Source organism: Lygodium microphyllum, chromosome 28 (assembly GCF_053477565.2).
Source record: "Lygodium microphyllum isolate KBCC chromosome 28, Lygodium_microphyllum_v1.1.10, whole genome shotgun sequence".
Classification (NCBI taxonomy): Eukaryota; Viridiplantae; Streptophyta; class Polypodiopsida; order Schizaeales; family Lygodiaceae; genus Lygodium; species Lygodium microphyllum.
This window is the reverse complement of record NC_141162.1, coordinates 104908179-104980267: the sequence shown is the minus strand read 5'-3', so window position 1 is coordinate 104980267 and position 72089 is coordinate 104908179. Positions and strand designations below refer to the sequence as shown.

Genomic DNA, 72089 nt, shown 5'->3' with positions numbered 1-72089 from the left:
CTTGAGTCTTCAGCGGCTACTTCTTCCAGCTCTTTTGCACTTGTATTCACCTCTTTCCAAGGCTAGAAAACTTTCCCAAGCTACACTCTCATCCATCAGAACACATACAGAAGCATACAGAACAGTCACAGAACAGAACAGAACAGAACAGAGACAGAAGCTCTACAGAAGACCTACAGAAGGTTACAGAAGGTCATCAAAACCACATAACTCATACTTAAACCATTCCAAACTCTCACAAACCATTTAATAAACTTTCACAAGATCTCAATCTTCATCAATCAATACTCCATCCCTCCTTACAGAAGACAATCAGAACAAAACAGACCAAAACAGAGCAAAACAGAAGGTATACAGAACCAATCAGAACCTATCAGAACATCACAGAACCACCAATAAACATCATGATCTTCCAAAACCCAATCAATATCATCCAAAACACTCTCAAACCACTTCCAAATCAGTCAATCATCTCATAAAATCAACCATTCAGCTCTCAAAAACAACAAAAATCAGCCAAAAAACAAGTCATTTCAACACTTAGCAAACAACCATGGCATAGACTCTGAGCTTTCAAATTCACACAACTCCTATTTTTTAGGGATGACAACCCCACTCAACAAACTACTCCACAAAGCATGATCACTTCAAGCAATACAAAATCAGTTGTAGACCCTCTTTGTCATTCTTCCTTCAAATCATACATAAATACAAACCAAATACTCAAGGAATCAAAACTTTATACGGCAAATTCTCATGCCCATTCAACTGCTACAAGCATTTCACAGCTATAGACATTCCATTATTGCATCAAATTTGATCTATCGATGGATAATCATGATGACTTCCACGAGAAACCAAGTTGGTGTTGTAGAAGCTACGGAATTCACATGTTTCCTCATGAAAATCACACTCATCAATACTATTTGGAGCTCTTAAAACAAGTATCATTTTTTATATAATTGAAATTCTCTTAATGGGAATGCATGCTATATGTGTAAATATTTCATGAAGTATTATCCTATTACATAATTTTTAGATTTTTTAAGTAAAAATACTTTTAAAAAATATTTTCTACAAAAATGGACATAAAAACGGACATAAAAGTATACACTTCCTATTATTTTGACTAGTTTTTTTTAATAGCAATGTCAAGAAGTGAGCTGGAGAAAGAGAAAGAGGAGAGAGAAGATTGTAGAAGAGAGATATGGAGTGTAGAAGTGAGAGAAAGAGAGTATTGAGGAGAAAGAAATACTAGAATAGGAGAGAGAAAGGCAAAAAGAAGTAAGAAGCCATTGAAACTAAGAGCAAGGTAATGAGGAGAAGGATAGTAAAGTATTAATGTATCAAAAGATAAGAAAATTTACATGTCCCCTCCTTTTATACCTATGTCAACATGACATGGTATTGCTATTATTTTCACACTAAACCACTATTCTTCCTAGCTTCTTACAATCCATCGTGTCCCAAGGGTTTTTACCCTCAAAAAACTAACTTACAAAGATTGAAAAAGGATGGATAAGACAGACTGCTACTCGTTTTTCAACTTTACAAATGGGAAAATGAATTAAAGATGAGATACATATGGATTAAAATGAAGGAATGGAAGTAAGCGTCAATTATATACATAATCAAGAGTGCTTCAAAAGTACTTGGAGCCTTAAAGTCTTCAATTGATGAACTCAAAATAAAGAAGACAGCTTGTTACATAAACAAACCATGCTGAACTAAATCTGCCATAACTTCCAGTAGAAGCATCCAAACGAAGCATGCCACATGTCAAAACGTAGCTCTTGAAGATTACTTTGATCCTATATAGGTGGCATAATTCTTGAAAATTAGGCAGAATAAAAACTATTCTAAAATAGTCTGTTGTCCCTGCACCATAACTAGCTCCTTAGTCAGTAAGCTTCAATCCACCAATGTGTCCTATAGGTAAGAAAACTCATCTAATATAGAACTAGGCCCCCAAGAAGCTTCCTCGGGTGGTAAACCTCTCGATTTGATCAAATATTCAATGATGAAGAGACATCAAAGCTTCTTCTCACACTGACCTATGACAACCTCTAGGATGTACTGAATAAGATATTCTTCATCATAGGTGACAACTTATCAACTACATCAATAGGATCACCATAGAAAGGCTTGAGCTCCAATCCATAAGCCAAGTCTCCAATTCACTTCAGGATCCTCTAGGGGCCATAAAATCTATGAGCAAGCTTGTTACCGGATCCATCTTTCAAAGTAGAATACTGAAACTTGGGCACCTTCAACAAAACCAATTCTCTTGGAACTCTAAAGGTCGCCTCTTCTCATCTGCATATATCTTCATTTGGTTTTGGGATTTCCTAAGATTCATCTTACACTGTTGAAGAATGATCTACATTCTTTCCAAATCTTCTTTCCCATGAGGATTGATTCTTTTATTGAAAATGACTATGGGTAAAGGCACGTTATAACCATACATAGCCTCAAAGGGTGAAACTCCAATACTAGCATGAGTGAAGTTTTTGTAGGCAAACTCAGCCAAGTGTAACCAAGAGTCCCATGAAATCTGGACATCATAGCAAAAATGGTTAAGATAAGTCTCTAACCACTTATTTACCCTTTCTGTTTCTCTATCAGTTTGGAAGGAGCCAATTTAGTACCCATGGATGTAAATACCACCTGCCAAAAGTTACTCATGAACTTCAAATCTCTGTCATGAAGAATCACCTGCGATAATCCATGTAATCTAAAAATGTGCTCCATAAATCGATTGGCCACTTGAGAAGTAGTAAACTGGGTCTTGGTTGGAATGAAATGGGCAACCTTGGTAAGTCTATCCACCACCACATATATACTATTCCATCCCTTTTTGGTAGTAGGCAAGCCAATAATGAAATCCATGGTAATGTGCGTCCATTTTCTTGTGGGAATGGGTAATGGCTACAAAAAACCACTTGGCTTATGGGTGTTGTCCTTATTCTACTGATGACAAGGTATGCACTTCATGACAAAACCTTTGACATCTTTCCAAAATCCTTTCCAATAAAAGCTTTAGGCGAAGAATGCAACTCCTCCATAATTTTTCGTGTAGAACAAGAAATAGAGGGAATGACAATCTTGCCATTTTAACCAGATTAGGCCATTTTGAAGTTAATAATGTGAGTTATCTTCCATGATACCTTGCTATAATTTCTAAAAAATATGGTTGAGATCTTCATCCAAAAGATAAGCTTCCTGTAATTCTTACAGTCACTATGTAGCTTAATCATCGTGCTAAAACTTTGTAGGCCCACATATGAGAAAGAGAACCGTCCACTACATTGTCTTTGCCCCTCATATGAGTGATATCAAAATCATAATTTTGCAACGTAGCTATCTACCTATGTTTCTTAAGAGTAAGATTGGACTGAGTGAGGAAATACTTAAGGATCCTATGATCACTTTGAACTTTGAATTGGCTACTATACAAATAAGGGTGGCATTTCATTATTGCATGCAAGATAGCCAACATCTCCTCTTGGTCATAAACATTCATAGCCATTTCCTTATTTGTAAGCTTGCAACTTCCAAAGGCAATCACTCCATGCTTATGTAACAAAACAGCCCTATGCCTCGGCCACTAGCATCACACTATATGGTAAACTCCTTCGAAAAATCCAACCATACTAGAATAGGAGTAAAAGTAAGGAGTTCCTTTAATTTTTTGAAGCTACTATCAACAAGAGCATCCCAAAAAGAAAGCTTCTTTCTTCAACCTATTAGTCAAAGGAGCTGCAGTAGCCACATAATGCTTGAAGAATCAGTGATAAAATGAAGATAGACCAAGAAATCCTCTAGATGAATTAGTGGTAGTGGGTGTTGGCCAATCGTTAACACACTGCACCTTCTTTGGGGTCAGCTCGAATCCCTTTTTCACTAATAATATGTCCCAATTATTCCACTTCAATCTGCATGAAAGAGAATTTTTTCTTCTTAGCAAAGAGTGTCAGGACCTAAAATGAGCTTGTGTCGACACTAGCTCTAAGGTACTAGATGGGCCTCACTACTCACCTAAAACCACCCCACATGGCCTCACGGCTAGGAGCGTCTAAGACTTTGCATTTGTATGTTTTTCGTAGTCCAACAAATAATTCTTTCCTCCACTCCTCAAAGGGAGTCCCTAAACATGTTGGTGTTATACACCACGTAGCACATACACAGGAAGCACCCCTCGATTGATCAAACTATGGCTCTACTACGGCTCTCCTACACGTCGGGGATTGGCCCCAAGATGCACCGTGAACATAAAACACATTCAAAACAAATTCCACTCTTTTAATAAAACAATCCAGGAGATTATGTATAAACCTCACCAAATAACTCCCAAGGAACTAAATATCTAGCCCTACAGCTTGGGATATACCTCACACTCTCACTATCGGGTCATCACTCATACAAACATGGCTACGCATTCAAGATATGATATCATGTGATGCATCAATGCAAGGGTGAATATGACCATCATGCTCAAACAAATATTCCTTGAAAATCAACCATGTGAAAGTGTGAAGATAATTCTTTTCATGGTTTCCTTTTTTATGCGATAGTGCTTCGTTGCTTAGGGCTAGCACCGAGTTTCCTCGTGCTACTAATCCCTTTAAATTTTAAACAACCACGAACTCTATATGATATGCAGCATCAAACATCAAAATTTAATGCACTTCAACCACTTAATAATCCCCTTACTCCCTACCATTTAAAATTTTGCATGTGTTGATAGGTGCATGGTTTTTTATGTATTTTTCTTTATTGAATGTGATAAAAACTCACTCTAACAAAGAAATGGGTCTAAATTGAGGCTAAACCTCATGCTCCAACTCCATCATATGTCCACACACAATAATTTTATTTTTTCTTATTTGTATGAGATGAAAAATCTAATTTTCTCATATTTTTCTTTGATTTTCTCTATTTATTTATAAAAATTTACATATAATTACTAATTTTCAAGTGTAGATTGATTACTCTTATAGAAAATCATTTTATTACCATATTTCATTCCATGGAATGGCAAATGCACACCAAAAACCCAAAAACTACATATTTTCCCTTAAACCGCCTAATCTGGGATTTTGCGTGTTTTGCATAGATTTATTATACGACTTATTTTTTATGATTATTTTAACATAATTGATCAAACAATGGATTGGCAATCAAATCCAATCATTACTAACCATTTCAAACAAGAATTTATCATAAAATGATAAAATCCACCTTTTTCTCATAAAATCCCTCATTATGGCACACGTTTTTTTTATTTTGGAGGCCCGCTAATGCTCTTCCACAATTATTGACAATCTGTCCAGCTTTGATTCACGTCTATTTTCACTCTTGCATCATTGTTTGACAAAAAACGTCCGTCTTAGCCCATCCCCCTTTCTCTCTCTTACATTGATCCATAAGAACAATCCAAAAAGGAGAGAGGAGAGAGGAGAGAGAAAGACTAAATTGAGATCCTGCTGAATAGTACATCAAATTTAGTCATTCCTGAACAAATGAGAAGCGAGAAAATGGTGTAGATCACATCCAAGAGGGTTCCCCACATCATTGTTGCATTAGAAATCGATTATTTTAATCATGGAAGGGGCACCAAAAAAAATGGTGCCCCCCCCCCCCCCCCCAATATTTTGCATTTTGTGGCTCTTCAAAACTACAAAGCCAAAACAAGCTTAAAGCAACTTGGCTTTTTAAAAAAAGTAGTTCAAGTTTTTGGTTTTACACTTCCTGCCAAGTGGTTTCTCAATTTCGAAGGGGCAAACACACTCAGAATTGAGATCTATCTGGACAACTGGCTTGGTGATGTCGAAATCCATAACCCTAGCCACTGTGATGCACTTTTTGGCTTCTAGGTCATGTAGCTACTTCATAATGCAAAACCTGGCAAGATTCAATGGGGGGTCAAAGAAACTCCGATCGATGAACCGAGACTTGCGTTGGCTTCCTAGCATCGAACTCCATCTAGGAAAACTCTAGCTCATCGATCAAACAACCGTTTCATTTTGCATGAAATTTTGGTCTTTTAGGTGCCCCGAGCTCGTTGAGAAGTAAGCATGGGAACTCTCCTTATACTGGAGAGGATAAGGGTAGCTAGGTGTAAATGGACTAGAGGACAGAGGAGCAAGGGGAAACCCTAACCCTAACTTCTCCAGTGGCTATATAAACTGCCTAAAGTACACACTCATAGTTGAGCAAAGTGTACTAGTTGTACCTTGAACAACTAACTAAGCAAGATCTTCTTCTTGTGCTTGAGCTCTCTCTCCCTCTTGTGCACACTCTATCATGCTTCCAACTCTAATTTGCAACATGGTATCATAGCCATCTCTGATCCTTCAACTTCCCTCAGCTTCCCTACATCATTAAGTGCACATGAGCTTTCATCTCCTATCTCTTACCTCTTGACCACCATATCTAATCTTCTACCTCTTACCATAGTTGAGGAGAGTGTACTAGTTGTACCTTGAACAACTAACTAAGCAAGATCTTCTTCTTGTACTTGAGCTCTCTCTCCCTCTTGCGCACACTCTATCATGCTTCCAACTTTGATTTGCAACATGGTATCAGAGCTATCTCTGATTCTTCAGCTTCCCTACATCATTAAATGCACATGAGCTTTCATCTTCTACCTCTACCTCTTAACCACCATATCCACTGATGGAGGACTTGGGGAGAACAAAGGAGGGGATTTCAGCTCTAGGTTTCTTTTAAGAAACTCCTCCCCAATTCAAGGCGCAGTAGCATAGCACAAAAGACCCCAACATCATGGACGCAGCAAGATGATATTGCTAAAAACCCAGGAAATGGGGCAGTTTTGACAGCATGCTATTCAAGGGCTTCATGCTTGCTGACGATGGCACAATCATTGGAGCCACCATAGGGCTTTCATAGACCCCCTAGTGGGCCATCTCCCTTTAAGAGGGTTTGGAGAAATTTCTTCTATGCTGGCTACAAACCCTAACTGTGGGTTTCTGTCAGTCATCGCCAGAAAGCTTCAAGCTTTCCCATTTTTTAATTTTTTCACTTTGTAATCATTAACAGTGATTCTAAACACTGAAGCACATGCTCTGAAGTATATTCCTGATCTGTGAGTAGCATAAATACTTGAGGGACATCATAAGCTCATCAAGAAGTGTGACTTCAATGTTGGTAAGTGTCTCATCAAGCTTGACAAGGTAATACCTAAACATCTCAATCTTGAGATGAGTGCTTCTAAGCATTGAAAAGACATTTACTGACATCAGTACTACTACCCTATGAATACTAATGTGATTGAAATCTCCTTGGACTCTTCATCAAGTATCGAGGTCATTAATCGACCTTGCTCAAGCAAATGCTCGTATACTGAACCGCAAGGAGAGGAAGAGCCAAAAGTTCAGTCAAAATTCACCTCATTGAAACCTAAGAAAACAATAAACCTTAAATCAAGGGTTGCTTGAAGAATAGGACCACCAAAATCTTATCTTGAGATATTACATATGTATGATTTCCAACCTTTTTCATCTTTACGTTTTTAAAGTTGGTTATCATTTGTAGGGCTATCAATTTTTCTATTTGGTTCGTGCTTGGCCACATGAAAAGGACTAGACACTGCCATTGCTTAAGGCAATAGGTAAGACCTTCCTATAATGGCCATGTCCTATGTAGATGTAAGGCCTCAAATTTGCAAGTTCAATGGAAAAGATTTCCATCCTTTGCAAGTGGTAAAATATAAAATGATGGAACAAGGCTACTGGCTCTTCATAAAAGGGACCAAAGTTAATGACCCATCCAATCCCCTCGATATAGAAGATGATGAAAGAGCTCATGCCATCATCATGTTTCATCTAGATGAATCTTTAATTCATCATATTGATCAACTCTCCACTGCCAAGGAGAAGTGGGATGAACTTGAAAGGCTCTACGGTGCTACAAGGAAAAACTCCAAGATATTTCTAAAGATTGAGTTTTTTAGCTTGGAATATAAATAGGGAGAAGATCTAAGCAAGTTTATTTCACATATGAAGGGGCTCATGGCATAGCTGGCCTTCGTTTAAGCACCAATTCATGATGAATATGCCATTTCCATCCTTCTCAATTCTGTGAAGAAGGTCTTTCCAACCCTTCTGGCTACCCTAACTAATATCCCAAAACCAACCTTGGCAAGTACCATGCAGTCATGCTTGGATGCAGAGAAGAGGAACCATAATGAAGGAACTTCACCATTTACTTGTTGTGAGCAATTGTTAGTCCATATAGCTTCTACAAAGTGCTCCTTCTGACATAAAAAAGGGCATATTGTAAGCAATTGCTAGAACTCTCCTTATACTGGAGAGGATAAGGGTAGCTAGGTGTAAATGGACTGGAGGATAGGGGAGCGAGGGAAAACAGACTGGAGGATAGGGGAGCAAGGGAAAACTCTAACCCTAACTTCTCCACTAGCTATATAAACTGCCTAAAGTACACTCAAAGTTGAGAAGACTATACTAGTTGTACCTTGAACAACTAGCTAAGCAATATCTTCTTCTTGTACTTGAGCTCTCTCTCCCTCTTGTGTACACTTTCTCATGCTTCCAACTCTGATTTGCAATAGAGCTCCCTCTACCTCCCGTGTTCTTTTTTGCTTCAAAAATGGTATTTAAAATCCACTCTCATTGGCAACCACGGGATAGGGAAAAGTAGCCCTCGAATCCCATGAACTGTTTTGCACAAACAACTACCATAGAAAGCATCAAGCTACCACAAAAAAGTATATGCAACAGCAAAGCACAAGAACAACTCTCACCCTACCCCTCTAACAAAATCAAGGCATGAAAATCCACAAGGGATAGGCCTAGCATAATCTAACAAAAATCCAAAGCCAACCGCTAACCAACTACTCCAACATGGACTGGCTAAAAGAACCATCAAAGAGGGCATCCTAGTGGTGGTTTGAACAACATACCTAACTTATGTCAATTGGACCAAGAACTCCTACTAGGCAAGGACTCTTATAGTCTAGTCATCAGAAATGTCCTTTTAATGGATTTTTCTTTCAAGGTTTCTATATTTGGGTGTGTAAAAAGGAGAGAACTGAGCGTAGAGTGACCCAAGGAGAATAGGACATCGACCTCACGTCCTGACTCAATACCCAAGAACCTACCAAGCTCTCACGAGGTGGCACTTTTTTTTCCCTCACTTTTATTTTCGCTCCAACCCTCCTTATTTCTTTATTTTGGCTAACTGCTAGCCCTAGGAAGACAAGGCATCAATCTCATACCTAGAAACCTATCAGGCCTCCGTAAGGCGATAAGCAACTACTTTTAGGATTTTTTTTCTTTTCTTTTCTTTTCTAGGTTAAGGGATTAGAACCCCTTTTTACACACCTTTGTAATTTTATCTTTAGATATAGTCAAAACTCGCTCTTCTTTTTTACTTTGGCAAGCTTCTCAAACTGCCTCACCCTAGCAAGGACTCCTAGAATAGCTGCCTAGTAGGCTAGGAGAATAGGGTCACTATGACTGCCTTCTAAAATAGTTCTTTTAATACCTGACAATGTCTTAGACAACTACTTGAATCTCCCCCAAATATACCTAACCTAACCCTAGGATTGCATGCCTTGATTTCCAATCCCCACAAATGAAAAGAGAATAACCCCCACATATACATATAACATTATTATCTTAAGGGAAAAACTCAAAAAGGTGAATACATCATCTGGGATGGCCACAAGAAGCTCCTGTGGTAGTAAAGGCTCCCTACTCTATGCACGCTTTGTCGAACCTATCTAATGCAATCACTGAAGCAGAAAACCATTAAATGCACCCACACCAAATAGACACGTGGCCCTCTTGGCCTAAAGGAATATAACAATTCACAACCAACAAACTGGCCTTCTTGGCCTTATGAAATCAAACATGAGATGAGATAATCCATTTACTACCAATCACCAGCAACGTATTGCTAAAACAAACCCTTGGTCCTAACATAACTCTACTAAAGCAAAAAATTAACCAAGGAGAAGGGCTCTTATGCCCTATACTAAGTGCATCAAGTTATTAGCTAACCCCCTGCATAAATAGAAAGGGGTGCCCGACAAATATGACGATACACAATCTTATGCGTCCATGACAAAGTAGGAAGGTGCTCACTGGCTACCTAACTCATAACCCAAACTAACCATCGATGGCCAAAATATGACATGTCAACAAAAAGACCTCAAAGTAGGTCAGGCCTAATGTTAGGATGCCATTGTAAAGGCTCTCCTAGACCACAATTAAAAAAGACATCTTCAACGAATGCATAGTTAGCCAAGGAATCCGCATAGTGATTTCACTATCCAGGAACTAACATAGAAGCCACCGTCTCAAAGATATGCAACATATCTAAGGCTACACGATGGTACATCCATAAGATGGGATCCCACACACTATAGATCCCATTTGGTAATTGATTACTAACTGCAAATCACCTTTAACCAATAATCAATGGATATTACCACATCGGGCTACATTCAGCCCCATGATCAAGGCCTTGTATTCTGCCATATTATTAGTAAAAGAAGGTCCTAAATAGACTTCCATCTTCATGACAACCCCTGATGTAATGACCACACTAATGCTCACATGTTTAGCGGGCCCTCTAGAAGCTCCATCGAAATAAAAAGTATAAACCCAAGCATCATTGATAGGCCATGCCATAATAATCAGCTCACTCATACTTATAATAATCAAAAGCAAGCCGAGCAAGCGGATATATAACATGTACAATCCCTCCTTCCTCGCTGAACTCGATAGAAATGCTAGTCATAATTCATTGACAATGGTGGCACTAGACCTTAATCTCCCACGTAAAAGATGTGTCTTGCCACTCAATAACCTAATAGCTCTTACTCCACCAAATCACTTGATCTTGGTGGTAACATTGTTTTAGATACAGATGCTCCATATAGGGAATGATTTGTCCCATCCGATTGTCTTGATACCTACTACATGTTAAAACTGTATCTTGAAGGACCTGAACAAGCACCAAGCCCAACATCAACCCTTACACATAGTAAGACTTCAACTTATTAAAATTAGCTTTGGTTTTAAACTTTACCCCCCTGCAAATCTACTAGAAGGGCTGTAGAGCCATTCTTTCCTAAACGTACAATCTTGTATGGTCCATCCCACTTGGGTTCTAATTTACTTAGGAACAAATAGTGGGAGCATCATAATACATCACCAACTAACCTTTCACAAATTTGCACTTCTTAGCTCAAAGATCATGAAGGGATTTCATTCTCCACTTTCCTACTTATTGATGTAGTAAATCTTGCAAATGAATCTCATCAAGATGGGCAAGAGAAGTATATCTTTCTTATAACGCTTCTGCCTCTCCCAATGAATGACTGAGAGCAAATTGCACAGTGGGCAGCTCTATTTCCAACATGGAAAAATGCAATCTTCCCCATACACTGGCTTGAACAAGGTGTGGCTTGTGGCTCTCTTAAACCTCGTTTTGTAAGCCCACACTGCCACATATAATTTCTTATCCCAATCATGCTTACTTTCTAATACGATCTAGGATAAGATTCCAACCAACTGTTTATTTATACTCTCAACTTGGCCATTGGCTTGAGGATTATACAAGGTAGTCTTGTTATGCTTAATCTTCAAATCTTCAATCAAAGCTATGATAACCTTATTCAAGAAGTGTGTCCCCAATCACACACAATCTCCTTCGCTGATCTAAAAAATGGCAAACAATTTGCTCCATAATGAAACTAGTCATTTTCTTGGCATTATCCTTCATAGTGGCTTGAGCTTCAGACCACTTTGTTATTGCTTGTGTATAGTCAATGAACGGTATATTGGTCCCACAAAATCAATACCCCATTTTTCAAAGGGTAACATCACCAAAATGGGATTTAGAGGTCGCCTACAATTCTCCCTTACATCGTGTCTTTGACAAACATCACAATGCTTGACATCACTAAAATCATCTTGGAAATTTGATGGCCACCAATACCTAGCACGGAAAGCTTTTTGGGCAACAAGTCATCCAACAAAATGTCCCCCACATGTTGAGTTATGGCACTCCTCAAGAATGAATGGTACCTCATCAGGTACTACAAAACAGTGATAGATATCGTTTACTCCTCTTCAATACAAAACACCTCCTATAATTGAAAAGTGTAATGCTTCGTGCTTGATCTTTCTCTTTTTAGACTTCGATAAAGCAGCCCCAAATCCCCATGTAGATAAATAATGCATTATAGTTGCATACCAAGAAGGGATGGAAGCAGTATTAATTTTAAATAAACCTTCAATGTCACTTCCTTCAGTCAAAATTTCCTTTGACTCCCCAAAATCCACAAGACATTCCACAATACCCTATAGCTTCGATGGCTTACTCCTAATCTCACAATCAAACTCTTGCAAAGTGATTAACCACTTTGTTGAATGATGAGGCAGCTACAAATTGTTCAGCAAAAGTTTGAGTGCTTCCACCTTTATGAAAAATATTACCTTCTCATAGAGAATATAATGCCTAAATTTCTTCATCGCAAAGACCATTCCAAGAGAATTTCTCCATGTAAGTATAGTTGACTTCAAATATCCCCAACTTCCTACTAGCAAACACGATTGGATGATACCATTTCTCCTCCCATATTTGGGCTAAACACCAGTTGATACTATGCATTGTGGCTACTAAAAATATATGTAAAATTCACCTATTATGGGTACTTTTAGAATTGGCACTTTTGCTAGTTCCTGCTTCACATTCTCAAAGGATACTTAACAAGCTTCATTCCACTCAAACAAAAAATTAAAAAATAGGAGGTTTGTCAATGGCAATGCCCCATCTATTATTGCACTGATAAATCAGCAATAATATCCCATCGATGTGACAGAAATCTATGTACCTCTTTTGGAGTATGTGATGGGCTCATAGCAAATATAACCTTTATCTTTTTTGGGTCAATCGCAATACCAACTGAGCTAACCACATGGCATAGTGTAACAACCCATAAGGCACCCCAAAGATGCACTTTCATGGGTTAAGAGCAATGCAAAACTATCTATAATGCTCAAAACATTTCCTTAGAATAATTAGTTATCATTCCCTAATGGTGGCTACCTCAAGATCATCAATGAAGACATTTAACTCCTCTAGCAAGATGTCGCCAGAAATCTTATCAACTGTATGTTGCCAAGAACCATGCACATTGCATAGACCAGGCCATCACATGATACACAAAGGTACCAAAGACAGTGATAAACACCATTTTTAGCTTATCTTCCTCTGCAATAGCCATTTTATTGTATCTAGCAAAGAAATCTATAAATGAATAAGTTTCCCTACCCACTAACTAATTCAAAATCTGATCAATGAATGGTAACAGATAGTAATCATTAATCGTCTGCTTGTTAAGCTCTCTAAAGTCTATGCAAAGATGAATCTCTTCTTCTTCCTAATAACAATTGGTGAATGCCATTCCGTGTGTTGAATTGAAAATATCAAGCTATCTTTCCGCAACTTTATCGATACTTCGAATAGCCCATGACTGGCTCTCACCCAGCACTCAAACAAGCACAAAACCAGGGTACCGAGCAGCAAAGTATATGCTTGGAGCTTTACTCCTCACCATGAAACCTGTAAACACGCCTCTCTTGCCATGAACACACACACACAAAAGACTCAAGACACACCCTCACCAATCAAGAAACAAGATCAGGAGGCTCCTCCTCTTCCTCTACACACTCAAGATCCATAGTTGCAGCACAAAGGAAGAGCAAGAAGAAGGATGGACAAAGAGAGTTTGGAAAAGAGGGAAGAGGGAAGTTAAAGAGGCACCACAATCTGCCGTGCTCCAAACTCCTCAACCACTTTTTCCCAAGAACCCCAATTGCACCCTTTTGAACCTTTATTAAATCAAATATTTTGACCATACAAAAGCAAAGGTTGAAGCCCTTATGTGTTGCATGTATTCTAGGCAAGATTCCTAAGGTTTTTAAAATAAAAGAACATATGCAATGGCTTTTATAGCTCCAAGCCAAGCGTTTACAATGGTAAAAATATATATCAATGAAGTACAACTTAGATACAATATCACAAACATTTTTGATAAAGTGAATAACTTGTCAATGTAGAGCCCAAATCTTTTAGCCTTTTTTATGACAAAATTGGAGGCTATCAGCCCATCCCTTAATTCAAAAGGCATACGCCTTAATTTCTACCGCACAGGGTGGCTACCTTCCTTTAAAGGAATAGTATGAACATCCAAGCAAGGAGGAATACCTCTCAGTTTGTCATAACTATAAGCAAAGATGTCACTGAATTCATGAATTAATGACATATAGTCCTTCCTTTCTTCCAAATTGAGCATGGACCCTAATTTGATTGGCCATGAATCATTCAACGTACCAAGGTCTAACTCAATTACATCCGCATCTCTTATCCTCTTGTCAGCTTCTATTGGCTCATTCAAAGTTACTTGGTAGATATCCTCTATAGTAGTGGACTCCTCATTAGATTCATCACTCGGTGACATCTCACTAACAAATGGAGCATCTCATGTATCTAACTTTGACGAGGATAAAGGAACTCTCTCACTTTGAGGAGATTTAAGATAGGCATCTACTATTACACGTCTCGCATCTCTACCAAAGATTAATCGACCCTAGCAAGTATATCAATGTGACAATCTGCTTTGTAAAATACATGGCCTACCTAGCAATACTTGATAGCTAGGTCATCTTGCAAACCTAATGACACTCACATAGACTTCAGTAATGCAACCTTTAGGTCATCTTAAATTGTCATCAGTCATTCGGAGAATCATGGAGGCATCTTTTTTTATTTCAAATCCCAGTCTCTCCATCAATTCTCAACTCATAATGTTGACAAAGGATCATGTGTCCACAATAGCATGGTCCACTAATATTCCATCAACATATACTGCTACCCTTGGAAAATGCTTTTCAACATGTTCAAGCCAATCGTCTCCTACTCGTGCTATTTCCAAGGGCTCAACGATATACCCAATGTGTAGAATCTTCTTGAATTCTTTACGCACTCCTAGAGACAACTTAATCAATTGTAGGAGGTTCACATCTTGCTTAACTTTGCAAAGAGAACTCGCTAAATCAAATTCATAATAACTAGCAAGAGCTCACTTTTCTTGCAAGATCATTCTCTCCTTTGATCTTTGAACCAGTTTTTGTGCCTCTTTCTTGGCTTTTGCCTTCTTCTTTGGAAAACTCCTTATCCTTCTTGGGATCAGCTTTACCATCTACGGCCTTTAGAGGTCCACCTTCCATATCGGGAATTAAGGACTTGCATCCCCTTATCATCTTGCTTAGGGTTGCCCTCAATAGATTTTACCTTGTCTTTATCAGCTTCTTTACCCTTTTGCTCTCTCGTAATAACCTATAGGTTAGAAGCTTCAGTGCCATTGACACAAACAACTTCTATAAGGGTAACTCCACTGCCACTAGGCAACTCCTCTACCATAGCTTTCCCTCTTTGTAGTATTTGTTTCAGTCCTTCATCTTGCTGAAGATTGTTTCCTTACTCTCGATGATTAATTGGACATGGCTATTTACTTCCTTACTGGAGAGAACTAATCTTGCCCCAACATGTACTAGCTAAATGGCCGAACTTTTCACATGTGTCACATTTAATGTTTGGAAAATTCCTAGGGAAGTGTTGGCTGCCACACCACTTACAACTAAATCTTGAGGGGCCACCCTCTTCACAGCATCAACTCCCTACCAAATTTTAATGCTTTTTAAGAAAATTGACATCAATGGCTATATGCATATATTTTTCACTAATCACAACAGTATAGTGCTTCTTCATCATATCCTTAGCTTTGCTAAGGACATTCGAGGTATTTGACTCATATATGTGTTCATCTACATGTCGTTCCATTGGTCTCACCACTTGATTGGGAATCAATTGTTGATTTCTTGGAACAACATTAGGGTTTATCATTTGGCTTCCAACATTTGGTGGAGCCATTTGACTAGCCATAAGCATGGTTACACTAGGAGGAACTAGCAACATAGGCACATTTTGAATCATACTTCCTCTCCCATTATGAGGACTCATGGGTATCCCTTGACCGCCATTTTTTAGTGCCAAAGTATTTCCAAACCCTAAACTCGAATTCCAGTTTTCCCTAGAGGTATAAGCCGCTTGCAATCGCCATTCTACCTCCTTTGCTCTTGTAATAGCTGCCGTATCAATTTCGGTAAGAGCAACGCTATTCAACTGCACTTGAATGTTAAAATCTAGACCTTTCAAAAAGTAATGCAACTGAGTGGTAGCTAGAATAGGAATATAGGTTTGTAACTTAGGGAATACTTCCTTCGATTTCTTAGCATACCCACGAACATTCTTGTGAGGTTCTTGACGTGTTACATTGAGGACACATAGCCAATACTGGCCTCCCCTTTCAAGGGCAAATTCTCTTCAAAAGGCTACAAAGAAAAACTCAATCATGGTTATGGTTCTAGCCTCTAGGCTGTGATACCATATTGTAGCTCATCCTGCATATTAAAGAACATCATCATGTGTCCTTCATCTTGAATACGACAATTAAACATTAACTTTTGGAATTCATTGATATGAAGTTTCACATCTTCCTCTACTAACCCATTAAAAATGGGTAGAAAAAACCCTAAAGATGGTAAGTCCGGCGTCCTTGCTGGGATTGCAATGGGTTGTGCCATGGTGATAACCGGATTTGCTAAAGGAGTTTGAGCGATCATAACTATTACTCCACTTGAAGTGGACAGACTAACTAGAAGAGGGGAAGTGCTCAAACTTCCTCCTCCTAACAGACCATGCATCGAGATAGGGTTACTACAGCCCCGCCCTTGTAAGGATATTGGACCACTCCTTTGTGGAGAGTATCTTCTAATCATTTCAACCTCCTGCTGTCTAGCCCATTCACCTCTTTCTTGCTTCTAAAGCTCTCGACTTGATGGTCTTTTGAATCCATCTCATTGTCTTTTGGCATACACTAATAAACTAGTCTCTATTGACCTAGATTCAGAAACTGCCACTTATTATCAGCTCTCAAAAAATGCACCACCTGTCGGGACCTAAAACACACCAACACTAGCTCTAAGGCACTAGTCGAGCCTGACTACTCACCTAAAACGACCCCACATGGCCTTGCGACGATTGGCCAGGAGTGTCTAAGATTTTGTGTTTGTATGTTTTTTATAGTTCAACGAATAATTCTCTCCCCCACTCCTCAAAGGGAGTCACCACGTAGCACACACACAGGGAGTATCCCTTGGTTGATCACCGCGGCTTAACACAACGGCTCTCCTACACCTCCGAGATTGGCCCTAAGATGTGTTCTGAACATAAAACACATTTGAAACAAAGTCCACTATTTTGATAAAATGATCTGGGAGATTATATATAAACCTCACTAAATAACTCCCAAAGAATTGAGCATCTAGCCCTACGACTTGGGATACCTCACTCTCAGCATGGAATCATTACTCATACAAACAAGTGCTATGCATCAAGGATAAGATACCATGTGGTGCATCAATGCAAGGTGAATATGACACCATCATGCTTAAATAAATATTCATTAAAAATCAGCCATGTGAAAGTGCGAAGACAATTCTTTTCATGATTTTCTTTTCTACGTGATAGTGGTTCGTTGCTTAGGGCTAGCACCAAGTTTTCTTGTGCTACTAATCCCTTTTTAATTTTTAACAATCGTAAACTGTATATGATATGCATCATGGCACATCAAAATTTAACACACCTCATCACTCAACAACCCCCTACCATTTAAAATTTTGTATGCGTTGGGTGTAGGCATGGTTTTTATGTATAATTCTTTATTAAAAGCAATAAAAACTCACTCTAACAAAGAAAGATTATCAACTAAGGCAAAACCTCATGCTCAAGCTCCATCATACATCCACACACATTAATCTTATTTTTCCTTATTTTTATGAAGCTTACTTTTTTCTATTTTTCTTTTGTTTTTTCTATTTATTTATAAAAATTACAAATATTTTCATATTTTCACGTGTAGATTGATCTCTTATAGAAAATGATTTTGTTAGCATATTTCATTTCATGGGAATGGCAAATGTACACCAAAAATCCAAAAATCACATATTTTTTCTTAAACCACCTAATCTCGAGTTTTGTGTGTTTTGCATAGAATTATTATACAACTAATTTTTTATGATTCTTTCAACATGACCAATCAAATAGAGGATTGGCAATCAAATCCAAGCATTACTAACCATTTCAAATAAGATTTCATTATAAAATGATAAAATCTACCTTTTTCTCATAAAATCGCTCATTATGGCATGCGTTTTTTGACATTGGAGGCCCGCTGATGCTCTTCCATGGTTGTTGACAATCCGTCCAACTCTGATTCACGTCTCTTTCCATTCCCGCATCATCGTTTGACAAAAAACATCCATCTTAGCCCATCCCCCTCTCTTTTACTTGAAGTGGCATCCAATATGGCCATAGCCACAAAAGGGATAATTTGGCCACATGCATCCAATGGTTGGATTCAACTTTCACACTGTTTGCTAAAAGCTATGAACGTTTAGACCTAGGTCTACTTGACAAGCATATAGCAAATGAGGTACATTCCCTACCATGTTCTTGGGAAGAGTACGAAGTCATCTTTATTAAAACTTCCACTATTACAAATGAGATGATTGGTGATGAAATCTCACAGAGAAAAGGCTAAAAGCTAACGTTTGATTACATCTTATCAAAAAATCAAAATTTCCATGCCAATCCACCAAGAACTCTCTGAACCCCAATGACTAGTTGAATCGAAGTCCAATTTCATACATAAGTGGTATAATTTGTGCCTTTCATGGGCCTAAGAGGGACACCAAATCATGACCAATGTGGAGCAAAGATGTGCCATCAAGACTTCTGAGTACAACCCAATCTATGTGGCCCCCAAAAGACAATAAGAAGAGGAGATTGCCCTTGCCATTAGGAGATCAATGGAGCAACCCTCCCGATCTCAAGAACTGGCAATGAGGAGCCTAGAAAGGGAGAATGTGCCAAGCACAAGCACAACGATGGAGGAAGTTGGGCCAAGATTGATGGTGGAAGGCAAGGGTAAAGCCCCATTACACCCAATCCCACTAGTCTTGACCACACTAACCATTACCCTAACACAAAGTATTGCAGAAGGGGTGGTTAATGAAAGCAATCTCATGGCATGGGTACAGCATCTAGTTAGCAAAGTGCACGAAATTGCACCTGCACCCAGCAAAGGAGCCCCTCTTATAGGGACCAAGAGACCAGTAGCAAACCAATGCAAAGTCACACCAAGGGCCAAAGGTACCCCACTTGGAAGTATCAACCACATATGTACCTTCAACCATGTGCATGATGAGGATCAAGATGAACTGGTGAAAGAATTTCAAAGCCAACTCCACAAGGCAATGGAAGACAAGAAGACCACACTTGCAGATCTTGAAAAATAAAGGCTACATTCGCAGACTACAAGATGGAGCAAGCAAGAGTGATGACGATCATTAATAAGGAGATGATCTCATTAAAAGAGGCCCTGAAGGCAAGAGAGGGAGGGTGTTGTATGATGAAGAGAGAGATACATGCATCTCCTTGGAAAACATGTGCGCATTCAACTCCCGTGAAAATAAACACCTAGAGCTGGAAATAAAAGAGTTGAAGAGGCAAAAAGAACAAGCTACAAAGGAGCTTCTTCCCTACAATGAATGCATTAATGCTTCACTACTCTAGTACTTATCAGGCCTGCTAAGGATTACTCGACTTGATTGAGCTTCAATAAGTTCTCAAAAGTGACCAACAATAATAGCAGTACCAGACCAGCTAGTGTGATTTGCACATATTTCAAGCCTGGTCTTCTTTGATCTCCTAAGCTTTGGTATCCCCCCTCCCCTTTTATGGCTCCTATAGCACTTGCCATTTAGTGGGCTTGCCAGCCTTCCCAACATTAGTATTGAGCATGTGGCATTGGATTTGATATTGACACCATGCTAGAATTTGGGTGGGTTGAAGCACCTTTCATCAAGCCTTATACCGTCAAATTTCTTGCCAAGGGGGTTCAAGCTTGGAGTATTTCATTACATAATGCTAAAAATTACATTGAGTTTACAAGAGGGGCCTTGAAGCCAAATCCATGACATGCCATGACTAAATAACCATAGCATCTTGGAAAGAAGTTAGTAATTAAAACTTAATGTATGCATCCATACAAACGAAGGTTAGGGCGCCTATCAACTAATTCATATTTTAAGTGTGAGAGACACAACCTAGTTGTCATCCCTATCGTTATATCCACTCCAATAACTTTTTCATATTGCATTCATGATATATGTACTCAACCCAAGCTTTGAACCTTAGCCGTAGTATTTGCAGTGCTTATAGTGTCTTCCAATTTTTTGATTAAATAAAATAAGAAGAAAGTTTACAGGTTGAAGAAGGCCTTGTATGGCCTCAAGCAAGCTGCGCGTGCATGGAACGAGAAGATTGACTCGTATCTTCAATCGAAGCTGGGATATCAGCACTCTACAGCCGATCTGCAGTTTTATGTTGGTCGTGTGTTGTTTGTGTTATTTGTTGATGATTTGATTTTGAGGGGATCATGCATAGAAGGTCCAAGAGACCAAGACAACTTTACATCAAGCATTCGAGATGACAGATTTGGGGCTTCTTCATTTCTTCTTGGGTCACAAGATTTATGTCTTAGAGGGGATTTTCCTCTCTCAACAGAGGTACATTCAGGAGCTCTTTGTGACTTTTGAGATGGAGACTTGGCAGCCCATACTACTCCTATGGATCCGAATTGGAAGGCCACTTCACACTCAAATTCTCCCGTGATGGATGCTTCACGCTACCGTCTGTTGATTGGATCCTTGATTTGGCTTCTCAACACTCGTGTTGATCTTTGTTTTGTTGTGGGTCTTTTGGCAGGGTTTATGACAGAACCCAAACAGGTGCATTGGCAAGCTGCCCTAAGGATTCTTTGGTATTTGAGGGGGACTCCTGACTTAGGGATTTCTTATCTCGCAGGTACAGATGCTTCAGATCTGGTTCTTGCAGGTTGGAGTGACTCGGATTGGGTTGGCAGTGTGGACCACCAACGGTCTACTACATGCTACTGTTTTATCTTGGGTACATGTGTTATCTCTTGGAGTAGCAAGAAATAGCCCACATTCACCCTTTCTTCTACTGAGGCAGAGTATCGGGCTGCGTCTTCCACCACATGTGAGGTTGTGTGGCTTTGGAGATTGTTGGAGGAGCTTGGCTACCCCTGGACTCGTCCTAATCTTCTACGGTGCGACAATGAGAGTTGCATTGCCTTGGTACAGAATCCTGTATTCCATGCTCGGACGAAGCACATTGAGATCCATTATCACTTCATTTGGGAGAAGCTTCTGGATGAGACCATTGATGTGGAGTATTGCAAGATAGAGGATAATCTTGCAGATTTGTTCACGAAGGCGCTTCCCCAAGCTCTTTTTTGACAGCATTCCAGATCCCTCAGTCTTTTGACCCATCCAAGATCTGAGAGGGGGTGTTAGACAATGTCATTTCTTGGACAATCGGCCAATCGGACAACTGAGCAGTATGACAGCAGTATGGCTAACGTGGCTACCATGTGGCACATGTACAGTCAGACTGCAATTCTGTGCAGTCGGCCAATTTTTCTGCAGTCGGTTGCATTAAATGCAACCGACATGGTGTTGAGAATTCCTATTTTTTTGGCTATTTATAGTTGGTTTTGTGGACACTCCAACATTCATTATTTCAGATTCTGATCTTGAGATCTATTGGCTAAGACGGGCTGACAGAGATCGAGGTCATCAAGTTGGAGACATGTGCAGATATTTTCTCTGCCCCCTTGTGCATTTCTGCACTCTTATACAGCATACTACACATCAGATTTTCTGCGTTTACACTATCTCCTTTTCCCTCTCTCTCTCTTCTCTCTGTGTTCACTCTCTCTTAGTATTTGTCCTACGCTTTCGCATTGCTACACTCTGACAATTCATTAGGTTGCCAATATAAAACAATAGTGTATAAGAGTTATGGATTTTATTAGGTGTTCTCTATGTTGGTGAGGGTCATGCTTTAAAGTAAACTCATTCACTTGCTACATTCATGATGGCATCATATTTTCCATGGCTAGACCCTCCCCTATCTCTCCTAACACCTACAATGTGACTTATATGGCAAGAAAGGCCGACTTCACATCCAACTAATAAACAAGCCATCTCCTATAGCCAGCCAAGGCAAGAATAGCTCGAATAGTTGCCATACGAGTAGTAGCGGCAAAAGTATCATGGAAATCAATGCCTGGGCGCTGAGAAAAACCTTTAGCAACAAGGCGAACCTTGTGCTTGTCCAAAGAATCATCGCTAAGGTACTAGGTCTTGAAGACCCACTTAACACTGATCACCTTCTTGTGAGAGAGACGAGGCACAAGAGACCAAGTGCCATTCCTCTCAACAACCTCCAACTCAGCTTCCATGGTCTTCCGCCAATGATCAGACTGCAAAGCCTTCTTCATCACTGAAGTGGGCTCTCGATCCTGCATAACACGGGTCAGCAAACAATAGTTGGAGTAAACAAGCTCCAAAGAATGTGTCTGGTTCCTCCGTGACCTCCGCGGTCCATCCTATGGTTCCCACTCCTCAGGGACCCCCTCAATCCTTGAATCTCAAAGTGTGTCACAAGCCCAATGAGGAGGAGGACGAGAACCTCTCCCGGTCGCTCTCCATCCTGCTGAAGACTCAAGAACATCCACCGCAGCGGAAGCTCCTCGGGGGTGGCCGGTGGAAGAGAAGACTCTGAATCAGAAGAAGAATCTCCATCAAGAGGCTCTAACTCCAAAGGAACTATCTCGAGAGCCCAACTCTCCCCTGGATCTCCAAGGATGGGGTGCTCCGCACCCCCCTCTAAGGCCAGAACTTCCACAAACCGCACATCTCGGCTCGTGTAGACATCCCACTTGACGGGATCAAACAAATGATAACCTTGGGACTTGGAGCTATAGCCAACAAAAACCTGGCGTCAGGAAGCCGCCTCGAACTTATCACACTGTGTCTTCAGAATGGCACATAAGCATCACACCCAAAGATCGTGAAATAAGAGACATCAAGCTTAGTCCCGAAGTAAGCCTCAAAAGGTGTCATCATGTCAACGGCCGAAGTGGGAGATCAATTGAGGATGTGAACTGCGGTAGCCACTGCCTCAGCCCACAGAAACTATCTCTTTGTTGCTCCATCATGGTGCGTGCCATCTCGATCACACTTCGGTTCTTCCACTCCAAAATGCCATTCTCTTGGGGAGTGTTGGTGTTAGCAAACTCCTAGTGAATCCCCCTATATCTGCATAAAAACGAGCAAACTCATTAGACATAAATTCACCTCCCTTGTCTGAACGCAAGGTCTTCAGTCGGCCAGAACGGTTCTCCTCAAAGAGAAGCCAATCCTTGAATTGAGAAAAAGCCTTCGACTTCAAAGTTAGGAAATAGGCCGAAGTCATCCTATTATAGTCATCTACGATCAACATGAAGTATAGCTCCCCTTCAAGGACTTGGTCCTCATCGGGCCACAAAGATCCGTAGATACAAGCTTCATTAGTGAAGTAGACCGCCTAGAAGCTTTGTTGGGAATCGCATCCCAATGCAGTTTCCCATGAATGCAGGAGACACATGGCTGATAGCTCACCACTATGTCCAGCAATCCTCGAACAAACGACCCTCGTGATGCCTTCTGAAGGTACTCGTAGTTCAGGTGGCCAAACCAAGCATGCCATAGCTCGTATTATGTCTGAGAAGTAAAAAGAACATAAGTAAGAGCTGAAGAAGACTTCAATTTGTGGACACCATTCTCCTCATACCTTCTAGAGAGAATCTTCATCGATCCACAATCAAGGACGCGAACAGTATCACTGTCAAACTCCACCAGGAGGCCAAGAGCACAAATCTTATGGACCAAAAGTAAATGATATCCCAATCCTGGCACATGCAATACCTTAGAGGTATGGATACCACCACGTCCATCTAGAATAAGCTGCATCTCACCCCGTGCAGCAATAGACACAAAAGAGCTATCTCCAATGAGAATCTACCCACGCAGTCGCAAATGGGCAACACCAATGAAAGGAGTCATGTGATGTGAGGCACCACTGTCCACGATCCACTCTCGAGCTTGGGGAGCTGTCATCACAACATCAGATGTCTTCGGTGTGGAGTCCTCAATGACTGCTAAGTATAGAAAAGCAGTTGATGAGGGTGCAGCTACTGCTCCAGAATCCTTCATATCCTTCTTTTTGGTATCCTTATTGTCTTTGTCGGGGCAATCCTTCTTCCAGTGACCAGTCTTTCCACAAATATGGCAAGTCGGTTCCTTCTCCTTGTCCTTCTTGGATTTGTTGTCCTCCTCCTTCTTTTGGTCCTTCCCCTTCTTCTGAGAGGCTTGACCAACCAATGCCTCTAATTTGGAAGCATTCTGTCCCTTCAATTGTTCCTCATGGTCCAAGACCATAGAAGCCACCTCTTCCCATCAAAGAGTCGACTCCCACCATGATACAATGGTGCACAAATCAAATGTTGTATGCATGCGTAGCGAGCGCCGAAAGGTCCCCAAGAACAAAAGAACTCTACTTTTGCACAAAAAACAAGAGAGAAGACTTGCACGACATGAAGCAAAAGACTAATTGGGTACAATCTCCCCCCATGTCTTGTGTGAGCACTCCACAAAGCATGTATTTGATATATTATTCATCTCCAAGCTCAAAAAATAGCCCAATTTACAATTAGCACGCTCTAGCTTTTGTGTTTGCTTTTGTCCCACTAAAGAATTAAAGCAGTTGGGTGTCCAAAGAGTCAGGCTATGCCCAAATACAATGTCTAATAACAAATATCTAAATCGTGCGTCCATACGCATACAAAATAATAAATAAATATCAAGTGCTTCAATAAATAAGCACGTCAAAATAAATATTAGCGCCATGCCTAAGATGCGTACCCATCAAAAATGATAATAACTTGAATACACACTATCGCCCAGTGCTTCCCAATGCCACCGTAGTCTGCTCTACACATCAACTAAAGTATTCACAATTGTTAGAAAACAATAAAATCAAACCGACAAAAGTGAATACCTAACAGTCTTCAATTACAAAATAAATAAATTGGCTATAACTCAATCCTAACCTTAATTTATTACGAGTGCGCACTCTAAACTCATAAACGTGCATTAATTTAAATATGTATTTTGCAGAATCACCCACTTGCACATTAAATTAACAAGACGCCCGAAAAGAACAGGCATCCCCATCGACTTTTCGCACAAGAAATCCACCTTGTATATGAGCCCCGACAACAAATATAATTTTACAAAATCCGTGTAAATATGCCTCCTGACATCATGCAATAAGAGTGGAATAAAAAGTGTTGAATCGTAGTGGCAACTGGGATAGTAAAGTGATTGCCATGTCTTCAGAGGAAATAGGCTTCCTCGCATCTAAAGCTGCCAAAGCTTGTTGATGTGTCCTCGAAGCGAAGAAGACTTATTCACAGACAAAGTTCGCATCTACACCTCCAAAGAAACTCTCTTCATTAGGGTCATCTGATTGTACATTTAGTCGAGCTCCAGCCATATCTTACGAGCCACTGTCAAGTGCTCGATGTAAGCTATCACGACTGTGGTGCAAGACAGAAACAGAAAAGATTGAATCATGGCATTCATTTTATCCCAATGAGACTGGGCCTTAGTCAACTCCGCACGAGCATTGGAGGAGAGTTTGGACTCATCCCTCACCAAGGGCTTGTTAATCTCCTCTATCACCAGTTCTACCAAATCATAAGACTCCAAAATGGCCAACATCATCACCTGCTAGATATGGTAATTGTCACCATCAAGCTTTTGATCCAATGGAAGAGCTAGTAGGACAAGCACCTTCCTGTCCATGATCGTCTGGAACTCCAAATCAGTCTCAGTAGACATGTTAACCTGCAATACTTGCACAAACGCAAAATCAACCCCCTTTGACTGTGAAAACGCAGCCTTCTATGGCTGGCTCCACCGCTGCCTAAACCTTCTTCACCCACCAGAGGCGATAAAAAGGCATCTTCACCGCTTTGATACCATGTCAGAGTGCAACAATGCGAAAGCGTAGGACAAAGACTGAGAGAGAGTGAACATAGAGAGAAAAGAGAGAGAGAAAAGGAGACAGTGTAAACGTAGAAAATATGTAGTGGTATGCTATATAAAAGTGCAAAAATACACAAGGAGGCAGAGGAAATATCTACGTATGTCTCCGACTTGATGACCTCGATCTCCATCAGCCCAAGCACAATCTATCTCAGCCAACGAATCTCAAGATCAAAATCTGAAATAATGGATGCTAGAATGTCCACAAAACCAACTACAAATAGCCGAAAAAAATGGGAATTCCCAACACCAAGTCAACTGCATTTAATGCAATCGACTGCAGAAAAACTGGCCGCACACTGGTCGTACTACTGTTGTACACTCTACTGTCCGACTGGTCGACTGTCCAAGAAATGGCATTGTCTAACATGAACATCACTGCTATTCTCAATTACATTAATAGTATGCACCTTTATTTCTACAATAGTATGCCAATTCCATAGACTATAACTTCTTTGGAATTATGAAGCAAAAAGAATGATGACAACCCATCATGAATTAATCGAGCAAATTACCTTGCAAATTTGTTGAAATACCAAGTATGCTTCAATGCAATAGTGGTCAACCCCTCTTCTCTCAGGTGATCTTTTATAGGTAGCATGATAGCCCATCAAACAAAATTATGGAGTTATGGTGCATGGCTATCATAATAGGTGCATTTAGCATCAAACAAAAGATAGTTGGTATATGGATAAGCCATTGTAGTATGGTTGTATTAGGTCATTCAACCTATTCTATTGATCATGGATCTTTTCCATCCCATTTTTTGTATAGTTATGCCATCCAAGAGCAAAACTATGGAATCTAAGAGCTAAGAACTCATGTATGCTTGGAAGGTAATACATACATATATTATATCATGCACTCTAATGTTTATCCAATCAACAGTGCCACAGGACAAGGTAGTGTAAGGCATCGGCAAGCATATGGCACAAAGTAGGAAAAGCATTAGAGTAGGCCGTGTGTGGCACAAAGTACCTATGTGTGTGCACGCATGTGTGTGGATAAAGAGTCACATCATTGTAATGTGTAGACTTTACAAGCCAATCCTACATTGGACAAGTCCAATCTTAAAAAGAAAATAACATTGCAAGGGATTCATAATAGATAGTTTATGTAGGAATAATTGGACTCTTATTTCAAGATAAATCATATACAATTGCTTTATGAGCAAAAGGAACATGAATTTAGCCATTAACAATAGGGGTGTGTGTGTGTGTGTGTGTGTGTGTGTGTGTGTGACATGCATGCCTATTTATTTTTAAAGCAACATATCTATCCTCCTTAAATGTCTACATTTCCATATTTGGAATATGCAAATTATGAAATGGAATCTAAAGAGTTATATGGAATGTCTTACAAATCAATATCTTTTATGGTTGTCATTGTTACATATACTATGATTGCATATGAAACTTATTGGAAAGAACACTTTTTCTAGACTAGGATCCTAAAATTTCACAAAATGAAATGTCGCAATATACAAGAATTTCACATCATACTTTGGTGAGGTGTTTATTCATGGTAGATATTCCTACATGATGCAATTAGTGCCAAAATTTATCCATACCTCTTCAAGACAATGTCTTTGGAATGTAATCATAGCTTATTACTCTCTTAAAAAGAATGGTATTGATTTTGGTTGTCTTCTATTAGGCTACCTTAATGACATTCCATTTTATAAGGAGTGTAAATTTTTCAAAAAAGCTCACCTAACATATCAACAAAAGCTATCTATAAACTATGTATAACTTCCTTATTCACCTTAACATTGATGATGTATTAGATTTCCCAAAACATTTGCATTACACATATACTCTTGTAGATAAATTTTTATTCTTCTATAAATAGCTTGTTTTATAAAAACCGACCTATTGCTTTGATATGATTGCTACCCACCTCACTTTAAAAACTAAGTCTTTTTTGTGTACTCATGTCCTAACAATAACTCAAACAAGGCTATGGGTGCTCGAGTCTTCACGAGTTCACATAAGCTATACAAAGGTGCATCTAGAAACATTGATCAACAAAAGATACTACTTGATACTCACATTATGTAGTCGTAGTTTATGCACAACCCAATGCACTCTTCAAGTGATTTGAGAAGATTTAAGGAGAGTTTGTATTAATAGTTACATGATTGGCCTTTTTGCACATCTACATAAGACTAGCAAGTGATAATGACCAATATCGTTTCTTTGTACCAGTGTTAGCTACCCACCATCCAACCTTTCAAAGGATGCCACCCAACATTCAACCATTCAAAACGTTTCAAGTTGTTGACAACATCATTCTAATTGGCGTTAGACCATCCGAAAATGGCATCCTTTTGCTCATAACACAATCTAAATCTTTGCAAAACGAACAGTTGGTTATATATAACATTGATTATTTAATCAAAGATATGCATACCTTTAGAATGTAACCTTACCTAATAGGATACAAATCTTATCATTTAAGAATGTTCATTAAAGATACATGTGTGCATATGGCTACATAATGCTTTGACTATGTGATAGGGTTCATCCAATTACTACATGCACAAGACTTGGTCATAACATTTTCATAGGGTAACTTCAACAATAAATGTGACAACTTGTAGGATAAGTAATTGATTCCAAAGTGAGAAAAAGAGTTAGCACATTAAAACGCAATAACACACTGTAGACCAATTTGCCCGTTTACAAAGACTTGCATGATGAGATATCTCTATAATGTCACAACCTATTGCTCAACAATCTTCCCCTATTAAGAAGAATTGTTGTTCAATTCTTCGAATGTAATTTGAAGTTTTCAAAGGAGTATCCAACCCTTATTTGCTTCAAGTACATTCATATTTAGTCCATGATCCAAAAAGTTCAAAATGATTATTGAATTTAACATAAGCCTTTTTTTCTTCCTTTGTAGAGTCATTCAATTACTCCAACCAAAATATATATATACCCAAATGGGAAATAACACCATGTGTATTGTGTGTGCACGCACACATGTACATGCATGCATGTTCAAACTAACACTTTTCACATATATTTTAGGGTATAAGACGCACACATGGAAAGGAATTTTTTAAACTAGCTTAGAAAATATCATTTTTCCCAAAATCTTAATAAGGAAAATTGTCCTTTAGTTTTAACAAACTAATATCAAGCAAGACGTCCACAAAAAAAAAAAAAAAACCTCAAATGACTAATGATCATTCCCCAATGTGGTTCGTTACTAAAATGCACTCATCTCATATACACCAACTTCTACTGTTGTATCCAAGTGTCTAACTTAGAATGCCATCTCAAGGGCCACACCACTCTCTCTCCTTATTTATCCTCCTCGAACACAGCATATCAAATAGTTTCTAGGCTTGCATCCTTTGCATTGTGGAAAATGTTCAAGCTCAACATCCTAGTATTGCACCCTTGTGTTATGGAAAATGCATGGATTTTAACATCCTTACATGTGTCAATAATCCATTGGCACCTTTAAAAACTTTCAATCAATTGCACAAGCACAAATATCAACAATCAAAACCTCCATACTCGGAAAAAGACCATCAGACAATGTAAGGACAGAAAAGGAAGCTTGATAAACAAAAAAGGGTAAAGAGAGTATCCATTGTTTGCTCGTCGCTCATGATTTCTTGGGGGTTCTCCTAATCTAGGTTTGCTCTTGAGGAGTGGATTAATGCAATCTAGATTTAGAATATTTACTAAATCTACAACACAGTGGAAGACACTGGCATTCAAAATAATGTAATTGCACTTTTGTTCGCTTTTTGCTGCCTGTACATAATGATTTTTGCATAAGATTTTGCACAGAACATGCAGTTTAGAAACACGGGAAGTTATAAATCAACAAGATATCACACACACATCAACTCATCATATGAAAGAAAGTAGTCTACCACATGCTGAAGCCAAGTCATTTGACATCTACAGAAGTCATAAACCAGCAAGGCAATTGAGCCACTGCATAGACATTTGACATCTAAAAAGTCATAAAACTAGCGAGGCATCTTAGAGATTGGGTGGACAACTGGCAAAAAGGGATTCGAGATTATTTCAACCTTTTCAAAGCATGAGCATGAGCTCTTCAACGCTTGAGACTGAAAACCTAGCGCTAGATAATGACTCCATTTATATCATCATTTCATATTTCCTTTGTTGTTCATGACCTCAGCCTGCACCTGCAAAAAACAAAGTATGCACATACAGACATGGAACATTGCACTTCGTTTGCCGTGTTGTTTTGCTTTTAGACCACAAGAAAAGCCAGCTTCAGCTTCAGCTTCACTAGTCCATTTTGGTAAACCTGACCGTTGAAGCAAGGACTGTAGACAGACTAAAAGCCTCCAGTTTATCGAGCGTAGAAGTGACTACAAAACCCCATTAGGATCATCAAGAAAAACCACTCATTTTCTACATACAATTTGTATGGAGAATGGTTTTGAAACTTGAAACAAAACCTTCTACTTACATGACTAAGAAACTTTGTTTACAGCTATATGTTCTACTCATCTAGCTTCCCAGGAAACTAAAACCAGGCTTTAGTAAGGACCTCTAGAGACAAGCCCAACGAAAATTTGGTAATATGATAGGCCACTCACAAGTATGCACTGCCAATCTACATCAATGGGATCAGTAATACAATAGGCAACTTGCAAGTAAGCACTGACAATCTACATCCACGTAAGTAACAAGCTCAGTCAGGATCACTGAGTCCACGGATCACTGAGTCCACTCTTCTCCAAACCTGCTAACTTGACTGTGAAAGCAGCTGATCAGAAGTGCATGTTTATGCCTGTAATAAGATAATTAGGATCCCAAAAGAACAAAAATTTGAACATAATTGCCACAATGTATACACTCCATTCATTCAACTCAAGTAGCAGCCGTAGGATTTACAACAAGTTTAGTTGCATCCATCTTTGTAACCGCATTGCTTTCACGTTTCCGAAAGTAAGGGGTCAATGCCTTGAGACGCTCTCGTTTGCTAGTTTTGTTTCCTGTCACAGACAAATCTTCACCATTCCCATTAGCAAGGGGCCTACCCTTTGGCTCAGACCTGGTTTTGTTGGTGACTGAAGAAGCCGCTGAGCCTGAGTTTCCACACCCTTTCAGAATGGTATCACTAGTATGTACCTTCGCTCGCTCAAGCAGCTTTTGAGAAACTTCCTTCAACTCTCTTTCGTGGGAACTGTTGAGCTTAGATGATCGGCTGAATGATCTAGGGTTCTCTGAGGCCAAATGATGGTTAGAACCTTTTCTTTCTTGAATTTTGTCGATCTGCTTATCCTCCAGAATGCCAGCAGCATGCTCTCCTCCTCCTGCTTCTTCACAAGCACTATCCGATGAGTCCCTAACTTTCAACCTTACGCCATCAGTGGAGTCATTAACAACAAGACTATCTGCATCTGTGATACTACTGGAATCACCAGGGACACTAGTTCCCATATTGACCAGTGAACCTCCCTCTTCAGAACTGCTACTTTTGAAGGGTGATACAAGACTTTTCTTTTCAGGACCCATATCAGATATAGACAGTCTGATGGACTTAGTCAAGTCAGTCTTCTCACATGTATCAACAGCTGCAGCAGGCTTCGGTGGGCTGTCAACACTGCCATGATCTAGTTCACACTGAAGAGATTTGCAAGTCCTACCAGCTCCACTGCCACCAGAATGGCTGTTCCTCCTTGAAAACTTAGGTGACTTGGCTCGAGTTGTAGGGATCTGCAGCATGAAAGCGAGGACTAACATTATTGATCTCTTTTACATGAATCTCTGCCAAAGTCTCTACATATTCGATAATAGAGTCCATCAACCATAATATTGGCTTCAAATTTAAAAGGTCTGAACTTTCCATGACAGCTCAGCAACAAATCTCCTAAACTAAAGCAACAGTACAGCCCCTATAATGCTGTATGAGTCTGCAGAAGTCAGAAACAAGTTTCCTATTCAGATCTCATCATACCTTCTTCAATTCAACTCTTGGGGGAGGTCCCTCTTGATAAAAGCTAGGCATAGGAGAGGCCTTGAATGTCAGACTTCTTCGCAGTAACTTGATTTCCTCCTCGGTCTCTTTCTGTTGTATAAACATAAAATCGTGAAAACTCTTTCAACTTTAAAGAGGCATGCCCTCACTACAAACCATGAAAATGCACACCTTTGTCTTTTCTTGCATCTGATTCTTCTCCTCTTCCTTAGCAATGAGCTTCTCTTGCAGCTTGGAGTAGAACTATTTTAGTGGAGAAATACATGTTAGATACTATTCTTCTTTTCCTATGAGATATTAATTTTGAAATAAGATAAACATGTGTTTGAAAACAAATGACCTCTTTCCGTTTTTCAGCCCTTGCATCAGATTGGAAAGTGAAACCAGTGGTACTCGTAAAAACAGTGGCCTTTGCCTTGGGAGCCAGTGAGCTAGCCCGGGATTGCCTGCAAGAAGACAAGTCATTTGAAAAACTATCATCACTAAATATAGCTCCATTCTTCTTGCCACCATTTATGTGGATACTAAGAGAAAAATTAGGCCACAATACCTTGAGGAAACTGAGATAGCATCATCATCACATTCTGGCTCCACAAGTGAAAGTTTTTCAAGATCCTGTTGCTGCCTGCCAAACAAGCCACATGTTCTCAGTAAACATTTGATGAGAAAGGTGATGCACAACAATTTTAATAGAACCATGAATGTTTGTCAAGCACACAAAAATAGGAAGAAGCGTTCATATATTGGAGGATGATTATCCCTGGATCTCCAGTAGTGCACGTTACACTCATGCACCCTTTATGGGTAATAATAGTAACTTGCATTACTGAAAGATCCCAAAAGGGGTGAAAACTCAAAAGTGCAGGTGAGAAAAGTGAAAAACCCTGCTCGGATTTCAGACAAAGAGGGTTAACAGAGAAACATGAAATTTCAGAAGCCCACTTTACACAAGAGGTGAAAGCTTTGATATAGGGTATTTCACAAGGGATAGTAAAAAACCCTGGTCGGATTTTAGACAAAGAGGGTTAACACAGAAACATGAAATGTCAGAAGCCCACTTTACGCAAGAGGTGAAAGCTTTAATATAGGGCATTTCACAAGGGATAGTAGCTGCCTAGCAGTACATACAGAGCAGTTACTCGTTTGGCCCTCATGAAAGTAGCTCTGTCATAAGATGGACCGTCCAAAGAGCGAGACCCACAAATCCCTTTTCAGCAACAAAAACCAGCAGATTAAAAGATTGCACATTTTGGGCCTCACCCATATAAATCACAGGAACAAGTAATTGCTTTACAGTAGGGGGATCCTGTGGGCAACGCACAATACCAAACTCCTCACACTTGCTGTATTACAGCCAAATGCAACTCTACCTCTATCATAACGACACAAGCAATGCATTTTGTGAAACTACCTCCATACCCAGCAGAAAGTATCTGTATATATCTGTATAACATGCTCCTGCCCAATGCGATTCTCCTTCTATCAAAGTGATGTATCGATAAGAACTAAAGAATCAAAGAAACCCAACCAAATATAGCAAGGCACTCAAAGGGCAAGTGTGTCTGGCCCTGAAATAGCAAAAGCTTTGCTATCTTCTCACAGGCAAAGATAGTACTTAGCAATTTATGACAAAAGCCCAACTTTACTATAGTTTGTAAAATGTAATCCCAATGCAAAGGATCAGGTGCTTTCTTGATATCCACCTCCATTATCAACACATCCTGATTGTACACTTTGCATATCAATGTCAATGCATGCCTTCTGCACCGTCATTCATCAATTTCCTTGGCACAAAACCACTTTGAGCTAAATCTTTTAGTTCTATCATCAACATATTAGTCACCATCATAAGAAACACTTGCATAAGAGTTATAGCTCTCCAATCAAAGAAACTTTCACATCTGACTTTTAAGGGAAAAGTTAATCTCTTTCCAAACAATTCAAGCCTGTGTGAAGAAGAGTGTGGAGGCATTGCTAGGGTTTGCACTGAGGAAACACAAAGTGTATAACCACGACAGAAGCACAACAAGACAAACATAGACACAAAAAGTAAAACTCAAACCCTAAACGAAAACTCAACTCTCAAACACAAAAACTCAAACACAAATAGAAGAAGGGATAGAAAGAACACAACTCTGAAGTGAATGAATGCTGTAAATGAATGTAAGAGTATACAATGTACCCAAGGGGAGAGCAGTGTGTTGAAGAGTGACATCCATCGGAGACGGATCCCAAGTATTGTGACCACCAATCAAAGTGACAAAGTGAGAGAAACACCAAATGCTGATCACCAAAGGATAAGGAGACTAAGGCAATTGTAGAGGATGATGCCTGATGGTGTGGATGAAGCAGCAATACATAGCAGTAGAATGCCACAGTAAAATGCAACAATAGAATGCCGCAATAAAACACCACAGTAAAACGAGGTGATGGCAACAATCGCAAAGGTTGGACCGCCACGTGGTGGGAGACTAATGGCTGACATATGCACACAACGGTGAGAAACGTGCACGAAAGAGATAGGACTGAATGGGGATAGCCTGTCTATTTATAGATGAGGATGGACCCTCCCAAATGGGGGCTTCATTGAACTCTCTCGAACCACTCTCTATTTTGGGGTTTTCATTAAATTAAGTTTATTTTGGAGTTGCTTGAGTGGCTAATTAGCATGGAATGCATTTCTTAGCTCAACAACCCCCCTCAAGCCCAAAACAGGATGAGAAGAGAAGACCAACCTAGTTTGCCCAAGACATCCCACCCCAAAGCAACCAAGACATCGGACAAAGGATGCACGATGGCTGCCTAATGACCTACCAAGACTGCAAAGGCGATGGTTATCTTACCAAGGGAGTCCAAGTAGTCACTCCAAAGAGGACAAGGCATCAGGCAAAGGATACTCGTTCGTCAACTACCCAGTGGCCTACCAAGCCCTACAAAGACAGATGAAACTAGAATGAACTTGATTTTTTTTTTGATTTTTTTTTTACGTGAGAGATGGTTTGTGGTCAATTGAGTAGAAGATGGAAGAATGAGAAGGGATGGTTAGGTCCAACCCATCACAAAACAAACAAGCTACCCATCCACTCGAGAATGTCCATGATGAGAAAATGGTGAGGAAGTAATAATGGTGCGGTGTACAAGCCGCCAATGGAAACAACTTAGAATCATCTTGTTCACTTGTCCAAGCGCCCTAGTACAAAGATGATAAAATCATGCAATGCAAAGGGTGAAGATATTTTTGTTTCCTTAACCCTTTTACCACCTTCCTTTTGGTTTGATCATATGCAAATTCTCTTATGAATCTTGAATGAACAACCATTATGGACAATCAACCTTTGTCTTGCTCTAGTTTGCTATTTATCCAAGTTTCATTAACCATTTCTAGCATATAACTTACATGGGATAGAACATCTCGCTCATATCATCCACATGAGAACAGACTAATGTTTTCCAAAGGGTGCCATACTTGCTTAGCTTCTTGTACCTTTTTCCTTTGCTCCCCAAAAACCAACCAACATAGTCTTGAATAATGGCTTGCATGTACCATACAGAAAAATTCACACAATTCCACATCTCCGTATCTCTTTGCATATCTTTAACCACAAAATAAGTGATAATCAGCATGATTGATCTGATAGCAGCATTCAGGAATCACAAGGGTAACATATCTCTCACTCGACTGCATCCAATGTTCCAAGTCAGTATCTTCTACAGCCCCAAAATTGGTACAGAATTTACCATTTCAAGAGCGTGACATAGAAAAGCAAAAGAACACCAAATAACATGAGAAAAACCTGAATAATGGTTCTGCAAATATGGGATGAACTAAGGGCTATTATTGTGTGGAAAGTCGGATAAAAAGGCTAGCAGCTGAGATGGAAAACACGAAACACTGGAGTGGAAGCCAAGGATGTAGTAAGACTGGTAGTGCCAAATCAGCAAATAAGTGAACAACTAAACACTGGCTGCCATGGAGCTCCTGCACAAGATTGCTGAAATTTTTTCTGACACCAAAAACCTGGTTCCTCTTTTAAACAAGCATCTAGGCCAGAGTGAAGCCCTAAGTATCTAGGATATTTGCAACAGCTAATTGCATTGTGAAGCAACCTTCATAAATCATCTTGCTACACATTATCCAAACATGCATACATACACGAACATTTGTTGTGAAATCCATGTCCTTTAAATCATCAATGTTCAAAGAGGATAGTTCTCACAGCAAGGTTTATCCCAAAAATATCAAAAACATAAATTAAATATATGCATGTTGGGAGAGATATAGACAAGATTTTCTTGGGATTTAATTAGACTATCTCACAACCATACATTCAAGCTTCCCCCAACACTTTCAAACTTGACAATCTAGCCAATGTGCTAGCGCACATGTACATGTACACATGCTTTTTAGCATAGCTCTAAGCTCTTTCTGCAAAGAACATCATCACCATCAAATGTTCACTCGATAGTCATTTCCTTCTACATATGAAGTTAGTCTGATGCATGGATTATTGAGGGTTTTAAAAGCTATTGGGCGGCCACTTTGGGCAATGAGAAATGAGAAAACTACGTTCATCATTGGACCTACACTTTTCCTCACACAAAAAACTAGACCAGCTTAATCTTCATGCAAGGCTGTTCCCAGCTAGCATCTCCATTAGGCAAGATTGTTCCAAGCTTTGTTGTTTCTGTTGGAAATATGTGGAGTCCTATCATGGGAATACTCGAAATAGAAAGCCATGCTCACAAGAGATTCTGCTGATTGCAGATCACAATTTATTCCAACTATAGAGAATCAATAATAAAGATTCCACAAAAACAAAGATTGCCATATGAATAGTGTTTGCATGCAAAGCTTCAGTGAACGCTCTGATACAAACTAAAGAAGAACAAGATTTGGGTGGGGCTTTAGAGATCAAATTGTAAAAATAAAAAGCAGTGAATAACCACCGTGGAACCTCAAAAATGAACCTGAACCTCAGCTTTTGGAAAGCTTAAGTCTGCAAAACTCAGCCCATAATCTTGATAGCAACCACCAGCACCCTTGAAGAAAATCAGAGGTAGAATACTTCTGATGAAATTAAACTGCTGCAACGAACTAATGCCCTTGTCTTCAAAATTGAATTGGCATGCTCAAAACCTCACATACATAGCATATGCTGGTCTGATCATGCTTTTATAGACAAGGGGAGGAGTGTAAACAGCTATGATGAAGAGGAGAATACTCCAAATGTGAGGCACATGCATGCCATCTTTTGGGAAGTGTTCAATGGACCCCAAACTTGCATGTGCTATTGTATTAGTGCATGTAGCCTTGTTGTTTACCCTTTTTTAATAAAAAAGCAAACATGGCAGCACATTTTTAATCTCTCAAAAGAAAAAGATTTTCACTATGTCCCAGTTAGGAAAGTTGGTCACTTCATCACAACAATCAGATCTGCAGGTATTTCAATTTGTTTTATGTACCTTCACATTTCAGCTGGGCCATGTGGGAAATTTTAAGAGGCTGTTTGCATGTGTGGAGTACAATGTACAGAAACAGATCTTCACATGGCAATATATTGTCAAATGCAGTTGACACATCTTAAACCCTCCTCTTCAAGTCCATTTTGGAGGACAATTAACATGTTGTCCAGTAAGGACTTTAAAGCTGAAATTGGCAAGTGAATAGATCAGCCACATTATGCTGATCTGGCATATATTTAAGTTTGATGACACCGTCTTGAATTTGCTCTCTTGTAAAGCGAAACTTCACATGAATATGTTCAGTCTTCACATGAAAGATGGGATTGCAAGCTAGAGTATTACAATTCAACTATCACATACAAATTGATAGCGAGATTCCATGGTACATATCATATATGAATGTTCACACAACTATAAGAGCCACCTAGCTTCTTGTACTGAAGAAAATAATGATTTCTATTTGGCTTCTGTTGAAGAAGCAAAAACATTCTCTTGCTTGTTGCTTCCCCATGAAACAGGTCCACTTCTAAAAGTCAAACAACAATAAAGGCTAACTTTCTTCTATCTAAATTGCCTCCCCAATCTGCAACAGAATATTCAAATAGCATCAATCCTAACCCCATAATTGACACCATAAGATTATGTGCCTTTCAAAATTCGCATACTGAAAAACCCTTAGTGATGCACACCAATGCGAATGATGAGGTTGGTGAAAGAAACAACTTTGCATATGTACAGCATATGTGATGTCTTGAGAATAAGTCATCTAAAGAAGAGACCCAACCATATTTCTATATTTGTTAGAATCAAAGATTGGGGAGGTATGTTGTTCCACATAAATGAATTCTGGCAGACCACCATTAGGAAATGCTGCTTTTATATCCATCTGATAAGCACACCACTAATAATGGGCTGCTAAAGGAAGTACAGCACAGATGCAAGAATACTTTATTGTGGGAGCAAATATTTTTTCATAATCAACTCCTTCCTTCTGCACAAAACCTTTTGCAACAAACCTTGTTTTGTATTTATCGAAAGAACCATCAAAATGAAGCTTGACTTGAACATCCAGTTTGTACCAATGACCTTCCTATGTAGTGGTCTATCTATCAGCTCCCAAGTCTAGTTCCCAAGAATAGATTACATTTCTTTGTCCATAGCTTCTTTCAACTAAGGAATACATAAGAGACTCCTCCAAAGAAACATGGCTTCTGATGTAAGAGAAAAGTTAAACACAATCACATGACATCAATGAACTTCTTGGAGACAAATGAGTCTCTCCTCAAATCCATGGAGGTGACTGACGTGGGTGTCAAGTACAAAAAGTATGATATGATATGGTACGATAAAATACCATACCATATGGTACTTTAAGATTTTTTAAGGTGTCGAATAGAAGCGGAATTAAAGAGAGGGCAAGGTGCTCTATACTACTGAACACAGAGAGAGAGAGAGAGAGAGAGAGAGAGAGTCAACGGATAGGTGTGTGCCAGTGTGGTACACACAAAGAATAAAAGAATGTATTTATACTTAGGGTATGGTACACTTACACCCGCTAGGGTGAGTTTACATGTGTATACATGAGAACGTAAAGGGCCTTTACACCCGACAACCTCCAACTTAAAGGTTTGAAGCGAACCTTTAACCAACTCCCATAAGTCTAATGCAATGCTCATGTTGAGTCTTTGCAAGACTTTTACTAAGAACATCTACAAGGTTATCCTTTGATTTGATCTTAGTCTTGATGACTAGACCATCATCCAAAACCTGTCCAATAAAATGATACCGAACATCAATATGTTTGGTACGTGCATGGAACATGACATTCTTAGCCAAGCATACAACGGGCTACAACGCTTTGGCTATCACATCCAAGTACAGGTGTTTGGGTGGGCAGCCCAAAATCCTTGACTAAACGACCAAGCCAAACTACTTCTTTTGAAGTTTCAGTGGCTGAAATATATTCAGCCTCAGTGGTAGAGTGCTATTATCTTTTGCAATCTAGAGCACCAAGAAACCGCCCCACCAATCAATGTAAAGATGTACCCGCTAGTAGACTTGCGAGTATCGAAGTCACCTGCCATGTTTGCATCACAATACCCCTGCAGATCTAATGTACCCTTGCCATAGCAAATACATTTTCTTTGTGTGCCCTTAAGGTACCATAAGATACATTTCACTGCTTCCCAATGTGCTTTTGCCAAGATTTGACATGAACATACTTACAACTCCCACTGAATGAGCAATATCAGGTCTAGTGGCAACCATAGCATACATGAGTGAACCACAAGTTGAAGCATAAGGAACACCCTTCATAGAGCTAGCTGCCTTATCATCTTTTGGGCAATCTGCCTTGCTAAGCTTAAGATAAGGTGAAAAAGATACAACAAGAGACTTGGCATCAACCATAGAAAAACAATCAAGTACTTTGCTGATGTACTTTTCTTGTGAGAGAAATAAGAGCTTTTGCTCTCTATCTCGTGTCACATGCATGCCCAAAATATGTTCGATTGTACCCAAATCCTTCATGGAAAAGGTTGAGATCAGCTGTCTTTTCAATGCATTAATCTGGCTTTTATGCTTACCAGCAATAAGCATATCATCCACATAAAGTATAAGTATAATAAGACTTCCATCATCAACCTTCTTAATATATAAGCAATGATCTACACTACTCCTTTTAAAACCATGTAAGAGCATGACAGCATCAAACTTTTTATACCATTGCCTAGGAGGCTGTTTCAAACCATACAAGCTTCTCTTAAGCTTACATACCAAATGCTCCTTTCCTTGTATAACAAAGTCTTCGGGTTGTTTCATGTACAACTCTTCTTCCAAATCACCATGCAAAAATACAGTTCCAACATCCATCTAATCAAGTTCAAGATCCATAGATACTACAATAGTGGTCATTTTGACAATAAGAGAAAACACTTCTTGAAAATTAATGCCCTCCCTTTGTGTATAGTCCTTAGCCACAAGTCTGGCTTTGTATTTGGGTTTGCCATCCACACATTTGATTTTATAGATCCATTTGTTAGGAATGGCTTTCCTATCCTTCGGCAATGTAACCAAATCCCAAGTATCATTCTGGTACACTGACTTCATTTCTTCTTACATAGCTAGCTCCCACTTTTTCTTTAATTCACATGATAAGGCCTCTTTATAAGTAAGGGGCTCACCTTCGTCTGTGAGCAAAATGCAATCCAAAGAAAGATCAAATCTTCGTATAGGTCATCTGACACGTGTAGACCTTCTTACCAATGATCTGTGTTATCAGGTAATGGATCCACATCCAAGGGAATGTCCACATGTTCAAGTTGCTGTAATACAATTTCAGGCTACTGTAATTCATTTTCAGCATGCTGATTTTAGTGCTCAAGTTGATGTTCAACATCCCCTTGGTGCCCATTTTCATCTAGCTCAATAATGATACGGTGAGTGTCATAATTAGTATCAAAAGGAGCTGAATTTTCAATGGCTGATGGCTGCTCAAGTAGCTAATCGTACTGAAATTTAACTTTCTTTTTGTCAAAGTCATTAGATGTGACATTTTTCGGCAACTTTGACTCATTAAATACCACATCCCGACTGCGTAGCACCTTTTTCATCCTTGGAACCCAAACTCTATGGCCCATTTCACCTTCATCTCCATAACCCGTGAAGATACCTCTATGAGATTTCATGTCAAGTTTGGTTTTGCTATCAATAGGTATATGTACATAGCATTCGCAACCAAAGACCCTTAAGTGGTCATATGAAGTAGGTTTGTCAAACCAAACCTCTTCGAAAATGCCACTTTTAAGTGCACGATGCAAAGACCACTTGCAAATATACACCGCGGTTTTAAATGCCTCTTCCCAAAACGATTATGAGAGATTAGTTATGAATAGCATGCACCGAATCTTCTCACATAACGTGCGATTCATTCACTCAACCACATTATTAGATGATGGGTTGTAAGGAGTTGTAAGCTCTTGTTTAATCCCATTGACATAACAAAACTTATTAAATTTTTTAGATACATACTTTCCCCCGTTATTTGTTCTTATGCATTTTAATATTAAGCCCTTTTGAATACTAACCAATGTATAAAACTTTTTAAAAGCATCCAATGCCTCACTATTCTACTTGAGCAAATAAACCCATAACTTCCTAGAATGATCATCAATAAAAGATGCAAAATAATGAAAATCACTATGAGTTTTTATTGATATGATACATACATCAAAATGAACTAAATCCAAGATACATGCCTTCCTAGAGGCTCCATGGGAGTATAGACTCTTTACATGTTTACCGAGAACACAATCATCACAAAAGTCAAGCTTTGAGTTTTCCACATTAACTCTTCAAAGTGAAAAAAATGCTTGCAAACCCTTTTGGCTCATGTGCCCAAGACGCTTGTGCCATAACTCCATGTGGACTGTACTTCAACAACTGCAACAAACTTTCTGAGAAGTGTCTTGCAATAGAGATAATACAAAGTCCCCTTTTTGCCACCTCTAATGACTAGCATAGACCCTTTCTGTATTTTTCACATTTCACCACCAAAAGTAATGAAGTAACCTTTGTTGTCTAGCTGCCCAACACAAAGCAAGCTCTTCTTGATGCTAAGTACATACCTAATGTCATGAAAAATCAATTCTTTACCATTTTCTAAAGCTAGGTGTATGGTGCCCATTCCTTCAATATCACATGCATAATTGTTACCAAGGTGCTAATGTCATGAAAAATCAATTCTTTACCATTTTCTGAAGCTAGGTGTATGGTGCCCATTTCTTCAATATCACATGCATAATTGTTACCAAGGTAGACTTTTCCAAGATTACCTACTACATAAGAAAAAAAACACTCCAAAGATGGAGTTACATGAAATGAAGCACCGTTGTCAACAATCCACAATTGTGACAAACCATCATGAGCTGACAACAAAGCATCTATCACATCTGTTTTAGTAATATACATATCCTCCACTATCGTAGCAAGCGGATCAAAAAATGCAACCAACAAATCAACATCTTTATCCTCTTCTATTTCCTCAATAAAAATACTAGATACCACATTTACTTTTTTTATTTCTTTAGGAATAAAGCTGCTATCCTTGTCATTCTTTTTGCCTTTTGCATTAGTTTGCTTTTTGCATTCTTGTTCCCTTTGAAAATACCTCCAATCGGGCTTTTTATGCTCTTTGCGACCACATTGATAACAAGTTACATCTTGCTGTTTTTACTTGCTTTTGCTGCGATTTTTGTTTTTATCTATAGCATTAAATCTTTTTTCAGTTTTTTCTCTTACATTGTAAGTTGATCCACTATTTTCTCCACTTGCCTTGCGTCTAATCTCTTCATTAAAAATAAAACTACATACACCATCAAATGTCAAGTTGGAGTTATTGCTCAATGGCACAACCAATGCTTTCTATGAATCGAGCAAGGTCATGAGCAAAAAGATAGCCCTCAATTTAGGATCAAAAGATGACAAACTTGCAATCTGTAACTGACTCAAAATACCAATGAAAGCATTCAATGCTCTGAGGCAAGCTTGGACTCATCAAGCTTCAAGTTGACCAACTTTTGCATAAAATATACTTGATTGACATGGGTTGTATTCTCATAAGTGACCTTGAGTTTCTTCCAAACTACATAAGCAATATCAAGCCCCTTTATATCAACCAAGATATTATCTATGACGGCCATTTTGATGTAAATAATGGCCTTTTTATTCATTTTAGCCCGATCCTCATCTAATAAAGCAACAAGCTTATGTTCAACTAAAGCATCATCACAGTCCTTTAGAAGGAGTATACCCTATATACGATCTTTCCAAAGATCAAAACCATTGCCATTTCACAAATCTTAAAGAGATTCTTTGTGTCAGATGTAGATGCACTGCCAACCATCTTTAACAATACACAACTACAATAAAGGACTAAATGCTTTCAACCAATACCAAGGTTGTTGAATTGTAACAGCAAGTATACACTCTTGTACTTCCAAGATGTCCAAGAAACAGATGTTTAGCTGCAATTTCAGTCTCAAAATACTGATTACAATATATACATGAATCAAATTAGATACATTTGCATTATAGACAACTCCCACTTCGAATAATATACCACCAAAATTCCCAAATGCAATGACCCAAATGATATATTTACCATTGTTTCACTACATAGTGTGTATTCAACAATACATGTACCAAGAGAAACTGCCCTTTTTCAACATTTGAAGCATCCAATACTCAAAAGACTCCCACTCAACAGTATCTACTACAAATTTCACTATCCAATTTCAACTCGACTCAAAATATACCACCAATGTGAAAAACCCCAAAATTTAAAGTCCAAGAGTGTACAATTTCCAAGAAATTGACTCAAACAAGCAAAAATTTCACCTGCATGTGAAAACCCCCAAAATTTCCGAGACTCGTGCACTCAATGTCTGCAATTTGTGGATCAAAAATCATTGAAACTTGTGTCCGGCACCAAATCTAGAAAAAGCCCCAAATTTTAAGAAGCAAATTTACATAGATTTGTGTTCTATGCTTGCTTGCACAAACAAGGAAAATAAAATGAACTGAATTTTTCTAAATTTTAAAAAGAAAATGGAGCCATTGACCTACTCGTTTGACGAACATCAATCCATGCAGCCCGCGTTGAGTGACCCTTGTTAGCGCGTCTAATGCCTGGACACTCGTCGGTCCCATTGGTCCCGTTGGACCTTGTCAATTGTTTGCTCATCCCATGTGCTGACCGTTTACCCATCGACTGGTCACTGGCTGGTCTTATGAACGCAGGTATGGCTAGTCAATGTTGGTGTCACTAGTAGTTTGTGCCACCTGAGTTGATCGCTTCTTCTCAACTCTTTACTTCAGCTCAACTTGATCCACGTGTCGAGTACTATCCGTTGGCTGGATTCTATGTCGCGACCTATGAGCGAATGCTGTAACCAACAGCTCTCATACCAGTTTGTCGAGTAGAAGCGGAAGCAGAGAGAGGGTAGGCACATTAGTCGAGATGCTCTATAGTACTGAATAGTGAGAGAGTGAGAGTGAGTTGACGAATAGGTGTGTACCAATGTGGTACACATAAAGAATAAAATAATATATTTATACTTAGGGTACAATACACTTACACCCGCTAGGATGAGTTCACGTGTGTGTATACACGAAAAAGCGTAAAGAACCTTTACATCCAACATAAGGTACAGTACGATAAAAATACATTACTCTATCCTAAAAGCAACCTTAAACGTAATTCTTTTTTACAAAATAAGATAGAGAAATTGTTTGAATCTCAAATAACCTAATTCCATGGGAAAATCGTATTAGTGTAAGTAGCATTTAGCTTGTCCCAAAGTGATGTTCAAACAAGAAAATAAGTATCCATTAAGTTGGTACCTTATGATACTAATACGTTAAGGTACGGTACCTAAAGTACGGTATAGTATGGACCCTTTTGTATGTGATACTAGTGCAACTATGGTGACTCGAAATGTTCTTCCATCAAACAAGGAGGCGGTGAAGAAACAAAAGGAGAAATAGTTTGATGACAAGTAAAAGAACCAAGAAAAAATTGAGTATCTTCATTATTTTCATCAATATTAATACATGTTGAAGAAGACTAATTGCACTTTTTGAAAATATGTATACTACATTTCTTTGGATCCCAAGGTCAAAAAGCAAACTTATAATCGTTTGCATATCCAATAAAAAGCATCTGTGTTAATTTGAAATCTTTCTTTCATTTTTGCTCCAACATGCACGTATATGCATCACATCCAAAAATGCTAAAATGAGCAACAAATGGCTTCTCATCTATAAACACCTCATAAGGAGTTCTATGCTGCACAAACTTTGTTGATGAATGGTTGAGAATACGAACAATGATTCCCACTACTTCAATCCAAGACTTCTTGTCAAGACCAACATGTGTCAATATGGCAATGCTCAACTCAATCACCGTTTATTTCTTTCTTTCTACCCCTCCATTTTAAAATGGCGAATAAACAGCAATGTCTAATATTGAAGGTCTTACTAGTTGCAAAGATGTAAACACCCCAATTTGCTCCACAATTATAATATCCGTTGATTTTCAAGATTAATATTTCAAGAAAATTGAGAGAAACCAATTCTTGAAATTGAATATGGCAATTATTCAAAAAATTACAACCACAGATACAAAAGAAATGCAAACTACTTTAGGATTCAAGATGGAAAGAAATGTGTCTCAACTCAACCCAAGTCCCTTAGGGGCGAGCTCAATTGCAATCAATCTTAGAGTAAGGAGCAGTGATTCTCTCACAAAAAATCGTGTGAAGGATGTACACATGCACATGCTCATATGTATCACGTGCATATGCTTACTATGCCTACTAGTGTCCAACCATATATCACAAAGTGGAATAAGTGGTGGGATAGTTAGAAGCTTATATAACAAGTATCTTAGTACTTGTCTTTTTTTATCGCCTTTCATTTTGGACAAAGAATTATCAAAAAATAAAAACAATCAAATTCAATAAGCACAAACCTAATATTTTTTAAATACCACCCTTATTTTTTAGATCAATCAAAGGCTTCTAAAATTAAAAACCTTCTAAAAATTAGAAAGTCCTTTAAAATTTTATCATGTGAAAGCACTTTTCAAGCACATTACAAAAACAATCCTAAAATCCCTATATCAATTTCCTATATAAAGATATGTGCATTCTAAACTTTCAACCTACATATATACATTACATAAGCTTTTCATGATCATGCCATCTTGATGATTGTAACTATCTATCCTCGTAGATCTAGCCAACACTTCAAGGCATTAATCCTTTCTGGATGTGAGCTAAATCTTAATATGCTCGAGTTCCAATCAAAGGTATCCAATCAAGTCATAAGATGGAAGTGTATACTACCTTTCTTATAAGCCACTATGGCTATAGTATGGATAATACATATTAAATTATAAAACTAAAGTATTTTCCAACTTCGCATTCTCCTTCAAAGAAAATATGATAATGGTCCACCACAACCTATGATCACTCATCAACAACCAACTCTAATGCACTTTTCTAGAGATATATTGATTACAAAGAAAATAAATTTAAAAGATAATTGATTATGCAAATTAATTTAAAAGTATTTTTTGTGACAAAATATTGTGAAAATGATTGTAAACAATTTCTCCACTATTATCTAAGCAAATCTTCTTCACTTTTATTTGGATTTGTGTTTCCACAAAACTCCATCAAGCTTCAAAATGAGAAAATACTGCAACTTTATGCTCCAAAAAAATACCCAACATATTATAAAAAAATCATCTGCTAGAAGATAGAAATATCCGACATCACCTTTAAATGAAACATTAGATGGTCCAACCACATCCATAGCAAAAACTTCAAAACGATAGAAATACAACCCTTTGTTTCTTTTAGAATATTCTATTGATATCGGTTGCCTTGTACACAAGCAATACATGGTTCAAAAAGTGTACTATCTAGTAAATCTTTAACCATAGTCTACATCTACTACAAGGTTAAAGTTGAAAGATCAAGCTTGGCATACTGTAAGAATGATGACTTGAATCAGCTATACAAGGATGAATAACACATTTTCAAAAACTTAGTTTTTTTTACTTAAGGTCCAACCACTTGAATATAGTAAAGACCATCATCTTAAAGCACACCCTTTGCTTGACTCTGGCTCATACATTTCTCTAGAAAACTCCACAAATTCATTATCAAAGTAAGTAGCAAAGCTACCACTTCTATAGATTTTTACATCAAGATAACAAGTTCATGCAAGGATCAATAGAATGTTCTACATCTCTAAAGTTAGTACTAGCAATTTGGCCATCTCCAATGTAGTGGGATTCCATCATCTCAATATTGGTAGCAATAATGGACTTTTCATATGGTTGATGATTCATCGATAGACCTTTTGATTGAATGAACAAAGGATTGAAAGCAAGAAGATAAATTTGAATGCTAAAAGATTGATAGTGAGAGAAAAACAGAAGATTTAAGAATGAATCTAAAAGGTTGAAAACAAGAAAACACAAAGCTACATACTAAAAGATGAATACTGCAAGAAAAACACAAGTACTAAGAATGAATTAAAAAACAAGTAATGGAATCCAACACCAAAAGAAAGAGCACCTACAACAATGCAACTGCGTGAACCTCAATGCTACCTACACTCCCTCAATCTTCATAAATGATATATGCATGATATAAGTGAACGTGAGAGAGGTATCATAGGGATATCAATTTTTAACTTATTTCTTTGGCTTGATTAAGTTGTGCAAATATGACATGTACATCTGAAGTGCAAGTTGAATTTGGGCACAATGACAATCCAAAATCCTAGCTTGGATAGTAGGGAACATTGACAAAAGCTATGATGAGTTACAATGGACACGTGAAATGGGCGCCTAATGACAACCTTGACTCTAAGCAATAAATGTGCCCTTGGAAATGACTTGTATCATTGGAGCTAAAGAAATCAAGCATTTAATGCTTTGAACTCAAGTTAAAGTTTTAAGGCTTTCAAGTTCGTAAGGCTTAGCAATTTAGATTATGTATAAGCAATGACCAATTTGTCGTGGGACGGCCAAGCAATTATTGAATTTCCACAATTAACTATTGTTATAAGTTCGTTTCTAGAGGTTGAGTTATGCCTTAACAAGTGTGCCACCTAACAAGTGGAGAGAGCATGCCATGCAAGTTTAAGGCAATTTGTGGGAGGTCAATTGGGCCAAGCAATCCCCAATTGAAGGCGACATCATCTAGATGCCCTTAGATCAATTGCGATTGCACACATGACAAAACAAGCACAACAATTTTCTTCTCCACCTTAGCAAGAGGTGGTGACAAAAGACAAGGTTTCAACAACTGCACTACAACTTTACTTCCCTTTCGAAGCTATTGACACCATTACAATTATCACCAAAGTTAATGTTGAGAAGGCTTCCAACAAGCTTGAGAAGCATACCCAAATCTCAACCTTACAACATGAGAACTTCCTATGAATTTGACGAATTATCACAGATCTACCAAAGATTGCCCATCTACAATTGAAGTGGCCTACATGCAAGTGTTCGAGACCCAATTTGTACCCAAATGTGCATCAATCAAGGGGATTCTGAAGAGCGACCCCAAGCTGCAACCATGCTATAGACCTTTAGGATGTATCTACAACGGACTCTTTCGAGGATTTGAACAAAGATCATCCACACCCCCCATGGGTGATGAGAGAGGATGTCATCAAAAAAGTGTGGAGAATTTGAAGTAAAGAGATGGTACATATAAATCTGCCACAAACACAAAGAATACAAAGAACAACAAAATATGCAAAATAACTCAAAGAAAGAAGATCCAAAAGATGGAATCCATATACCAAGGCTAAAGTTAGTACAATGGTATGGCTGAGGACAGCCAACAAAGTGCAACAATCTCCCTCTAAACAATAGAAGCAACGTGCTTGTATCTGATGGCTGAATGGCATGAAGGGACTACATAAAAATATACAAAAATAAATACAACATTTATGACATGTCAACTAATGCATTCGACTCAAAAATGAAATGCACTTTAATTGGGGTTCTCAACACTCAAGTTAGGCACTTTTGCACCCAAAATATATGCTCTACTAACACTCTCTCAAATCATGGGTGGTTTGCACAAGAAAATATGTAATGATTGACTCATCATGATCAAGCCACCACCACACTACCTCAAAAACACATTGATGTTAATGTCAATCGTTCCAATTTTCAACCACAAAGAGTAGAAATAGTTGAATCTCAAATCCTATCACAAACCAACTCTACCTTTGACCAAACCACACAAATGTCCCCTCGTGAGATTGCAAAGATGGCTCTCTATCAAACATCCCATCATGAACCAAAAAGGCAAACCAACCCCACAATTTGAATCTATGAGACTTGGTCAATATTATGAAAAACCGCAATTTAAGTCCACCACACGTGCATATTGAGGAAGCTTTAAATATCCCACCATCTCTCTTTTTTTTGTGAAGATAATTAAATTAAGTAGTAAATATTTACATCACACCATCAAGTCAACATAGAACTAACAAACATAAACTCTCTCTCTATGGAGATATTTACATGAGGCTTGCAAGCTATCAAAACAACCTATTACATGAGACCACCTCTCTCTCTCTCTCTCTCTCTCTCTCTCTCTCTCTCTCTCTCTCTCTCTCTCTCTCGTGAAGATATGATAGGCCTTGCACTGAGGAAACATAACAATTCGACCATGACTGAAACATAAAGACTTAGATAGTGACATGCAAATTCAAACCCTAAGTACAAAATGCAAAACGCAAAACACACAAACAAAGAAGAACTCTAAAGTAAATGAAACAATGTTGTAAATGAATGAGAGAACGTACAAAATGCTGGAGGGCACAGCTGTCCAACAGCTGGTGGCTCTCATAGGAGCAAGCTAAGGGAGGTATTGATGTGTATTGTCTACCAAAGACGAATCTCAAGTGCAACAACCACCAATCGAAGCAAACGCTAATGAAAGAAAGTGCTGAAAACACCAAAACGATCTAATGTAGATGATGGAAACTCATCATCTGCAACAATGGAAAGCTAGGCGACAGTTGTAGACCATGTAGCAATAGTAACTAGGGGCTAGACAGCTAGTAGAAAAGAACTGATGGCTGAAATATGCAAGACGAGGATATGGCTAAATGGTGGACAATGTCTATTTACAAACGTGGAAAGATCTTCCCAAATTAGAGTTTTGCATGTGGCACACAAAAACTCTCCAAAATTGCTCTCTGTTTAATAAAACTTTTAATAATTTGCTATTTGGGGCTGTTTTAAAAAATACAATCTGACTACAAAGAAAAACAAGGAAAATGATGATGTGGTATCTTGGGGCAATCTAGAGGCAAACAAGCACTAGCAAAGCGTAAATACCAACTTAAAAACATTGAAAATGTGCCCCAAATAGAAGAAATGCATGCTAAAATAATGCAAGAGCTCTCGTGTCTTCAACAGACTCCGACATCCTGACAACTAGAGATGACAAACAAACAACCCTAAAATAGGCAAGCTAACAAAAGAACGGTGGTGTAGTGGTAAAGAAGCGCCAATAAAGACAACTCAAAGTCTGCCCAAGTGTGCTCTATACAATGAGATGCAAAGAAGTATGCTACATGATGAGAATGCAAATATACTAAGTGCTGCTTGGATAGGTGTCTCGTAGGGAAATTGTTCACTTGCCCAAACACCCTTTACAAAGATAATGAAATCATTCAACACAAAGTAAAATATACAACAAGGAAGGGAGGCCGATATTGAAGAAGTGCCAAAACCTATAGAATACCATGGAAGGGTAAGAACCCCCTCTCAACCCTCGATGTCAATGCTGAAGAATGAAGAGGAGCCTAATGTCAATTCTCTTGTGGTGCCAACAACCATGATAATAGATAAATGAAAATGGTGCACCCTGATTTGAAGAGCAAGGTAGAAATCACCACCACGATAGCATCAAGAGAGATGTTACACAACCCATCTCAAGATAGGAAGTCTCCATGTTGGTAGAAGAGCAAATCTCCTAAGAAGATGAAACCATGAAAGAAACAATGCACATCCCATGTCTCTAGCCCAAGAAGAACCATTGCAAACCTACATGTTAGCCCTACACTGAAATACAAAACCTTGCAAAAGAGATCAAAATCTATAAAATTAAGAGACATGGTGAGATGCTCCAAAGCAAAACAAAACAGAAAGAAAAGCTAAATGAAAGATAAGCAATGAGTATGTGCATGAGTGAATGCGACGAAAGACTAAAGAAGGAAAAACTAAGGATACATCCACCATTGGATGTGTCCATCAACACATATCTGCCAATGAAACACCTGGCGACGTGAAGAAGTAGTCCTAGATGGAGGTGCAAAGGATGACTTAGGAATGGATAGAGATCAATGGGTGAGGAGCTATACACCAATTAGCTGATCCTTCAAGAGTACTGAAGCATAAAGGCTATTGGGATTGGTTCGCATACCACATGTGACATGTCCAACGACCACTAAAGCAGACGAAGCACATGGGGAAACAGCAAGAGATATAATCTCACTAGACTATCCAACAAGAGTAGAGGCAATCACAACAATCTGCAATGGTTTCTTAGGTGGAAAACCTTGGGCCTTGGTATGACACTCCTCATCTACATGGCTAGATCTCTTGCAATGTGTGCAAAACATATTTTTCTTAAGGAGTTATTGTCAAATGGGCTTTGGTTCTTTATTGTTGTCAAAGGAAGGGGTGTCACACTTGTTTTGGCTTGCCTTTGCATATTGTGAGTCCTTGCTACCTCTGATTTTCCCTTGCAAAGAAAAGGCAACCAAACCTTACTCTAAATGAGAGTATATGCAGAATTATTTGTAGACTTGATAGTGTAGCCTCACGTAATGCAAAAACTAACACTCAAATCTCATAGAAGGTCGACAATCAGAGCAATGAGATAATGTGCTCAACGAAATGAAAGTATTTTTCAAGAAGCTTGTTCAAAAAGAACAATCGTTGTTTGACGTCAATAAGCCAATAGTAGCAAACTCAATGAGAAACCATCAATATTTAGCCAGTTTGACTCTCAAATCATCCCCTTTCTTAATGGAAATCTCTTAAAGCTCAAAGTCGAGATTGATATGCCGAGTGCAATCTCATTCTGCATAGCAATCAATGAGATGAATCCAACACTTGAATGCGAGGGGCAAATGCTATAATTGAGCGTGAAACTCGAGAAGCAACCTTGCATAAGCTCAACATTAGGAGTGATATTGCAAGCTCTCCATTGACAAATGTACTCAAGGTGAGCCAATTGAGAATCTAGCATAGACTTGAGACAAACTACTAGGTCCCAAAGTCCTTGAAATTCAAGCACTTTTTACATAAAGTCCATTGACCAAGTGGTAAAATTAAACTTGTTAAAACAACTCTTATTTGTGAAGGCATTCTTGGCCATTGCAATAGAAGTGATGGTACCATAAGAAGGATAATGTGGATAGAGGGGATAAAGAGGGTAGGATGGAGAAGTCGAGTACAATTGGAAATTAATCCCAAAGAATCCACCATGCATGCTAAAAGTGTGCAATGGATCCAACTATAGGCATAAACTAATTGGACATGGACATGGTGATTGCATGAGTAGCCCACGAAGGAGGAATCGGAATACGTAGAGCAAAGCATGGAAATCCTTGCATAGGAGTGACCCATGGAGTGTGTAACGACACACCATAAGCCAAGGATGAAAATCCTTGCATCTAAGAGGCCGATAGATGAGGAGTTAATTGACGGAGGGTAGTGAGAAAAATGCCCAACAAATCCGTTCCAAGGTAAAAAGAAGTGCTCACTTATGAGCATATAAAAGTCGCAATGTTAAAGGGTGACATTCCCTCTAACGGTGTAACATGGAGCAAAGAGGTAGTGAAGTAAGGGTAGATAGAGTACAATGTGAAGAAAGAGAAAGTGCTAGGAGTGGAGATGAACGATCCAACTCCTAGTGTGCTAGATATGGAAGTGAAGTGCAATTAGAGGATTTGGAATGAATAAGAGAGAAAATCAAGATGTGGATCAAAAGAAGGTGGGATGGGAGGGATTTGAGAAGAGTGGTTTATATGCTCAAATGAAATACTCAAATGAAATAGAAGATATAGATATACCTAATGAAGAATATCTACTTCAAGAGCACCCTCTATTGAAGTCTACATAATGAAAATCATTTGGATCCTACACACCAAAAGGAGAAATAGGGAAGAGCTATAATTCACATGGCTCAAAGGGGTTATAGGAACCTAACATTGGGCTTGGTTGAGATGAAAAAGATGAGTAACCAATCATTCCAAATGTCGTATGTCCTCCATGATCAAAGAGAGAATCATTTTCAACAACCGGTTCAAATACAATAGCAAAGCTGATAGGAGGAATGTAAGCTCAACTATACGTAAGGTGCAAGTACTCTTTAAACTTCTGTGGCATGAGACTAAAATTTGAAATGAGAGAAGAGAAAGAAGGTGAGGTGTTGTCTTCCTTGTCAAGTCCATAATGCCTTCTCAAGACCTCCAATGATTGAGAAGCCTAATAAAACATCGTGGGATCTTCAAAAGGTGTTTTAAGACATTATGAATCACTTATATGTAGTTCATGTGCCTCGCAAAAAACCAAGCCTCCACAATATCTGCAAGATATTCTTTACAAGAGCACCAACTCTAATACCATGTGAAAATTTGCTAGGATTTGCACTAAGAAAATACAAAAAGTACGACCATGACTAAAACACAAAGACTCAACCAATGACATGCAAACCCCATTTTGCAAATAGGATATTTGGCTAGTCCTAAAGAGTACATTATTTGAAATTTCTAAAATGCTTAAAGCTAGATAAGCTTCATAAACCCAAGCCTTAGTCCCAAGTTTAAAAATATGTGATTGATTTCTAAATCCAGCTCAATTGAGCTCTACTTTTTCAAAAATTTTGTTATGTACTTGAAAATGGTGTGAAAAGTTGAAAACCCTAAATAAAACAAAAAATACATGGATCAAAAAGACAAATCCCTAAGGTTGAAAAGCAATAGGTATTTCAAGCCACTAGGAGACTGAAACAATGTATCCCAAAGCCAGAAACATAATCATCTTTGCTGGAAACCATCCAGCTCAGCCTTTATCTATCAAAGTTGTCCAAGTCTAGTAATTCCACTTCCACAACTCAATAATGCATAGTTGCCGAGAAACTTGTTTCATAAGGTGAAAATGCATTTCAACATTTGTAATCACCACTTCTAATGGTTCATTTGACACACTGATATGGATATGGACATTGATTGTGAGAATTTCATTTCAATTGTCCATGACGCATTCATATATTGATTGCTCTCCCATAGTTGAAGTTAATGTTGGTCACGGATAATGGACCATGATGCATATAGGTATTGATGTTATGTGGAACCTTCATTTGTATTATATAAAATCATGAATTATAATGAATCTGTGTTTCCTATGCTGGAGTCATATTCTATATGTATATAAAGTTTCATAGGTTTTCTCCATTTTGAATGAAACCTATTTCTAACATTTTACAAAACTTGCATGGAACCTATGAAACTCATTTCATATCTCCCACTTCAAAAACCCCGAGTAACTATGCAATAATCGTCTAGTGAAGGGTACAGCTTACACAAAATTAACAACCTTCAACATTTCCCAAATCGAATCACCAAGAGGATTGCTATTGACAATGATCCTAGTTTTGGAGGAGAAAGTATGAAGCTATGGTCTAAAAGCAATTTTCTTATTTTTCCCAATTGTATTCGTGGTTTATCAGGCCAAGCTGGTTCATTTCTTCAAGTAGTTACTCAATTGATTCAACCCCTTCCATCTTTCACCTTATAGTCTCTTGACCTCAAACTTGACCTTCAGTTCCAGATTCAGTGCAGCAGATTTATAGGCATCAATTTTTTAATTTCTTCACTTGTGCAAAGAATGCTTCATTTTGTGACAGCTGAAGTGCAATTGCTTCTCACCATATCAATGTCAAAGTGATGTTCAAATACTTGATGCAACTCATTGTAAACTTTTCATTTCTTTTATTTTGCAAGTCAAACCAATAGAATGATTTGTAATCGTTTGCCTTCACAAGACCAAACTCTTTACTGCAAGTTTACACTCCCGCTTGTATCCACTCCTGTACATAAAGGCATGCTGAAAACCAAGGAATCACCTTTCATGTGGGTTAACACCAAGTTCGTTCTTTCACATACCCCAGTAGTGCTAGACTTGTAGACAGTTTCCCTTAATATCAATAGCTTAAACTTGAAATCTGATGTGAAAGTTCAACATATCATGCAACCTGTGGCAGGCTACCACATGGCACAAGACAGATCAACTATAATTGTCACAGTTGGAAGGCATGAAGGGAAAAATTCAATGTAGAACAGAAAGTTTAAACTTTCCATTTGATGCTTTCTTACCAAGCATGTGCTACAAGCTGAAATCTCAAGTCTGAGACTCAAGTTGACTCTTTCAGACTGGGCCAGCTTTGTCATTTGCAACACAAAGAATCAAAAAGAACTCTTCCTCTCTATCAATTGGCAGTCTTTGTTCAGCGATTTTTCTTACTGTCCCTTGAGTTCAAGGCCCATAACAGCTATAAAGAGTGAGGTACTTTTGAAGATTTTGGAGCTGCTCTTTACCTTTTCTCCCAAATCCCAAGGAGTTTGTTGCTGTCTACAGCAGCCTAACTCTTTTCTCTATTCTTGCAATGATTTTGCATATTTCCAACCAGATTATAGCATTTGTGGCTAGTCCCATTGCCTTTATGCATTTATCTTTAGGGTAAGACTCAGCATGTTGTTGTCCATATACACTTATTTAAAGCTTGTTGCTTCTGCTCCATTGTGTGCAGAGCTTCTCTTTATCTTTGTGTGTGCTATTTAGCTAATTCACCCTTGACTGCATACAATCAGCTAGTGCACTTTCCCTCATCTCTCCAACTAGTGCTGGGAACTCTGGTACAAGTACTGTCACCTGCTCACTGATGACCCCCCAACCAGCTCAACTTGAGGTCCTAAAATTGACCTCACTCCAAACATTTTGGTTGGTGAAGCTGAATTACTGATAGCTGCATCAGATGCTTTCACTTACAAAGAGGCTATGCAGCTGGGCACGGACTCCGGAGCTCTAGTGGGTGAGAGTGGTTGGTGAAGCTGTATTGGTGATAGGTGCACCAGATGCTTCCACTTTACAAAGAGGCTATACAGCTGGGCACAGAGTTTTGCAGGGGAGAGTGCACTACCAAAGACATGGTCAATGGCATGGCACTTGGGATGCAGCAGCACATGCAGATATGACCAACAAGAATGGGGAGAGCAACAGAGCAAGAACAGTCCAACAGTGATAACATGGCAGATTGTGTTACTATGTAGCAAGCATTCAGCTACATAGAATGCAACTGGACAAGTTTGCTGCTAACACTTCAAATAGAGATATTCATTCATAAGGATGAGTTGCACACCTATGTGTTCTTCATAAAGAATGCAGGAGAGAGAGAGAGAGCACAGCCCCTATTAGAATAAAAATATCCTGCAAGCCTCTCAATGCAAGAATTAAGTATAATCATTTCCTAAAAGCTCTTTAAAAATGGAAACAAAGAAGACAAACATTGTTTGATAACCAGGGTCCTTCTCAGTCAAAATTTCATGTTCCTCAAAGTTGCATGCCTCTATATAATGTCACATAACCATGGGAGTTTTTTCTTTACATGTAAAGCCTCTACAAAATGAAATGGACCCACTTGACAATTACTCATGTGTAGAACTCGATATTCTGCATTCATTATTCTTATCACAGGGACTCACCTGGTATTTTCTGAGCGGATAGACTTCACCACAAAAAATCTTGGATCACTTTTTGTAGATACCTGCATCAGAAAAAGAGTGAGGTATAGGATACAACCAAAAGACAGAGTTATCCATGGCTATCAATGAAAGCATCAGTACTGTTTTTGATGAACATAGATAGATCTACTAATATAATGCAGCATGCATACTTAGAGAATACACAGACAGTACTAAGTTAACAGTCTTTTTCTACTGCATTCTGTATAGTCCTCAATCAAATAGGAATAATGCAACAAGACACTTTCTGGCAAAATAAATGAGCTCTAGATACAATATTTATACTAACAGGAGAAATCTTTGAAGACAGCCTTGCTGGACCACTGAGTCGATTAATTCTGCGCTTCTCTTGCGCACCATCATCATCTACAGATCTGCCTCCCAGTGATGCCCTTTTGTCAGTAGCAAGAGCAAATGGCCGAGGGACTGTGAAATTTGATCGAGATGACCCCACTGAGAGTGGCCTTTGAGAATCATTCAGACCTTTTTGCTTCTCAGCTGGTAAGGGTTTACTACTGTCTGTCAACTCCTTGCCTCTAAGGGACTTCACCCCACTAGCATTTGACACTACCTTTGAAGCAGACTTTCCGAGAGCAGAAGATAGAAGGGGTTCATCTGACCCTCCCAGCTCCATCAATTTATTTGCCAAAGTTTCAGTATTCATGTTCAGAATAGCTGTGTCACATTCTTGCTCCTGATTCAACAAACAAAACATAAGTACATTCAAATATACTAGCAGGTCAGGACTCAGCACCTTACAATAATAACAAAGTCAAGCAAACTATAGTACAGCTCAAAATATGAGACATAGGTAAGATGCAACTGCTAATTCGGATGCTTAAAATTTATTCCTGTATTATGTACCATTGAAAGCATGCAGTTAAGTCTCCCTTCAATAAATCTTAGAGCATAATTTTACTACTTCAAAATTTTCTGGTTCTAATACAGCCTTCTTCTCATTTCATGATCAAAGAGAAGTGTATGGCCTCAAGACGGTTTATGCCCTTGTACTTGAAAAATAAGATGTTGTCAAAGTAATGGAAAGTGACAGAAACAATAGAACAAGAAAATGATAATCAAAGACCACAAAGAAACACAAAAGATATAATGAACCAAGGTAAGCAACCAACAATGAGATAAAACCTATGCATGACAAGCTGCTCTACAAAATGTGTACAAGTCTCCTCTCTCTCCCCCAAATGCATAATTGCTAACACCCTATCTCAAATCATAACTGATGACATATCAAGTAAGAAGTATTGAGTAGAACCAAGGGTGGGTGCACCATGGATACTCAAGTAGCACTATATTGGATGCACCTTGATAGTATAGCAAACAGAGTAAATAAGTAGTACTTTGGATGAGTGTCAAAGAACCAAGGTAGATAGTGAAGCACCATGAGTAAATAAGTAGTACTTTGGATGAGTGTCAAAGAACTAAGGTAGTGTTCCCTCGCGAAGACAGCTCATAGCCAAGGAAGAGAAACCAATCATCATACATCATAACAACCACTCCTAGGGAGCCATGAAGCTAGACTCCTAAGTCCTCATCCCAAAACATTAGGATGCCCCAAGATGCCCTCTTGTGGAGAGAGCACACTTCACCATGGAGCTAAAGATAATACATGCACAATGTATTTTTGTTGGAGTGTAAGCAAACATCTCAAGACTCCAACCCTCCATAGTAGACCATAGGTGTGTTATAGTTACTTGGAAGAGAGAGCAAGTCCCTCGAAACATACATATATACAATGCATGCATGCATGACCCCTTGATACATGCATGCGCTCTTTTTTTTTCATGAAGAAGCTTAAATTAAATGCATAAAAATATATACATCAAGCCTTCTAGCCAACCATAAAAGATTCTAACAATGCATAAGTCAAGCCAAAAGGCTGTCAAAGCCTAGCGCACAAACATCATGCCAATGGCACAATAGGAGTAGAGAGAACAATATCCAACCAAGGAGCAACCACATCAAGGAGGACCAAGTCCATTGAAACCATGGAAGAGATCTACCATAACAATAATCCTCAACCACAAGCCACATGCAAACGAATACCCGAGGTTGAATCAATACTAAAGGCATTATGGGTGCGCCAACTATGCTAGAGAGCTATCCATCTAAGAAAATGGAAAAGGCAAGGATGATCAAATTGCAAAGTGGACAAAGAAGGCATCCTGCCCAAAACCCAAGAACAGATAGGCATCCACTATCAACTCACGGAGGACCACACATGGGAAACAAAGCCCCAAATCTATTTTACTAAAGGGTAGAAGATGAATAGATAAATCGGTCTCATCGCATGTAGTACAAAAGATACACACACCAGGTGAGATCTTGCAAGCACGTAGCACATCCCCAATGAAAAGACCTCCGATAAGCAATCTCTATATAAAAACTTTCCCTTGATAAGAAATGTTGGACCTCCACAATCCAAGAAATCTATCCCGCCAATTCACTCTGCTATCCTGAGCATGACAAACTTTATTGGCTTTCTCAACAACCCATCAATTATCCTCTACCATCTTATGATAGATCTGATTAGAGACCTTATCAAAAAATCGTCAATTTTCACAAACATCCAATCCTACCAAGGGGAAGCAAGAAAAGAATTATAACGCTAAAGCTACTCCCGCAAGGTCGATCAAATATGGCTACAACCTGTAGGCACCCACAAGTACTAGCATATGCAACGAAAGAAATAAAGACAAAACCGACAACAAAGCCGCATATATATAGCTATCTCATGAAGTAGCCTGCTTTGAGCTCCCTGATGTTGAACGATAAGATATTCCACCCTCATGTTAATCAGAACCGTATACCAAAGGGGTGCAAGCTTGTTCACATCCGTCTAGCCAACAAGCCGACAAAGTCACTAACTATATATGCTCAAGAATATAAAGACAAATAAGACGTGTTTCATCTTTATACTTTGAGCCCAGCTGCAAATGTTTACAAAAGGTTTTGCCTTTGAGAAAGGATTGGAAACCTTATTCACGTGTCTTCATACATGTAGACTTAAAGATTTTCTAGCAACCCAATTGTCGATCACTAAATCATGCAATATCATAAGTAGCCTAAAACATACACTTCTAACCCCATTATTGACAGCTAATTTGTGCATGATCATATTAATTAGTAACCTAAACCACACACTTCTATGATAATGCAAAGCTTCTATGTGGTTCCCTGTTTTGTTACACGACAATTTTAGAAACTGTTCTAGGAAGTAGGATTCACTAAGTTGGAATGGTACAAAGCACGCGATCAGCTCTTACACATTCAATAGACATGGCAATAAGGGCCTGCAGTAGCTGAGAATCAAGATATTGGGATAACCAATAGAGAAGAAGTAATATGCAAATGCACAAAGGGATTGATTGTGGGCCTATTCAACCATCTAAGAAAATGGCATAATTCAAAAGTAATTAACAGAATACACTAACCTAAGATCTTGGTTTATAGTCACCAATGAAATGACACTTGTACTTAATGAAATACTTGCTCAAGAGAGAGTCTGTGTTACAAATAAGATGTGATCTGATTAGCCTGCCTTTTCCCCTGAATGAGAAGTATTCACACTCTATCCTGTATGGGCTGTAGCTTAGCTGTGCAATAATATTTTCCTGCTCTTCTCCTGAGCCAAAAGTACACACTTCCCTATGTGGCTGTAGCAACTCTTGTGCACTAATGTTTCCTTGCTTTAACAGTGGCCCTTTGATCTAAAAGAGAGCAGCAACCAGCCCACCAGACAAAGTATTTGAATACATGTAAAGCCCCTTAATCCCCTGTACATGATGCCGCAATCCTAACATTTTCATGTGCCCACAATTTTGCTTAAGTCTCCATTCTGCATTCTGATACTGATGCTTCATTTCTAAGCCTAACCAATCATCAAAACAAGAACACAATATATATGTATGACAATAAAGTGATGCTGCAAAGTGATTTAGTCTTCTTTTAATCCCTTCATAACCACTCACTCAGGACATGTAAGTAATTACCTGTGCCACTGTTTCTTCCGAAAGAAGCAAACCTTCTACAACGCCTTCATCTACAGATCCCTCATGAGCACTGCTTTGATTCTGATCCAATTTTTTCTTGTACACTTCCTCGGACTCGTATTCTTGTGCAAGCTGTAAAAGCTCTTGGAACTCATCAGGCTTATGTGACTCGCCATTTGCAGTCAGCAGTTGTGATGACCCAGAAACAAGCTTGTTTATCTTCAGGCCTAAATAATCCTTAGTTTGAGCACAACCAGGGCTTTGCTTGCCACTACCAAGTTCTATGCTTTGGCTAGCTGCCTCCTCGTCATGACCATTGGCAGCTCCACTGTTTCCAGTTACTCCGATCTTGTCTATGCCATCAGAAGTTCCACGCTCCATACAACCAAGATCACCCATTCCTTCAGTTTAAGCTAAGCCCCTTTGAAACTTCAAAGGTTGCAAACATTCTGCAACAGCCAAGAATAAATAGATTAGAAAAAACAATGTATAGTAACAATTCTACATTTTACGTCAGGCATAAGCATGTCTACTAAATTCAAAAGCTTAATCATTCACGCTTGCTGACATCAAAAGAGAACCGATAACGTTGTAACCGGAGCATAATAATCTAATGCTTACAAGGACCATCAAGCTGGGGAGCCTGAAGAATGATATCCTCAAATTTGCACTGGCTTGGCCAATTTTGAGATGGTATATGCTCTGACACTAGCTTCTCACATGCTCGGGAGGAAACTCAGAAAACGACAAAATCATCCCTCAGAACTCTTTGGCTCTTCTACTTCAACTGAGCACTTAGGACAAATGGGAGGCAGCAGGGCAGCAGAATTCTCGTTTTTGAGAAGTCAAACTCAGAGATCCCCTCACTCCCCCACAAAATATCAAAGCGATCTATGCTTTGTCCACCAAAGTGCAGGAAAAAACAAAATAAGCAGAATAAACAAAGCCCCAAAGCCCACTTCTACACATACCTTCTGTGGCAGGCTCTTGTCTTCAGCTTGATCAGAGTAGTAGTAGTAATGCAGCTCAAGGAGGCATCAGTAATTCCATCAGGGTAAAGTAGCAGCCATGAGCAGGAGAAGAAACAGGGGATTTATAATGTCCTCAGAACAGAGTGACAGTCGTGAGAAGAGAAGCAAAAACAGGGCATTTACAGTGCCTTCGGGCATGGGTAAGGAAGGGGGGAAACTAGGCGGGCAGGACCAAGCTGGGGTAAATGTACAACAAAACAGGACTCCTGATAAGGAAAGAGGGGGAGAGGAGAGCATGAGACAAGCAACGCAGTAGAAGAACCAGAGAAGGAGAGGGTTGGGTGCTTGGGCTCATTTAAAGGAAGGAGGCGCCATTTTTAAACCCCTACACAGAGAAAGAGGGAGGAGGAGGAAAAACCCACAACTACTACCAGCCCCTCTAGGCTACTAAAAGTTGAAATTTTGATTCAAAGAATTTTAGATGCTACTGCCGAAGGGGGGGAAGAACGATATGGACAAGGGCACGAGGTAGAGGGCCCCTCCTTTATGTGAATCATATGCAGTTTGTGCTATGTACCATAGTTTCTATCAGTTTTCTATTATTAGCCTTTCCTCTTCCTCTTGTTGTTCTTATGTCTACATTTGTTTATGCATGTGAGAGGCCTCTGTGTATAACTTTGCTTTCTCTAGCTAATAGTATGTTTGTGTATTTTAGAAGTTTAACAATTATGTGAATATGTGGGGAGATCTCTCTATATAACTCTACTTGCTTTCTCTGTATAATAATGTGTTTGTGTATTTCAAAAGTAAACTAAGTTTTTATATATGCATTGAACTACATATGTTTTCTTCTAGATCTCATAATATGTTTGTGTATATTTGAAGTAAACAATGTTGTAAATGTCCAGTAGTAAGTACCTATTGCATCAAGTCTTCGCTTTTAAGTGTTTCTAACCCCCATAGAGTGCACTATTTGCTAGCTTACGTGTGAGTCTTGCTTTTTTGAATTTGTTTTTGCTTATGGTATGGTTTGTCTCTTCCAAAGTTGGAGGGAGGGTGAAGGCACAAAAGAACAACAACCTATGCCAAATCCTTTTTATGGATAAAAGAGCAATTCTTCCATGATCATATAATTGCCTCATTGTGCAAAGTTAGGTGGAGGGCAAGGCAAAAGGGTGACTGTAGAACTAAGTCCATTCCTTCCTTGTTTTTGCTTTATCATTAATAAAAGAAAAAATCAAGTGCATATTGGATTTTCTCCTCCTAAATGGGGCTAAAGGGATTCCAAAGCCCGTGTAGAGAGAAATGTGAGAAGCACCTTACCATGCACAAATAGAAGGAGAGAGAGAAAGAGAAACACGAGTTAAGAAGGAGAGGTGGTGTTCTAAGAAAAGGCCAAGCGAAGAATGCTCAAGTGACGAGAGTACTTAAAGACGTGTAGGGGGAGAGAGAGAGAGAGAGAGAGAGAGAGAGAGATTATGTTGGTTCTTGCCTACTATAAGTGCTCAACATGAGACCAATATAAAAGTTAAGTAATGGAGGGGAAAGAATGGTCAAGATGCAAGCGAGCGCGCGCGCGCGCACACACACACACACAAAGGTGTTAGAAAAGGTTCAACCATGGTTGTGGATTGTGAGAGGTGCTAAGTTATTATGCTAGCCTTGAGGTTTAATGACTTCACTAATGTGAGACTCGTAGTCCCTCTGCATACTCTTGATTATATTTATTCTAAATATTATGAGCAAAGGACACACACACACACACACACACACACACACACACAGAGAGAGAGAGACACACACACAGCTCACATGTATATGGTATTGAGAAAGCATTCTTATAGTAGCTAGTGTTCCAAATGACCATATGTCATTTAGGTTGCTCCCTCTTTTGCTAAATCATAATTACCTAAGCCTCTTATAGCAACATGCTTGTGAGACAATACATCAATATTCATACTCATCTCCCTTCTCCTCCTTTTAGTTCATGACTTTCCAAGCCTCCTACAATGCTAATCACACTTAATAAAGGATGATTTGACTAAAGGGCCCCTCCTCATTTTAAAAAAGCAAAAGTTTAAGTCTTGTGTGGAATTTGCCTAAGAGTCACATAAATGACATTGTAGCTTATTTAGCATATTACATGTCATAGTGTAGTGACATGAGAGAGTCAGATAGAAAGAAACATGCATAGATCGAGAGAGGGGACGACTAAACCTTTCTTAGAACGTGTCTAAGAATGCCACAAATGTCATTGTAGTTTATGTAACATATTAAATACATAGGATAGCATGTGGGTTCAAACATAAGTGATATTTTAATATTATTTTTGTAAATGAGTAAATTCTCAAACTTTCAATGCAAAGCTTTTCCATACACAATGAGCAATTATTCTAGAAATGACAACCTAAAGGGTATATTGAATCTTCAAATCTAAGCCAAGCGTTTTAAAAAATACCTCTCCAAGGGAGGTGTTATATATAGATTCCAATGTATTTACCCCCTCTAAAGACCGAATAGTTGGGTTTGTAGCATGAGTCTCATGAGATACTACTTTTTGGTCTTGCCAAAGAAGGCAAGACATGGCATGGCATCCCCTTAAATGAGCCAAACTAATTAAGGTTAATAAAGATTAGTCTTTAGATGTTGATTTGCAATATATGGTTGGTCAGACATAATTATTAGCATTTGTTAAGCTTTTAAGTTCTCCTTCTATGGTCTTTACTCAAAGTTGTTGGTTATTTGCCTAGATATTAACTACACTAGTTATAGTAATTACTCTTGCATGGAAGATCTACCACTGAATGCTCTTATGTATAGAGGACTTCTTTGTCTTCTCTGCACCTTCTTTCCCATTCATTATTCATAATAATATATTGCTAAGTACATCTACATTTTAAAAGGAACATAATACTCATTCACCTTATGTTCCTTCTCTTATTTTCCTCTTTGCAAAGACATCAAAAAGTAGCATTGTTTTTCATACTTGATAGGCTTGCATTGAATCTTTGGCTCTAGTTTACTCTTCAACTCATAAAACATCCTCTTAAAGAATCCCACTTTCAAGGTGGCCATAGCCACCTAGCAACAACTACAAGCCAAATCAATGCCACTATAGTCAACTAGATTTGCATTTCTTTTCATCTTATATGTTGAGTAATGTTGCTTGTAGCTCACCAAAATCTGCATGTACATTACAAGCTTTGACACAAAATCATGGGTATCACTCTATTTCTGTGTTTGTGAAAGACTATTGTTTTCTATTTTCATCTACTTAGACATGCCCTTCCCACTTCTTCAATTTAGGTGAACAACTAGTTAAAGATTATCTTAACACTAAAGACTTCCCTATAATGTCCAATTCACACATTCCACTTGGAGTGGTCTTTTAAACACATGATAGTTCTCTCCTACTTCGTTTGTAGTAGGTACACATGCCGATCGATCTTCTTTCCTTAAGAATATCCCATCCAAACATATAGTGCTTCTTTCTTGGTGTCTATGTCAATAAATTTGCTAAATATTCAAACATTGGTTATAGAGCAAATGGAAGCTTTGTGTCTTCCTTGTTTTGTAGTTGGTGTTGTCTCATACATTTTTGCTGATACGTGGAGTCGCTGTCCTCGATTTTATTTATAATTCATCCACTATTTGTCTTAATCATAAGTATCACCAAAAACTTCATCGGTTCTCATGCAATGATGAGCCCAACTATTTCCCCTTTGTGTAGATGCTTATGCTAGAGGGGAGGAGTCACTTGATGTTGATAGATATATCTATTGAATCACCTAATCTAGCTTGATTCTCCTCTATGCCCTTCAAGAAGGCATGCAACTTTGTATATTGTAATGTTACATTTTCATTATTAATCCCTATTGCATGTTTCTACATTATGTCATAACATCTCCATGGTTAATTGTGGACAACTCATTTAGAGTTCGTACATTGTGAGGAAATGTTTTCTTGATGCAATAACTTTAATGCTACTTATTAAGCCAACAATCATAGTATGTAGGTTGCTATCCTCACATCTTCCATTCATTAATTGCATGCAATATGTTTGCATCCTTCTACTTGGTTGGATCATTGCACTTATCACTTATGTGCATATTACATTGGGTTTACTTTGGACTCAAAAAAGGCCCTCCTAAAAAATTCCAATTCAGCTTGGATAAAGATAATCCAAAAATTCTTTAAAAAAAATATATAAGACTAGTTTTGATATATTGGCTTCAAACTTTTATATTAATATATAGTTATTTCAAAATGAAAATGTCTTACCTTTGATGTTGGAATAAAGACTACAAATACTAACATTTAGAAGGTGGATTTTAACGGCTAGCATCTCAAAAACCTAGTCAGTAGGTGGATCTTTCAAATGTTTAATTATCATATAAAATTTCATGTAATCTTCTCATTTTCATTTTGCATTCCTTTACTTGCCTACAATATAAACAATAATTATGTTCTACCATTAGTGCTCATTTTCCATTGTTTTTCTTCTTTCATAGGAGAAAACTACCCGACTTCCTCTCCATTTTTTGGAAAATGGAGGAAGTAGGTGCTCGAAGGAGAAGAGTAGTCCATAACATTCATGTTGTGCTTAATCATGGAATACCAATCTCTTTGAAAGAGAAACTAGCCTTTCATTTTATCTTATTGCGGAAAAATAGTTGTGCAGTATGTATTTGGTCAATTAAAGCTAGGAGGAATACAATAATCAAGTGAGCAACTCTTATCATATTTGTGGGGGGGTGGGGACAGGGGGATAATATGCATTGAGTATGCGTGTACACTCAATGGTGTCTATCTTCTTTTATGTGTGATAGGTTTTGTTGCACTTTAATCAAAATGGTCATGTTATGATTGACTCCCATGGATCATCTAATGTTGGTCTTCTTATAAATCTCAAGGAGCTAGAAGTAATCACAAAGAAAATAATGTTTAGGAAGATTACCCAAAAAAACATATAGAGCTACATAAAAACCAATACAATGCATCCAAAAGATTATTAGTGAGGTAAACATCTCACACAAAGGCTACTCTATAATGTATAGAGCTTTGTAATGAAATAAGAAGTAGCTTAATATAAAGGGCAAGTTGTTGCCAAACCCCACATCTATGAGATTTGGCCACAATTAAATAATGAAGAGGTTATGGATGCATTAAAATGTGTTAACCCTTGACAACACTGAAAGAAGAGCAAGGAGAGAGCCCAACATGGGTTCAATGGAATAATTTATGGGATACCACCCTACTCCAATAATTAACAATCAATTTGTTGTAAATAAACTTATTGTAGTCCATCGAAGTAAGAGTTTAAGGTCAAGCTAAGTGTTTAAGGGCCTAAAAAAAGTCATGTAGAAATTTAGATAAGAAAAATTGTAGTCCATCGTTGGGCACCCATTCCCCTAACTAGGCCAACTCAATGACCTAATTAGGGAAACGGGCACACAATGTAGAAGGATGCCCAAGAAATAAAGTCCATGTATTTCAATTGAAAAAAAAGTAATGAAGGGTCATTCTCATGTGTGTGCCAATTGCTTCCAAGTTTCTTGCTCTCTTTCTCACATTGTATTCTTACTTGCTTCCACACACACACACACACACACACACACACACAGCTCATGCACATGTATTTGGTATTGAAAAAGCATTCTTATAACTAGTGGTCTAAATTCCCATATGTCATTCAGATTGCTCTCTCTTTTGCTAAATCATGATTACTTAAGCCTCTTGTTGCGGATATAATTTGTGCTACATGCTTGTGATAAATCATTAGTATTCATGACTTTGTAAGCCTCCTAAAATGATGCAAGTCACACTTAATAACAAATGATTTACTCAAGGCTTCCTCCTCTTTTTAAAACATGAGTAGTTTAAGTCTTATGTAGAATCTACCTAAGAATGGCATAAATGTCATTGTAGCTTATTTAGCATATTACATGTCAATGTGTAATGACATGAGAGATTTAGATAGAAAGAAACATGCATAAAGGGAGAGAGGTGACTACTAAGCCTTGTGTAGAATGTGCCTAAGAATGGCATAAGTGCCATTGCAATTTCTTTTGCATATTAAATGTCAAAATGTGATGATATGAGAGAGTTAGAAAGAAATATGTAGAGGGAGAGAGGGGATGACTAAGACACAAGAGCGGTTAAGTAAGAACCAAGTTCTCTTTCTTTTGAGAACACATATTAAAAGAGGCTATCTAGCTTGAGATAAAATATTCGACAAATGGATGGACACATGCAATGTAAGATAGGCCAATGCCACATTGTATGCATTGATTTTAGGGATGCCTCTTTAAATGTCTTGTACTAAAATAAGTAGTGAAGCAAATATTATTAAGTTTAAATTGACAAATACTAATAAAGGTTGGTGGACCATCATGTACGTATTAAATTTAGGGATACCTCCGATTAAGGCATAGCCTAAGCAAAGGTCAGTTGTAATATTGTGAGAGCTTATGATAACGTGCATAGCCTTGGAAATATAGTGCAACTAGGTTCAATTGTACCATGGAAAAACTTATCCTCAATGTTTATGGCATTTGTGGTGTGGTGGTGCCACTTGATTGATGTTTCTGAAGTTCTTACCATGTTAATTATAGCAACCAACCCTTTGGGGGGGGGGGGGGGGACTGCTTTCAAAATGCATAGAACATCACATGGATTCAACATAAATAATATTGTATTCACCTATTTGTAAAGAAAATATACATGCATAATAGGTTCTTGAAGTTTTAGTGCAAAGGTTTTCCATACACAACGAGCAATTATTCTAGAAATGACATTATAAAGAGTATATGCCGTTTCCAAAGGCAAGTACACGGTTTTAAAAATACCAACTCATCCAATATCCTCACAAATGATTCCCATCACACTACGAAACACTATGGGAGCTTGTGTGCCACCAAGTAATTTTTAGACCATGCTTGTTAACCAACTACCACAACACCACTTTCAAGGTGGCCATAGCCACTAGCAATGACCACAAGCCAAATCGATGCAACTATAGTAGACTAGGTTGGCACCCCTACAACACAACTTGCTAATATTGAATTCCATGACCCAAAATAATCCATCAACTATCCACACCTTTGCAAAGATGCCACTATGGATAATTGTGAAACACATGTAATATTGCTCAACCCTCCATATATCAACAAACTAGTCCATAAAACAAAGAGGAATCATGAGATGGTAGCCTAGATGCTTTTGTATTCACTCTTTCTAGATTTTTCAAGTTATTTACATCAAAGAAGTTGAGTAATGTTGCTTATAGGTCATCAAAAGCTGCATCTATACTATATTATTAATATGGTTGTAGTTTTGGGAGGCCCCAAACCTCCAAAGGGCCTCTCGAGAGCTTGAACAAATTTCCAAACCTATAAATTTTTGAATTTTTTATTTTGTCTTTCTAACATCTCTATAGCTTTCTCTTTCTTTCACACACACACACACACTCTCTCTCTCTCTCTCTCTCCCTCCCTCTCTCTCTCTCTCCATTTCTATTGGTGAGCACTTACTTTCTCTCACTCTCTCCATTAGCATGCATGAAACCATGCAACTCTATGACCATCTCTCTCTCTCTCTCTCTCTCTCTCTCTCTCTCTCTCTCTCTCTCTCTCTCTCTCTCTCTCTCTCTCTCTCTCTCTCGTAATGAGCAATGAGTTCAAAAGCCAAGGGGGAGGTTGCTTATGTCTTTCCGCTCAACATTGCCTCGAGAAGGCAAAATAACAAATATGACAATGTGTGTGGCAGCATTCATGCAGCATTTGCAGTGGTGGGGAGGCATGCAAGCAAGTAGCGACGAGTAGTGGATAGGGCCATCCAACCGATTAATAGAAATCAAGGGGGCAGCCACTTACATCTCTTATCTCAACATTGCCTCGAGAAGGCGAGACGGGAAACATGGTAGTGTATGCGGTGGCATTCGAGTGGCATTTGTGGTAGTGAGGAGGCAAAGTAGACAAGTGGCATTAGTAGTAGTGGGAAGGCTGGTAGATAAGCAATAGACACAAGGAGGGGGAGTTGAGCAAGCATGGTGGACAAGGATAGTAGGCATATGACTAAGTGCAGGTAGTTCCAGCAAGCAAGCAGCAATGACAGAGAGCTAGATCGCTACAAGCATAGTCTAGTGGGGAATCGGCGATGAGTAGAGCCACCTAGCACATCGAATGACAAAAAGCACACAGGAATCATGTGATGGGGTGTGTGTGTGTGTAGAGAGAGAGAGTTGGAGACATTAGAGAGATAATTAAATAGAAATGAAAATTTTGGAGGGTAAAAAAGTTTAGAGAGAGAGAGAGAGAGAGAAGTTGGTAAAAAGAAAATAAAATTTTTGGAGGGAGAGAATTTTAAAGAGAAGTAAACAAAGAGAGGGAGAGAAAGAGATTAGAGAGAGAATTTAAAAGAAATAAAAATTTTAGAGAGAGGGCAAAAAAGTTTGGAGAGAGAGTGAAAGGTAGAGCTCGAGTGAAAGTACACAAGTGAAAGCAAGAGTAAAGGAAGAGCTATGGTAGATAGCCAAGAGAGAGAGAGAGAGTGTGTGTGTATGTGTGTGTGTGTGTGTGTGCGTGTGTGTGGGAACTCCAATAGTCACAATGTGTGATCGTTCTTTCCTTATTCAATAGTCACTAAAAGAATAAACAATAAAGTGGCAATGATGGGCGTCTATCACTTATAGTATAGAGGTGTGCGATCACAATGTGAAGTAAATAAATGGCAGCATAGGCTTGTTGAGATATTGAGCTCCACTCGTGATATGCCAGGGTGACCGTTGTGCATTTATGTCACCGACTGCAGATGCGGTTGGTACACCGCCCATGAATAATAGCTAGATGACAGATATCCTTATCTACTCTAGTTCGTGGCTCAATTAGTATGCCACCTTAGTTAGTTGAGTTTGGTTTGAGACCCATATATAGGGTTCCTTTATTTCTTTGTACTTGAGTTCTTTTGGCTTACACAACTAAGAAGAGGAAAACTGTTTTTAGCCTCCACCTTTGTGTGTATTCCCCCATTGTGCAAGCAAGAAAGCTACAAGTGAGACTCCTTCATTCTCTCCCACAATCTTAACATGGTATCAGAGCCTTGTTCGTGGTAAGGAGTTCAAGAAAGCAAACCAAGTTCGCGGTGTTCTGGTAAGAGGACCAGTGTTGCTTTCATTTTTTGAGTTTGGGAGCAAGTCTCTGCAAGTAGCACAACCGGAAAGTGCAAGAGTGCATTGTCTCAGATTGAGATGCCCTTCGCGGTGTAGCAAGAGGGCAATATATGCTACGGGAAAAAGCTTTAGCCCTTGGTTGCCCTGTTTTTTGATTCGAGGCCATTTCGGGGCCTGTTTTAGAGGCGGAAAATTTTCACACGCACTCAGGAAAAGGCCCTATTTTATGTTGTGCGACCACTATTCTACAAGTCGGTGAAAAGTTACTGTAGAAATTGCATCGTATGTCTGTGCGCAGAGACATTGGGAGTTACAGAATCATCCTTGTTGCCTGTTGATGCAAAATCGTCACTAGGAAGTGACTGTGTGGTCAAATACCACTTTTGTCAGTTTTGTAGATTTGCCCTTATGAGGTTGAAGCTGTGTTTTTTGCAGTGACAGAATTTTTTGCAGTGTTCTGTAATGGCGTCTAATTCTCTTTCACAGATTGTCATTGAAAAGCTTGACAAGAATAACCTCCAAGCATGGAAGTTTAGAATGACGAATTTCCTTATGGGAAAAGAATATTGGGAATTCGTTGCAGGAAATGAAGAAGAACTAGTTCTTCCTGATATTCCCAATCAACAGCAAATGCAGGTATTTAAAGGATGGCATGAGAGAGCCAGAAAAGTTATGTACTGGCTGTCTATCAGTATTTCAGACTCTATGATTGTGCATATTCAGGATGCAAGTACACCAAAGGAGGCATGGGATACTTTGTCAAAAATGTATAGCACAAATACGCAAGCCAGGAAAATGCAGCTCAAGGAAGAGTTGCACAATGTGCAAAGAGAAAGTATGAGCATCAATGACTACCACATGAAGGTGAAGAAGATTG

General features: G+C 38.7%; 1 protein-coding gene across 2 annotated transcripts; it reads right to left on the bottom strand.

Moving 5' to 3' along the window:
• Positions 1–30527: 30527 nt before the first annotated feature.
• LOC148011832 (uncharacterized) lies at positions 30528–62571 on the bottom strand. 2 transcript variants are annotated; one of them, XM_087669946.1, is made up of 9 exons: positions 62044–62571; positions 61073–61521; positions 57355–57759; positions 57027–57088; positions 32734–32808; positions 32524–32629; positions 32355–32426; positions 32163–32273; positions 30528–31921 (listed from the first exon to the last, which is right to left on the bottom strand). In XM_087669946.1, exons 2-9 carry the CDS (start codon positions 61469–61471, stop codon positions 31073–31075), a joined length of 2079 nt encoding a protein of 692 aa, XP_087526072.1. In that variant the 5' UTR covers positions 61472–61521; positions 62044–62571; the 3' UTR covers positions 30528–31072. The 2 variants fall into 2 exon arrangements, with proteins under 2 accessions (XP_087526072.1, XP_087526073.1); XM_087669947.1 differs by lacking the exon at positions 62044–62571 and adding an exon at positions 61694–61935.
• Positions 62572–72089: the final 9518 nt, after the last annotated feature.

Bases quoted from the DNA above. Each gene is read 5' to 3' on its own strand.
- LOC148011832 (XM_087669946.1), bottom strand. From the start codon at position 61,471: ATGGGTGATCTTGGTTGTATGGAGCGTGGAACTTCTGATGGCATAGAC. The intron at 57,760-61,072 runs GTAATTACTTAC...TTGTTGAATCAG, and splicing joins CGGAAGAAACAGTGGCACAG to GAGCAAGAATGTGACACAGC. The intron at 32,809-57,026 runs GTGAGTCCCTGT...CTTGTTTGGCAG, and splicing joins ATCCGCTCAGAAAATACCAG to GCAGCAACAGGATCTTGAAA.